Below are 72,089 nucleotides of genomic sequence, written 5' to 3' on the forward strand. Positions count from 1 at the left end.
GTGTGATTTTACGTAAATATATTTGTTTATACCAATATTTCGATACTATTTCATGTAGTATCACGATATGTGATTTGGCCTTCAAATCTCAGAATTTCGCATAATATTGCATTTTATGCAAGTTTTCTTGCATTTTGTTTCGTACGAAAAATCATCGAATTTAGCAATATTTTGACGTTTATTATCTCCTTTTCCTTCGTGCTATTAAAACAAAATATCATTGAATTAGGCAATATTTTGCCGTTTTTCCACGTTTTTGTGAATTTTCAGTTTATGGGTATTAATTCATTATATATACGATAAAAATGATGCAAACACATAATTGATTAGATAATAACCTTAAATACTTCATTTTCAATCAACTCTTTGTTTCTCGTTAAAATACTGAGTAAGATATTGAAAGGGGGAGAAGTTCTGTTTTTATTGCATATATCGACATTTCAGCCGGAATAGAGCGGTTTTCGTGTACATCTTCCATCGGTAATATAAACGGAAAATCAGGAACATTTTAATTAATTCTAATGAAAACACATTGGTTTTTATCATTTGTATTGGAAACAACATTGTCATATGTCTTTTCTTCGATCTAAATAATACGAAACCTCGCTCTATGATTTGAAGTTAAAATCCTTATATTTGGTTAAATAGTGACTTTTTTCACGTTTTTCAAGTAGTTTGACATTACGTAAATATATTCATTTTTACCAATATTTCGATACTATTTCATGTAGTATCACGATATGTGATTTGGCCTTCAAATCTCAGAATGTCGCATAATATTGCATTTTAAGCAAGTTTTCTTGCATTTTGTTTCGTACGAAAAATCATCGAATTTAGCAATATTTTGACGTTTATCATCTCCTTTTCCTTCATGTGATTTAAACAAAATATCATCGAATTAGGCAATATTTTGCCGTTTTTCCACGTTTTTGTGAATTTTCAGTCTTTCGGTATTAATTCATTAAAAATACAATAAAAATGATGCAAACACATAATTGATTGGAAATTAACCTTAAATACTTCATTTTCGATCAACTATTTGTTTCTCGTTAAAATACTGAGTAGGATATTGAAAAGGGGAGAAGTTCGGTTTTTATTGCATATATCGACGTTTCAGCCGGACTTGAGCGGTTTTACGTTTACATCTTCCATCGGTAATATAAACGGAAAATCAGGAACATTCTAATTAATTCTAATGTTAATTCTAATGAAAACAGATTGGTTTTATCATTTGTATTGGTTACAACCTTGTCATATGTCTTTTCTTGGATCTAAATAATACGAAACCTCGCTCTATGATTTGATGTTAAAATCCTCAAATATGGTTAAATAGTGACATTTTTCACGTTTTTCATGTAGTTTGACATTACGTAAATATATTCATTTTTTACCAATATTTCGATACTGTGTCATGTAGTATCACGATATGTGATTTGGCCTTGAAATCTCAGAATATCGCAAAATATTGCATTTAAAGCAAGTTTTCTTGTATTTTGTTTCGTACGAAAAATCATCGAATTTAGCAATATTTTGATGTATATTATCTCCTTTTCCTTCATGTTATTAAAACAAAATATCATCGAATTAGACAATATTTTGCCGTTTTTCCACGTTTTTGTGAATTTTCAGTTTATGGGTATTAATTCATTATATATACGATAAAAATGATGCAAACATATAATTGATTAGAAAATAACCTTAAATACTTCATTTTCAATCAACTATTTGTTTCTCGTTAAAATACTGAGTAAGATATTGAAAAGGGGAGAAGTTCTGTTTTTATTGCATATATCGAAATTTCAGCCGGAATAGAGCGGTTTTCGTGTACATCTTCCATCGGTAATATAAACGGAAAATCAGGAACATTTTAATTAATTCTAATGAAAACACATTGGTTATTATCATTTGTATTGGAAACAACATTGTCATATGTCTTTTCTTGGATCTAAATAATACGAAACCTCGCTCTATGATTTGAAGTTAAAATCCTTATATATGGTTAAATAGTGACTTTTTTCACGTTTTTCAAGTAGTTTGACATTACGTAAATATATTCATTTTTACCAATATTTCGATACTATTTCATGTAGTATCACGATGTGATTTGGCCTTCAAATCTCAGAATTTCGCATAATATTGCATTTTAAGCAAGTTTTCTTGCATTTTGTTTCGTACGAAAAATCATCGAATTTAGCAATATTTTGACGTTTATCATCTAATTTTCCTTCTTGTGATTTAAACAAAATATCATCGAATTAGGCAATATTTTGCCGTTTTTCACCGTTTTTGTGAATTCTCAGTCTTTCGGTATTAATTCATTAAATATACAATAAAAATGATGCAAACACATAATTGATTGGAAATTAACCTTAAATACTTCATTTTCGATCAACTATTTGTTTCTCGTTAAAATACTGAGTAGGATATTGAAAAGGGGAGAAGTTCGGTTTTTATTGCATATATCGACGTTTCAGCCGGATTTGAGCGGTTTTACGTTTGCATCTTCCATCGGTAATATAAACGGAAAATCAGGAACATTCTAATTAATTCTAATGTTAATTCTAATGAAAACAAATTGGTTTTATCATTTGTATTGGAAACAACATTGTCATATGTCTTTTCTTCGATCTAAATAATACGAAACCTCGCTCTATGATTTGAAGTTAAAATCCTTATATTTGGTTAAATAGTGACTTTTTTCACGTTTTTCAAGTAGTTTGACATTACGTAAATATATTCATTTTTACCAATATTTCGATATTATTTCATGTAGTATCACGATATGTGATTTGGCCTTCAAATCTCAGAATGTCGCATAATATTGCATTTTAAGCAAGTTTTCTTGCATTTTGTTTCGTACGAAAAATCATCGAATTTAGCAATATTTTGACGTTTATCATCCCCCCTTTTCCTCTATGTGATTTAAACAAAATATCATCGAATTAGGCAATATTTTGCCGTTTTTCCACGTTTCTGTGAATTTTAAGTTTATGGGTATTAATTCATTATATATACGATAAAAATGATGCAAACACATAATTGATTAGATAATAACCTTAAATACTTCATTTTCAATCAACTATTTGTTTCTCGTTAAAATACTGAGTAGACTATTGAAAAGGGGAGAAGTTGTGTTTTTATTGCATATATCGACGTTTCAGCCGGAATAGAGCGGTTTTCGTGTACATCTTCCATCGGTAATATTAACGGAAAATCAGGAACATTTTAGTTAATTCTAATGAAAACACATTGGTTTTTATCATTTGTATTGGAAACAACATTGTCATATGTCTTTTCTTGGATCTAAATAATACGAAACCTCGCTCTATGATTTGAAGTTAAAATCCTCATATATGGTAAAATAGTGACTTTTTTCACGTTTTTCATGTAGTGTGATTTTACGTAAATATATTCGTTTATACCAATATTTCGATACTATTTCATGTAGTATCACGATATGTGATTTGGCCTTCAAATCTCAGAATTTCGCATAATATTGCATTTTAAGCAAGTTTTCTTGCATTTTGTTTCGTACGAAAAATCATCGAATTTAGCAATATTTTGACGTTTATCATCTCCTTTTCCTTCATGTGATTTAAACAAAATATCATCGAATTAGGCAATATTTTGCCGTTTTTCCACGTTTTTGTGAATTTTCAGTCTTTCGGTATTAATTCATTAAAAATACAATAAAAATGATGCAAACACATAATTGATTGGAAATTAACCTTAAATACTTCATTTTCGATCAACTATTTGTTTCTCGTTAAAATACTGAGTAGGATATTGAAAAGGGGAGAAGTTCGGTTTTTATTGCATATATCGACGTTTCAGCCGGACTTGAGCGGTTTTACGTTTACATCTTCCATCGGTAATATAAACGGAAAATCAGGAACATTCTAATTAATTCTAATGTTAATTCTAATGAAAACAGATTGGTTTTATCATTTGTATTGGTTACAACCTTGTCATATGTCTTTTCTTGGATCTAAATAATACGAAACCTCGCTCTATGATTTGAAGTTAAAATCCTCAAATATGGTTAAATAGTGACATTTTTCACGTTTTTCATGTAGTTTGACATTACGTAAATATATTCATTTTTTACCAATATTTCGATACTGTTTCATGTAGTATCACGATATGTGATTTGGCCTTGAAATCTCAGAATATCGCAAAATATTGCATTTAAAGCAAGTTTTCTTGTATTTTGTTTCGTACGAAAAATCATCGAATTTAGCAATATTTTGATGTTTATTATCTCCTTTTCCTTCATGTTATTAAAACAAAATATCATCGAATTAGACAATATTTTGCCGTTTTTCCACGTTTTTGTGAATTTTCAGTTTATGGGTATTAATTCATTATATATACGATAAAAATGATGCAAACATATAATTGATTAGAAAATAACCTTAAATACTTCATTTTCAATCAACTATTTGTTTCTCGTTAAAATACTGAGTAAGATATTGAAAAGGGGAGAAGTTCTGTTTTTATTGCATATATCGACATTTCAGCCGGAATAGAGCGGTTTTCGTGTACATCTTCCATCGGTAATATTAACGGAAAATCAGGAACATTTTAATTAATTCTAATGAAAACACATTGGTTTTTATCATTTGTATTGGAAACAACATTGTCATGTCTTTTCTTGGATCTAAATAATACGAAACCTCGCTCTATGATTTGAAGTTAAAATCCTAATATATGATTAAATAGCGACTTTTTTAACGTTTTTCATGTAGTTTGACATTACGTAAATATATTCATTTTTACCAATATTTCGATACTATTTCATGTAGTATCACGATATGTGATTTGGCCTTCATATCTCAGAATTTCGACTAATATTGCATTTTAAGCAAGTTTTCTTGCATTTTCTTTCGTACGAAAAATCATCGAATTTAGCAATATTTTGACGTTTATCATCTCCTTTTCCTTCATGTGATTTAAACAAAATATCATCGAATTAGGCAATATTTTGCCGTTTTTCCACGTTTTTGTGAATTTTCAGTTTATGGGTATTAATTCATTATATATACGATAAAAATGATGCAAACACATAATTGATTAGATAATAACCTTAAATACTTCATTTTCAATCAACTATTTGTTTCTCGTTAAAATACTGAGTAAGATATTGAAAAGGGGAGAAGTTCTGTTTTTATTGCATATATCGACATTTCAGCAAGAATAGAGCGGTTTTCGTGTACATCTTCCATCGGTAATATTAACGGAAAATCAGGAACATTTTAATTAATTCTAATGAAAACACATTGGTTTTTATCATTTGTATTGGAAACAACATTGTCATATGTCTTTTCTTGGATCTAAATAATTCGAAACCTCGCTCTATGATTTGAAGTTAAAATCCTCATATATGGTTAAATAGCGACTTTTTTCACGTTTTTCATGTAGTTTGACATTACGTAAATATATTAATTTTTACCAATATTTCGATACTATTTCATGTAGTATCACGATATGTGATTTGGCCTTGAAATCTCAGAATGTCGCATAATATTGCATTTTAAGCAAGTTTTCTTGCATTTTGTTTCGTACGAAAAATCATCGAATTTAGCAATATTTTGACGTTTATCATCCCCCCTTTTCCTCTATGTGATTTAAACAAAATATCATCGAATTAGGCAATATTTTGCCGTTTTTCCACGTTTCTGTGAATTTTAAGTTTATGGGTATTAATTCATTATATATACGATAAAAATGATGCAAACACATAATTGATTAGATAATAACCTTAAATACTTCATTTTCAATCAACTATTTGTTTCTCGTTAAAATACTGAGTAGACTATTGAAAAGGGGAGAAGTTGTGTTTTTATTGCATATATCGACGTTTCAGCCGGAATAGAGCGGTTTTCGTGTACATCTTCCATCGGTAATATAAACGGAAAATCAGGAACATTTTAGTTAATTCTAATGAAAACACATTGGTTTTTATCATTTGTATTGGAAACAACATTGTCATATGTCTTTTCTTGGATCTAAATAATACGAAACCTCGCTCTATGATTTGAAGTTAAAATCCTCATATATGGTAAAATAGTGACTTTTTTCACGTTTTTCATGTAGTGTGATTTTACGTAAATATATTCGTTTATACCAATATTTCGATACTATTTCATGTAGTATCACGATATGTGATTTGGCCTTCAAATCTCAGAATTTCGCATAATATTGCATTTTAAGCAAGTTTTCTTGCATTTTGTTTCGTACGAAAAATCATCGAATTATCAATATTTTGACGTTTATCATCTCCTTTTCCTTCATGTGATTTAAACAAAATATCATCGAATTAGGCAATATTTTGCCGTTTTTCCACGTTTTTGTGAATTTTCAGTCTTTCGGTATTAATTCATTAAAAATACAATAAAAATGATGCAAACACATAATTGATTGGAAATTAACCTTAAATACTTCATTTTCGATCAACTATTTGTTTCTCGTTAAAATACTGAGTAGGATATTGAAAAGGGGAGAAGTTCGGTTTTTATTGCATATATCGACGTTTCAGCCGGACTTGAGCGGTTTTACGTTTACATCTTCCATCGGTAATATAAACGGAAAATCAGGAACATTCTAATTAATTCTAATGTTAATTCTAATGAAAACAGATTGGTTTTATCATTTGTATTGGTTACAACCTTGTCATATGTCTTTTCTTGGATCTAAATAATACGAAACCTCGCTCTATGATTTGAAGTTAAAATCCTCAAATATGGTTAAATAGTGACATTTTTCACGTTTTTCATGTAGTTTGACATTACGTAAATATATTCATTTTTTACCAATATTTCGATACTGTTTCATGTAGTATCACGATATGTGATTTGGCCTTGAAATCTCAGAATATCGCAAAATATTGCATTTAAAGCAAGTTTTCTTGTATTTTGTTTCGTACGAAAAATCATCGAATTTAGCAATATTTTGATGTTTATTATCTCCTTTTCCTTCATGTTATTAAAACAAAATATCATCGAATTAGACAATATTTTGCCGTTTTTCCACGTTTTTGTGAATTTTCAGTTTATGGGTATTAATTCATTATATATACGATAAAAATGATGCAAACATATAATTGATTAGAAAATAACCTTAAATACTTCATTTTCAATCAACTATTTGTTTCTCGTTAAAATACTGAGTAAGATATTGAAAAGGGGAGAAGTTCTGTTTTTATTGCATATATCGAAATTTCAGCCGGAATAGAGCGGTTTTCGTGTACATCTTCCATCGGTAATATAAAAGGAAAATCAGGAACATTTTAATTAATTCTAATGAAAACACATTGGTTATTATCATTTGTATTGGAAACAACATTGTCATATGTCTTTTCTTGGATCTAAATAATACGAAACCTCGCTCTATGATTTGAAGTTAAAATCCTTATATATGGTTAAATAGTGACTTTTTTCACGTTTTTCAAGTAGTTTGACATTACGTAAATATATTCATTTTTACCAATATTTCGATACTATTTCATGTAGTATCACGATGTGATTTGGCCTTCAAATCTCAGAATTTCGCATAATATTGCATTTTAAGCAAGTTTTCTTGCATTTTGTTTCGTACGAAAAATCATCGAATTTAGCAATATTTTGACGTTTATCATCTAATTTTCCTTCTTGTGATTTAAACAAAATATCATCGAATTAGGCAATATTTTGCCGTTTTTCACCGTTTTTGTGAATTCTCAGTCTTTCGGTATTAATTCATTAAATATACAATAAAAATGATGCAAACACATAATTGATTGGAAATTAACCTTAAATACTTCATTTTCGATCAACTATTTGTTTCTCGTTAAAATACTGAGTAGGATATTGAAAAGGGGATAAGTTCGGTTTTTATTGCATATATCGACGTTTCAGCCGGATTTGAGCGGTTTTACGTTTACATCTTCCATCGGTAATATAAACGGAAAATCAGGAACATTCTAATTAATTCTAATGTTAATTCTAATGAAAACAAATTGGTTTTATCATTTGTATTGGTTACAACCTTGTCATATGTCTTTTCTTGGATCTAAATAATACGAAACCTCGCTCTATGATTTGAAGTTAAAATCCTCAAATATGGTTAAATAGTGACTTTTTTCACGTTTTTCATGTAGTTTGACATTACGTAAATATATTCATTTTCACCAATATTTCGATACTATTTCATGTAGTATCACGATATGTGATTTGGCCTTGAAATCTCAGAATGTCGCATAATATTGCATTTGAAGCAAGTTTTCTTGTATTTTGTTTCGTACGAAAAATCATCGAATTTAGCAATATTTTGACGTTTATTATCTCCTTTTCCTTCATGTTATTAAAACAAAATATCATCGAATTAGGCAATATTTTGCCGTTTTTCCACGTTTTTGTGAATTTTAAGTTTATGGGTATTAATTCATTATATATACGATAAAAATGATGCAAACACATAATTGATTAGATAATAACCTTAAATACTTCATTTTCAATCAACAATTTGTTTCTCGTTAAAATACTGAGTAAGATATTGAAAAGGGGAGAAGTTCTGTTTTTATTGCATATATCGACATTTCAGCCGGAATAGAGCGGTTTTCGTGTACATCTTCCATCGGTAATATTAACGGAAAATCAGGAACATTTTAATTAATTCTAATGAAAACACATTGGTTTTTATCATTTGTATTGGAAACAACATTGTCATGTCTTTTCTTGGATCTAAATAATACGAAACCTCGCTCTATGATTTGAAGTTAAAATCCTAATATATGATTAAATAGCGACTTTTTTAACGTTTTTCATGTAGTTTGACATTACGTAAATATATTCATTTTTACCAATATTTCGATACTATTTCATGTAGTATCACGATATGTGATTTGGCCTTCATATCTCAGAATTTCGACTAATATTGCATTTTAAGCAAGTTTTCTTGCATTTTCTTTCGTACGAAAAATCATCGAATTTAGCAATATTTTGACGTTTATCATCTCCTTTTCCTTCATGTGATTTAAACAAAATATCATCGAATTAGGCAATATTTTGCCGTTTTTCCACGTTTTTGTGAATTTTCAGTTTATGGGTATTAATTCATTATATATACGATAAAAATGATGCAAACACATAATTGATTAGATAATAACCTTAAATACTTCATTTTCAATCAACTATTTGTTTCTCGTTAAAATACTGAGTAAGATATTGAAAAGGGGAGAAGTTCTGTTTTTATTGCATATATCGACATTTCAGCAAGAATAGAGCGGTTTTCGTGTACATCTTCCATCGGTAATATTAACGGAAAATCAGGAACATTTTAATTAATTCTAATGAAAACACATTGGTTTTTATCATTTGTATTGGAAACAACATTGTCATATGTCTTTTCTTGGATCTAAATAATTCGAAACCTCGCTCTATGATTTGAAGTTAAAATCCTCATATATGGTTAAATAGCGACTTTTTTCACGTTTTTCATGTAGTTTGACATTACGTAAATATATTAATTTTTACCAATATTTCGATACTATTTCATGTAGTATCACGATATGTGATTTGGCCTTGAAATCTCAGAATGTCGCATAATATTGCATTTTAAGCAAGTTTTCTTGCATTTTGTTTCGTACGAAAAATCTTCGAATTTAGCAATATTTTGACGTTTATCATCCCCCTTTTCCTCCATGTAATTTAAACAAAATATCATCGAATTAAGCAATATTTTGCCGTTTTTCCACGTTTCTGTGAATTTTCAGTTTATGGGTATTAATTCATTATATATACGATAAAATGATGCAAACACATAATTGATTGGAAATTAACCTTAAATACTTCATTTTCAATCAACTATTTGTTTCTCGTTAAAATACTGAGTAGGATATTGAAAAGGGGAGAAGTTCGGTTTTTATTGCATATATCGACGTTTCAGCCGGATTAGAGCGGTTTTACGTGTACATCTTCCATCGGTAATATAAACGGAAAATCAGGAACATTCTAATTAATTCTAATGTTAATTGTAATGAAAACAGATTGGTTTTATCATTTGTATTGGATACAACCTTGTCATATGTCTTTTCTTGGATGTAAATAATACGAAACCTCGCTCTATGATTTGAAGTTAAAATCCTCAAATATGGTTAAATAATGATTTTTTTCACGTTTTTCATGTAGTTTGACATTACGTAAATATATTCATTTTCACCAATATTTCGATACTATTTCATGTAGTATCACGATATGTGATTTGGCCTTGAAATCTCAGAATGTCGCATAATATTGCATTTGAAGCAAGTTTTCTTGTATTTTGTTTCGTACGAAAAATCATCGAATTTAGCAATATTTTGACGTTTATTATCTCCTTTTCCTTCATGTTATTAAAACAAAATATCATCGAATTAGGCAATTTTTTGCCGTTTTTCCACGTTTTTGTGAATTTTCAGTTTATGGGTATTAATTCATTATATATACGATAAAAATGATGCAAACACATAATTGATTGGAAATTAACCTTAAATACTTCATTTTCAATCAACTATTTGTTTCTCGTTAAAATACTGAGTAGGATATTGAAAACGGGAGAAGTTTGGTTTTTATTGCATATATCGACGTTTCAGCCGGATTTGAGCGGTTTTACGTTTACATCTTCCATCGGTAATATAAACGGAAAATCAGGAACATTCTAATTAATTCTAATGTTAATTCTAATGAAAACAGATTGGTTTTATCATTTGTATTGGATACAACCTTGTCAAATGTCTTTTCTTGGATCTAAATAATACGAAACCTCACTCTATGATTTGAAGTTAAAATCCTCAAATATGGTTAAATAGTGACTTTTTTCACGTTTTTCATGTAGTTTGACATTACGTAAATATATTCATTTTTACCAATATTTCGATACTATTTCATGTAGTATCACGATATGTGATTTGGCCTTCAAATCTCAGAATGTCGCATAATATTGCATTTGAAGCAAGTTTTCTTGTATTTTGTTTCGTACGAAAAATCATCGAATTTAGCAATATTTTGACGTTTATTATCTCCTTTTCCTTCATGTTATTAAAACAAAATATCATCGAATTAGGCAATATTTTGCCGTTTTTCCACGTTTTTGTGAATGTTCAGTTTATGGGTATTAATTCATTATATATACGATAAAAATGATGCAACCACATAATTGATTAGATAATAACCTTAAATACTTCATTTTCAATCAACTATTTGTTTCTCGTTAAAATACTGAGCAGGATATTGGAAAGAAAAGAAGTTCTGTTTTTATTGCATATATCGACGTTTCAGCCAGAATAGAGCGGTTTTCGTTTACATCTTACATCGGTAATATAAACGGAAAATCAGGAACATTTTAGTTAATTCTAATGAAAACACATTGGTTTTTATCATTTGTATTAGAAACAACATTGTCATATGTCTTTTCTTGGATCTAAATAATACAAAACCTCGCTCTATGATTTAAAGTTAAAATCCTCATATATGGTAAATTAGTGACTTTTTCACATTTTTCATGTAGTGTGATTTTACGTAAATATATTTGTTTATACCAATATTTCGATACTATTTCATATAGTATCACGATATGTGATTTGGCCTTCAAATCTCAGAATGTCGCATAATATTGCATTTTAAGCAAGTTTTCTTGCATTTTGTTTCTTACGAAAAATCATCGAATTTAGCAATATTTTGACGTTTATCATCCCCCTTTCCTCTATGTGATTAAAACAAAATATCATCGAACTAGGCAATATTTTGCCGTTTTTCCACGTTTTTGTGAATTTTCAGTTTATGGGTATTAATTCATTATATATACTATAAAAATGATGCTAACACATAATTGATTAGACAATAACCTTAAATACTTCATTTTCAATCAACTATTTGTTTCTCGTTAAAATACTGAGTAAGATATTGAAAAGGGGAGAAGTTCTGCTTTTATTGCATATATCGAAGTTTTAGCCAGAATAGAGCGGTTTTCGTGTACATCTTCCATCGGTAATATAAACGGAAAATCGGGAACATTTTAATTAATTCTAATGAAAACACATTGGTTTTTATCATTTGTATTGGAAACAACATTGTCATATGTCTTTTCTTGGATCTAAATAATACGAAACCTCGCTCTATGATTTGAAGGTAAAATCCTCATATATGGTAAAATAGTGACTTTTTTCACGTTTTTCAAGTAGTGTGATTTTACGTAAATATATTCGTTTATACCAATATTTCGATACTATTTCATGTAGTATCACGATATGTGATTTGGACTTGAAATCTCAGAATGTCGAATAATATTGCATTTTAAGCAAGTTTTCTTGCATTTTGTTTCGTACGAAAAATCATCGAATTTAGCAATATTTTGACGTTTATTATCTCCTTTTCCTTCATGTGATTAAAACAAAATATCATCGAATTATGCAATATTTTGCCGTTTTTCCACGTTTTTGTGAATTTTCAGTTTATGGGTATTAATTCATTACATATACGATAAAAATGATGCAAACACATAATTGATTAGATAATAACCTTAAATCCTTCATTTTCAATCAACTATTTGTTTCTCGTTAAAATACTGAGTAGGATATTGAAAAGGAGAGAAGTTCGGTTTTTATTGCATATATCGACGTTTCAGCCGGATTAGAGCAGTTTTACGTGTACATCTTCCATCGGTAATTTAAACGGAAAATCAGGAACATTTTAGTTAATTCTAATGAAAACACATTGGTTTTTTTCATTTGTATTGGAAACAACATTGTCATATGTCTTTTCTTGGATCTAAATAATTCGAAACCTCGCTCTATGATTTGAAGTTAAAATCCTCATATATTGTATAATAGTGACTTTTTAACGGTAATTATGTAGTTTGATACTACGTAAAAATATTCATATATACCAATATTTCGATACTATTTCATGTAGTATCACGATATGTGATTTGGCCTTGAAATCTCAGAATGTCGAATAATATTGCATTTTAAGCAAGTTTTCTTGCATTTTGTTTCGTACGAAAAATCTTCGAATTTAGCAATATTTTGACGTTTATCATCCCCCTTTTCCTCCATGTGATTTAAACAAAATATAATTAGGCAATATTTTGCAGTTTTTCCACGTTTCTGTGAATTTTCAGTTTATGTGTATTAATTCATTATATATACGATAAAAATGATGCAAACACATAATTGATTGGAAATTAACCTTAAATACTTCATTTTCAATCAACTATTTGTTTCTCGTTAAAATACTGAGTAGGATATTGAAAAGGGGAGAAGTTCGGTTTTTATTGCATATATCGACGTTTCAGCCGGATTAGAGCGGTTTTACGTGTACATCTTCCATCGGTAATATAAACGGAAAATCAGGAACATTCTAATTAATTCTAATGTTAATTCTAATGAAAACAGATTGGTTTTATCATTTGTATTGGAAACAACCTTGTCATATGTCTTTTCTTGGATCTAAATAATACGAAACCTCGCTATATGATTTGAAGTTAAAATCCTCAAATATGGTTAAATAGTGACATTTTTCACGTTTTTCATGTAGTTTGACATTACGTAAATATATTCATTTTTTACCAATATTTCGATACTGTTTCATGTAGTATCACGATATGTGATTTGGCCTTGAAATCTCAGAATGTCGCAAAATATTGCATTTTAAGCAAGTTTTCTTGTATTTTGTTTCGTACGAAAAATCATCGAATTTAGCAATATTTTGACGTTTATTATCTCCTTTTCCTTCATGTTATTAAAACAAAATATCATCGAATTAGACAATATTTTGCCGTTTTTCCACGTTTTTGTGAATTTTCAGTTTATGGGTATTAATTCATTATATATACGATAAAAATGATGCAAACATATAATTGATTAGAAAATAACCTTAAATACTTCATTTTCAATCAACTATTTGTTTCTCGTTAAAATACTGAGTAAGATATTGAAAAGGGGAGAAGTTCTGTTTTTATTGCATATATCGAAATTTCAGCCGGAATAGAGCGGTTTTCGTGTACATCTTCCATCGGTAATATAAACGGAAAATCAGGAACATTTTAGTTAATTCTAATGAAAACACATTGGTTTTTTTCATTTGTATTGGAAACAACATTGTCATATGTCTTTTCTTGGATCTAAATAATTCGAAACCTCGCTCTATGATTTGAAGTTAAAAAACTCATATATTGTATAATAGTGACTTTTTAACGGTATTTATGTAGTTTGATACTACGTAAAAATATTCATATATACCAATATTTCGATACTATTTCATGTAGTATCACAATATGTGATTTGGCCTTGAAATCTCAGAATGTCGAATAATATTGCATTTTAAGCAAGTTTTCTTGCATTTTGTTTCGTACGAAAAATCTTCGAATTTAGCAATATTTTGACGTTTATCATCCCCCTTTTCCTCCATGTGATTTAAACAAAATATAATTAGGCAATATTTTGCAGTTTTTCCACGTTTCTGTGAATTTTCAGTTTATGTGTATTAATTCATTATATATACGATAAAAATGATGCAAACACATAATTGATTGGAAATTAACCTTAAATACTTCATTTTCAATCAACTATTTGTTTCTCGTTAAAATACTGAGTAGGATATTGAAAAGGGGAGAAGTTCGGTTTTTATTGCATATATCGACGTTTCAGCCGGATTAGAGCGGTATTACGTGTACATCTTCTATCGGTAATATAAACGGAAAATCAGGAACATTCTAATTAATTCTAATGTTAATTCTAATGAAAACAGATTGGTTTTATCATTTGTATTGGAAACAACCTTGTCATATGTCTTTTCTTGGATCTAAATAATACGAAACCTCGCTATATGATTTGAAGTTAAAATCCTCAAATATGGTTAAATAGTGACATTTTTCACGTTTTTCATGTAGTTTGACATTACGTAAATATATTCATTTTTTACCAATATTTCGATACTGTTTCATGTAGTATCACGATATGTGATTTGGCCTTGAAATCTCAGAATGTCGCAAAATATTGCATTTTAAGCAAGTTTTCTTGTATTTTGTTTCGTACGAAAAATCATCGAATTTAGCAATATTTTGACGTTTATTATCTCCTTTTCCTTCATGTTATTAAAACAAAATATCATCGAATTAGACAATATTTTGCCGTTTTTCCACGTTTTTGTGAATTTTCAGTTTATGGGTATTAATTCATTATATATACGATAAAAATGATGCAAACATATAATTGATTAGAAAATAACATTAAATACTTCATTTTCAATCAACTATTTGTTTCTCGTTAAAATACTGAGTAAGATATTGAAAAGGGGAGAAGTTCTGTTTTTATTGCATATATCGAAATTTCAGCCGGAATAGAGCGGTTTTCGTGTACATCTTCCATCGGTAATATTAACGGAAAATCAGGAACATTTTAATTATTTCTAATGAAAACACATTGGTTTTTATCATTTGTATTGGAAACAACATTGTCATATGTCTTTTCTTGGATCTAAATAATACGAAACCTCGCTCTATGATTTGAAGTTAAAATCCTAATATATGATTAAATAGCGACTTTTTTAACGTTTTTCATGTAGTTTGACATTACGTAAATATATTCATTTTTACCAATATTTCGATACTATTTTATGTAGTATCACGATATGTGATTTGGCCTTCAAATCTCAGAATTTCGACTAATATTGCATTTTAAGCAAGTTTTCTTGCATTTTCTTTCGTACGAAAAATCATCGAATTTAGCAATATTTTGACGTTTATCATCTCCTTTTCCTTCATGTGATTTAAACAAAATATCATCGAATTAGGCAATATTTTGCCGTTTTTCCACGTTTTTGTGAATTTTCAGTTTATGGGTATTAATTCATTATATATACGATAAAAATGATGCAAACACATAATTGATTAGATAATAACCTTAAATACTTCATTTTCAATCAACTATTTGTTTCTCGTTAAAATACTGAGTAAGATATTGAAAAGGGGAGAAGTTCTGTTTTTATTGCATATATCGACATTTCAGCAAGAATAGAGCGGTTTTCGTGTACATCTTCCATCGGTAATATTAACGGAAAATCAGGAACATTTTAATTAATTCTAATGAAAACACATTGGTTTTTATCATTTGTATTGGAAACAACATTGTCATATGTCTTTTCTTGGATCTAAATAATTCGAAACCTCGCTCTATGATTTGAAGTTAAAATCCTCATATATGGTTAAATAGCGACTTTTTTCACGTTTTTCATGTAGTTTGACATTACGTAAATATATTCATTTTTACCAATATTTCGATACTATTTCATGTAGTATCACGATATGTGATTTGGCCTTGAAATCTCAGAATGTCGCATAATATTGCATTTGAAGCAAATTTTCTTGTATTTTGTTTCGTACGAAAAATCATCGAATTTAGCAATATTTTGACGTTTATTATCTCCTTTTCCTTCATGTTATTAAAACAAAATATCATCGAATTAGGCAATTTTTTGCCGTTTTTCCACGTTTTTGTGAATTTTCAGTTTATGGGTATTAATTCATTATATATACGATAAAAATGATGCAAACACATAATTGATTGGAAATTAACCTTAAATACTTCATTTTCAATCAACTATTTGTTTCTCGTTAAAATACTGAGTAGGATATTGAAAACGGGAGAAGTTTGGTTTTTATTGCATATATCGACGTTTCAGCCGGATTTGAGCGGTTTTACGTTTACATCTTCCATCGGTAATATAAACGGAAAATCAGGAACATTCTAATTAATTCTAATGTTAATTCTAATGAAAACAGATTGGTTTTATCATTTGTATTGGATACAACCTTGTCATATGTCTTTTCTTGGATCTAAATATTACGAAACCTCGCTCTATGATTTGAAGTTAAAATCCTCAAATATGGTTAAATAGTGACTTTTTTCACGTTTTTCATGTAGTTTGACAATACGTAAATATATTCATTTTTACCAATATTTCGATACTATTTCATGTAGTATCACGATATGTGATTTGGCCTTCAAATCTCAGAATGTCGCATAATATTGCATTTGAAGCAAGTTTTCTTGTATTTTGTTTCGTACGAAAAATCATCGAATTTAGCAATATTTTGACGTTTATTATCTCCTTTTCCTTCATGTTATTAAAACAAAATATCATCGAATTAGGCAATATTTTGCCGTTTTTCCACGTTTTTGTGAATTTTCAGTTTATGGGTATTAATTCATTATATATACGATAAAAATGATGCAAACACATAATTGATTAGATAATAACCTTAAATACTTCATTTTCAATCAACTATTTGTTTCTCGTTAAAATACTGAGTAAGATATTGAAAAGGGGAGAAGTTCTGTTTTTATTGCATATATCGACATTTCAGCAAGAATAGAGCGGTTTTCGTGTACATCTTCCATCGGTAATATTAACGGAAAATCAGGAACATTTTAATTAATTCTAATGAAAACACATTGGTTTTTATCATTTGTATTGGAAACAACATTGTCATATGTCTTTTCTTGGATCTAAATAATACGAAACCTCGCTCTATGATTTGAAGTTAAAATCCTCATATATGGTTAAATAGCGACTTTTTTCACGTTTTTCATGTAGTTTGACATTACGTAAATATATTCATTTTTACCAATATTTCGATACTATTTCATGTAGTATCACGATATGTGATTTGGCCTTGAAATCTCAGAATGTCGCATAATATTGCATTTTAAGCAAGTTTTCTTGCATTTTGTTTCGTACGAAAAATCTTCGAATTTAGCAATATTTTGACGTTTATCATCCCCCTTTTCCTCCATGTGATTTAAACAAAATATCATCGAATTAGGCAATATTTTGCCGTTTTTCCACGTTTCTGTGAATTTTCAGTTTATGGGTATTAATTCATTATATATACGATAAAAATGATGCAAACACATAATTGATTGGAAATTAACCTTAAATACTTCATTTTCAATCAACTATTTGTTTCTCGTTAAAATACTGAGTAGGATATTGAAAAGGGGAGAAGTTCGGTTTTTATTGCATATATCGACGTTTCAGCCGGATTAGAGCGGTTTTACGTGTACATCTTCCATCGGTAATATAAACGGAAAATCAGGGACATTCTAATTAATTCTAATGTTAATTCTAATGAAAACAGATTGGTTTTATCATTTGTATTGGATACAACCTTGTCATATGTCTTTTCTTGGATGTAAATAATACGAAACCTCGCTCTATGATTTGAAGGTAAAATCCTCAGATATGGTTAAATAGTGACTTTTTTCACGTTTTTCATGTTGTTTGATATTACGTAAATATATTCATTTTCACCAATATTTCGATACTATTTCATGTCGTATCACGATATGTGATTTGGCCTTGAAATCTCAGAATGTCGCATAATATTGCATTTGAAGCAAGTTTTCTTGTATTTTGTTTCGTACGAAAAATCATCGAATTTAACAATATTTTGACGTTTATTATCTCCTTTTCCTTCATGTTATTAAAACAAAATATCATCGAATTAGGCAATTTTTTGCCGTTTTACCACGTTTTTGTGAATTTTCAGTTTATGGGTATTAATTCATTATATATACGATAAAAATGATGCAAACACATAATTGATTAGATAATAACCTTAAATACTTCATTTTCAATCAACTATTTGTTTCTCGTTAAAATAGTGAGTAAGATATTGAAAAGGGGAGAAGTTCTGTTTTTATTGCATATATCGACATTTCAGCAAGAATAGAGCGGTTTTCGTGTACATCTTCCATCGGTAATATTAACGGAAAATCAGGAACATTTTAATTAATTCTAATGAAAACACATTGGTTTTTATCATTTGTATTGGAAACAACATTGTCATATGTCTTTTCTTGGATCTAAATAATACGAAACCTCGCTCTATGATTTGAAGTTAAAATCCTCATATATGGTTAAATAGCGACTTTTTTCACGTTTTTCATGTAGTTTGACATTACGTAAATATATTCATTTTTACCAATATTTCGATACTATTTCATGTAGTATCACGATATGTGATTTGGCCTTGAAATCTCAGAATGTCGCATAATATTGCATTTTAAGCAAGTTTTCTTGCATTTTGTTTCGTACGAAAAATCTTCGAATTTAGCAATATTTTGACGCTTATTATCTCCTTTTCCTTCATGTTATTAAAACAAAATATCATCGAATTAGACAATATTTTGCCGTTTTTCCACGTTTTTGTGAATTTTCAGTTTATGGGTATTAATTCATTATATATACGATAAAAATGATGCAAACACATAATTGATTGGAAATTAACCTTAAATACTTCATTTTCAATCAACTATTTGTTTCTCGTTAAAATACTGAGTAGGATATTGAAAAGGGGAGAAGTTTGGTTTTTATTGCATATATCGACGTTTCAGCCGGATTTGAGCGGTTTTACGTTTACATCTTCCATCGGTAATATAAACGGAAAATCAGGAACATTCTAATTAATTCTAATGTTAATTCTAATGAAAACAGATTGGTTTTATCATTTGTATTGGATACAACCTTGTCATATGTCTTTTCTTGGATCTAAATATTACGAAACCTCGCTCTATGATTTGAAGTTAAAATCCTCAAATATGGTTAAATAGTGACTTTTTTCACGTTTTTCATGTAGTTTGACAATACGTAAATATATTCATTTTTACCAATATTTCGATACTATTTCATGTAGTATCACGATATGTGATTTGGCCTTCAAATCTCAGAATGTCGCATAATATTGCATTTGAAGCAAGTTTTCTTGTATTTTGTTTCGTACGAAAAATCATCGAATTTAGCAATATTTTGACGTTTATTATCTCCTTTTCCTTCATGTTATTAAAACAAAATATCATCGAATTAGGCAATATTTTGCCGTTTTTCCACGTTTTTGTGAATTTTCAGTTTATGGGTATTAATTCATTATATATACGATAAAAATGATGCAAACACATAATTGATTAGATAATAACCTTAAATACTTCATTTTCAATCAACTATTTGTTTCTCGTTAAAATACTGAGTAAGATATTGAAAAGGGGAGAAGTTCTGTTTTTATTGCATATATCGACATTTCAGCAAGAATAGAGCGGTTTTCGTGTACATCTTCCATCGGTAATATTAACGGAAAATCAGGAACATTTTAATTAATTCTAATGAAAACACATTGGTTTTTATCATTTGTATTGGAAACAACATTGTCATATGTCTTTTCTTAGATCTAAATAATACGAAACCTCGCTCTATGATTTGAAGTTAAAATCCTCATATATGGTTAAATAGCGACTTTTTTCACGTTTTTCATGTAGTTTGACATTACGTAAATATATTCATTTTTACCAATATTTCGATACTATTTCATGTAGTATCACGATATGTGATTTGGCCTTGAAATCTCAGAATGTCGCATAATATTGCATTTTAAGCAAGTTTTCTTGCATTTTGTTTCGTACGAAAAATCTTCGAATTTAGCAATATTTTGACGTTTATCATCCCCCTTTTCCTCCATGTGATTTAAACAAAATATCATCGAATTAGGCAATATTTTGCCGTTTTTCCACGTTTCTGTGAATTTTCAGTTTATGGGTATTAATTCATTATATATACGATAAAAATGATGCAAACACATAATTGATTGGAAATTAACCTTAAATACTTCATTTTCAATCAACTATTTGTTTCTCGTTAAAATACTGAGTAGGATATTGAAAAGGGGAGAAGTTCGGTTTTTATTGCATATATCGACGTTTCAGCCGGATTAGAGCGGTTTTACGTGTACATCTTCCATCGGTAATATAAACGGAAAATCAGGGACATTCTAATTAATTCTAATGTTAATTCTAATGAAAACAGATTGGTTTTATCATTTGTATTGGATACAACCTTGTCATATGTCTTTTGTTGGATGTAAATAATACGAAACCTCGCTCTATGATTTGAAGGTAAAATCCTCAGATATGGTTAAATAGTGACTTTTTTCACGTTTTTCATGTTGTTTGATATTACGTAAATATATTCATTTTCACCAATATTTCGATACTATTTCATGTCGTATCACGATATGTGATTTGGCCTTGAAATCTCAGAATGTCGCATAATATTGCATTTGAAGCAAGTTTTCTTGTATTTTGTTTCGTACGAAAAATCATCGAATTTAACAATATTTTGACGTTTATTATCTCCTTTTCCTTCATGTTATTAAAACAAAATATCATCGAATTAGGCAATTTTTTGCCGTTTTACCACGTTTTTGTGAATTTTCAGTTTATGGGTATTAATTCATTATATATACGATAAAAATGATGCAAACACATAATTGATTAGATAATAACCTTAAATACTTCATTTTCAATCAACTATTTGTTTCTCGTTAAAATAGTGAGTAAGATATTGAAAAGGGGAGAAGTTCTGTTTTTATTGCATATATCGACATTTCAGCAAGAATAGAGCGGTTTTCGTGTACATCTTCCATCGGTAATATTAACGGAAAATCAGGAACATTTTAATTAATTCTAATGAAAACACATTGGTTTTTATCATTTGTATTGGAAACAACATTGTCATATGTCTTTTCTTGGATCTAAATAATACGAAACCTCGCTCTATGATTTGAAGTTAAAATCCTCATATATGGTTAAATAGCGACTTTTTTCACGTTTTTCATGTAGTTTGACATTACGTAAATATATTCATTTTTACCAATATTTCGATACTATTTCATGTAGTATCACGATATGTGATTTGGCCTTGAAATCTCAGAATGTCGCATAATATTGCATTTTAAGCAAGTTTTCTTGCATTTTGTTTCGTACGAAAAATCTTCGAATTTAGCAATATTTTGACGTTTATTATCTCCTTTTCCTTCATGTTATTAAAACAAAATATCATCGAATTAGACAATATTTTGCCGTTTTTCCACGTTTTTGTGAATTTTCAGTTTATGGGTATTAATTCATTATATATACGATAAAAATGATGCAAACACATAATTGATTGGAAATTAACCTTAAATACTTCATTTTCAATCAACTATTTGTTTCTCGTTAAAATACTGAGTAGGATATTGAAAAGGGGAGAAGTTTGGTTTTTATTGCATATATCGACGTTTCAGCCGGATTTGAGCGGTTTTACGTTTACATCTTCCATCGGTAATATAAACGGAAAATCAGGAACATTCTAATTAATTCTAATGTTAATTCTAATGAAAACAGATTGGTTTTATCATTTGTATTGGATACAACCTTGTCATATGTCTTTTCTTGGATCTAAATAATACGAAACCTCGCTCTATGATTTGAAGTTAAAATCATCAAATATGGTTAAATAGTGACTTTTTTCACGTTTTTCATGTAGTTTGACATTACGTAAATATATTCATTTTTACCAATATTTCGATACTATTTCATGTAGTATCACGATATGTGATTTGGCCTTCAAATCTCAGAATGTCGCATAATATTGCATTTGAAGCAAGTTTTCTTGTATTTTGTTTCGTACGAAAAATCATCGAATTTAGCAATATTTTGACGTTTATTATCTCCTTTTCCTTCATGTTATTAAAACAAATTATCATCGAATTAGGCAATATTTTGCCGTTTTTCCACGTTTTTGTGAATTTTCAGTTTATGGGTATTAATTCATTATATATACGATAAAAATGATGCAAACACATAATTGATTAGATAATAACCTTAAATACTTCATTTTCAATCAACTATTTGTTTCTCGTTAAAATAGTGAGTAAGATATTGAAAAGGGGAGAAGTTCTGTTTTTATTGCATATATCGACATTTCAGCAAGAATAGAGCGGTTTTCGTGTACATCTTCCATCGGTAATATTAACGGAAAATCAGGAACATTTTAATTAATTCTAATGAAAACACATTGGTTTTTATCATTTGTATTGGAAACAACATTGTCATATGTCTTTTCTTGGATCTAAATAATACGAAACCTCGCTCTATGATTTGAAGTTAAAATCCTCATATATGGTTAAATAGCGACTTTTTTCACGTTTTTCATGTAGTTTGACATTACGTAAATATATTCATTTTTACCAATATTTCGATACTATTTCATGTAGTATCACGATATGTGATTTGGCCTTGAAATCTCAGAATGTCGCATAATATTGCATTTTAAGCAAGTTTTCTTGCATTTTGTTTCGTACGAAAAATCTTCGAATTTAGCAATATTTTGACGTTTATTATCTCCTTTTCCTTCATGTTATTAAAACAAAATATCATCGAATTAGACAATATTTTGCCGTTTTTCCACGTTTTTGTGAATTTTCAGTTTATGGGTATTAATTCATTATATATACGATAAAAATGATGCAAACACATAATTGATTGGAAATTAACCTTAAATACTTCATTTTCAATCAACTATTTGTTTCTCGTTAAAATACTGAGTAGGATATTGAAAAGGGGAGAAGTTTGGTTTTTATTGCATATATCGACGTTTCAGCCGGATTTGAGCGGTTTTACGTTTACATCTTCCATCGGTAATATAAACGGAAAATCAGGAACATTCTAATTAATTCTAATGTTAATTCTAATGAAAACAGATTGGTTTTATCATTTGTATTGGATACAACCTTGTCATATGTCTTTTCTTGGAACTAAATAATACGAAACCTCGCTCTATGATTTGAAGTTAAAATCATCAAATATGGTTAAATAGTGACTTTTTTCACGTTTTTCATGTAGTTTGACATTACGTAAATATATTCATTTTTACCAATATTTCGATACTATTTCATGTAGTATCACGATATGTGATTTGGCCTTCAAATCTCAGAATGTCGCATAATATTGCATTTGAAGCAAGTTTTCTTGTATTTTGTTTCGTACGAAAAATCATCGAATTTAGCAATATTTTGACGTTTATTATCTCCTTTTCCTTCATGTTATTAAAACAAATTATCATCGAATTAGGCAATATTTTGCCGTTTTTCCACGTTTTTGTGAATTTTCAGTTTATGGGTATTAATTCATTATATATACGATAAAAATGATGCAAACACATAATTGATTAGATAATAACCTTAAATACTTCATTTTCAATCAACTATTTGTTTCTCGTTAAAATAGTGAGTAAGATATTGAAAAGGGGAGAAGTTCTGTTTTTATTGCATATATCGACATTTCAGCAAGAATAGAGCGGTTTTCGTGTACATCTTCCATCGGTAATATTAACGGAAAATCAGGAACATTTTAATTAATTCTAATGAAAACACATTGGTTTTTATCATTTGTATTGGAAACAACATTGTCATATGTCTTTTCTTGGATCTAAATAATACGAAACCTCGCTCTATGATTTGAAGTTAAAATCCTCATATATGGTTAAATAGCGACATTTTTCACGTTTTTCATGTAGTTTGACATTACGTAAATATATTCATTTTTACCAATATTTCGATACTATTTCATGTAGTATCACGATATGTGATTTGGCCTTGAAATCTCAGAATGTCGCATAATATTGCATTTTAAGCAAGTTTTCTTGCATTTTGTTTCGTACGAAAAATCTTCGAATTTAGCAATATTTTGACGTTTATCATCCCCCTTTTCCTCCATGTGATTTAAACAAAATATCATCGAATTAGGCAATATTTTGCCGTTTTTCCACGTTTCTGTGAATTTTCAGTTTATGGGTATTAATTCATTATATATACGATAAAAATGATGCAAACACATAATTGATTGGAAATTAACCTTAAATACTTCATTTTCAATCAACTATTTGTTTCTCGTTAAAATACTGAGTAGGATATTGAAAAGGGGAGAAGTTCGGTTTTTATTGCATATATTGACGTTTCAGCCGGATTAGAGCGGTTTTACGTGTACATCTTCCATCGGTAATATAAACGGAAAATCAGGGACATTCTAATTAATTCTAATGTTAATTCTAATGAAAACAGATTGGTTTTATCATTTGTATTGGATACAACCTTGTCATATGTCTTTTCTTGGATGTAGATAATACGAAACCTTGCTCTATGATTTGAAGGTAAAATCCTCAAATATGGTTAAATAGTGACTTTTTTCACGTTTTTCATGTTGTTTGACATTACGTAAATATATTCATTTTCACCAATATTTCGATACTATTTCATGTAGTATCACGATATGTGATTTGGCCTTGAAATCTCAGAATGTCGCATAATATTGCATTTGAAGCAAGTTTTCTTGCATTTTGTTTCGTACGAAAAATCTTCGAATTTAGCAATATTTTGACGTTTATTATCTCCTTTTCCTTCATGTTATTAAAACAAAATATCATCGAATTAGGCAATTTTTTGCCGTTTTTCCACGTTTTTGTGAATTTTCAGTTTATGGGTATTAATTCATTATATATACGATAAAAATGATGCAAACACATAATTGATTGGAAATTAACCTTAAATACTTCATTTTCAATCAACTATTTGTTTCTCGTTAAAATACTGAGTAGGATATTGAAAACGGGAGAAGTTTGGTTTTTATTGCATATATCGACGTTTCAGCCGGATTTGAGCGGTTTTACGTTTACATCTTCCATCGGTAATATAAACGGAAAATCAGGAACATTCTAATTAATTCTAATGTTAATTCTAATGAAAACAGATTGGTTTTATCATTTGTATTGGATACAACCTTGTCATATGTCTTTTCTTGGATCTAAATATTACGAAACCTCGCTCTATGATTTGAAGTTAAAATCCTCAAATATGGTTAAATAGTGACTTTTTTCACGTTTTTCATGTAGTTTGACAATACGTAAATATATTCATTTTTACCAATATTTCGATACTATTTCATGTAGTATCACGATATGTGATTTGGCCTTCAAATCTCAGAATGTCGCATAATATTGCATTTGAAGCAAGTTTTCTTGTATTTTGTTTCGTACGAAAAATCATCGAATTTAGCAATATTTTGACGTTTATTATCTCCTTTTCCTTCATGTTATTAAAACAAAATATCATCGAATTAGGCAATATTTTGCCGTTTTTCCACGTTTTTGTGAATTTTCAGTTTATGGGTATTAATTCATTATATATACGATAAAAATGATGCAAACACATAATTGATTAGATAATAACCTTAAATACTTCATTTTCAATCAACTATTTGTTTCTCGTTAAAATACTGAGTAAGATATTGAAAAGGGGAGAAGTTCTGTTTTTATTGCATATATCGACATTTCAGCAAGAATAGAGCGGTTTTCGTGTACATCTTCCATCGGTAATATTAACGGAAATCCAGGAACATTTTAATTAATTCTAATGAAAACACATTGGTTTTTATCATTTGTATTGGAAACAACATTGTCATATGTCTTTTCTTGGATCTAAATAATACGAAACCTCGCTCTATGATTTGAAGTTAAAATCCTCATATATGGTTAAATAGCGACTTTTTTCACGTTTTTCATGTAGTTTGACATTACGTAAATATATTCATTTTTACCAATATTTCGATACTATTTCATGTAGTATCACGATATGTGATTTGGCCTTGAAATCTCAGAATGTCGCATAATATTGCATTTTAAGCAAGTTTTCTTGCATTTTGTTTCGTACGAAAAATCTTTGAATTTAGCAATATTTTGACGTTTATCATCCCCCTTTTCCTCCATGTGATTTAAACAAAATATCATCGAATTAGGCAATATTTTGCCGTTTTTCCACGTTTCTGTGAATTTTCAGTTTATGGGTATTAATTCATTATATATACGATAAAAATGATGCAAACACATAATTGATTGGAAATTAACCTTAAATACTTCATTTTCAATCAACTATTTGTTTCTCGTTAAAATACTGAGTAGGATATTGAAAAGGGGAGAAGTTCGGTTTTTATTGCATATATCGACGTTTCAGCCGGATTAGAGCGGTTTTACGTGTACATCTTCCATCGGTAATATAAACGGAAAATCAGGGACATTCTAATTAATTCTAATGTTAATTCTAATGAAAACAGATTGGTTTTATCATTTGTATTGGATACAACCTTGTCATATGTCTTTTCTTGGATGTAAATAATACGGAACCTCGCTCTATGATTTGAAGGTAAAATCCTCAGATATGGTTAAATAGTGACTTTTTTCACGTTTTTCATGTTGTTTGATATTACGTAAATATATTCATTTTCACCAATATTTCGATACTATTTCATGTCGTATCACGATATGTGATTTGGCCTTGAAATCTCAGAATGTCGCATAATATTGCATTTGAAGCAAGTTTTCTTGTATTTTGTTTCGTACGAAAAATCATCGAATTTAACAATATTTTGACGTTTATTATCTCCTTTTCCTTCATGTTATTAAAACAAAATATCATCGAATTAGGCAATTTTTTGCCGTTTTACCACGTTTTTGTGAATTTTCAGTTTATGGGTATTAATTCATTATATATACGATAAAAATGATGCAAACACATAATTGATTAGATAATAACCTTAAATACTTCATTTTCAATCAACTATTTGTTTCTCGTTAAAATAGTGAGTAAGATATTGAAAAGGGGAGAAGTTCTGTTTTTATTGCATATATCGACATTTCAGCAAGAATAGAGCGGTTTTCGTGTACATCTTCCATCGGTAATATTAACGGAAAATCAGGAACATTTTAATTAATTCTAATGAAAACACATTGGTTTTTATCATTTGTATTGGAAACAACATTGTCATATGTCTTTTCTTGGATCTAAATAATACGAAACCTCGCTCTATGATTTGAAGTTAAAATCCTCATATATGGTTAAATAGCGACTTTTTTCACGTTTTTCATGTAGTTTGACATTACGTAAATATATTCATTTTTACCAATATTTCGATACTATTTCATGTAGTATCACGATATGTGATTTGGCCTTGAAATCTCAGAATGTCGCATAATATTGCATTTTAAGCAAGTTTTCTTGCATTTTGTTTCGTACGAAAAATCTTCGAATTTAGCAATATTTTGACGTTTATTATCTCCTTTTCCTTCATGTTATTAAAACAAAATATCATCGAATTAGACAATATTTTGCCGTTTTTCCACGTTTTTGTGAATTTTCAGTTTATGGGTATTAATTCATTATATATACGATAAAAATGATGCAAACACATAATTGATTGGAAATTAACCTTAAATACTTCATTTTCAATCAACTATTTGTTTCTCGTTAAAATACTGAGTAGGATATTGAAAAGGGGAGAAGTTTGGTTTTTATTGCATATATCGACGTTTCAGCCGGATTTGAGCGGTTTTACGTTTACATCTTCCATCGGTAATATAAACGGAAAATCAGGAACATTCTAATTAATTCTAATGTTAATTCTAATGAAAACAGATTGGTTTTATCATTTGTATTGGATACAACCTTGTCATATGTCTTTTCTTGGATCTAAATAATACGAAACCTCGCTCTATGATTTGAAGATAAAATCATCAAATATGGTTAAATAGTGACTTTTTTCACGTTTTTCATGTAGTTTGACATTACGTAAATATATTCATTTTTACCAATATTTCGATACTATTTCATGTAGTATCACGATATGTGATTTGGCCTTCAAATCTCAGAATGTCGCATAATATTGCATTTGAAGCAAGTTTTCTTGTATTTTGTTTCGTACGAAAAATCATCGAATTTAGCAATATTTTGACGTTTATTATCTCCTTTTCCTTCATGTTATTAAAACAAAATATCATCGAATTAGGCAATATTTTGCCGTTTTTCCACGTTTTTGTGAATTTTCAGTTTATGGGTATTAATTCATTATATATACGATAAAAATGATGCAAACACATAATTGATTAGATAATAACCTTAAATACTTCATTTTCAATCAACTATTTGTTTCTCGTTAAAATAGTGAGTAAGATATTGAAAAGGGGAGAAGTTCTGTTTTTATTGCATATATCGACATTTCAGCAAGAATAGAGCGGTTTTCGTGTACATCTTCCATCGGTAATATTAACGGAAAATCAGGAACATTTTAATTAATTCTAATGAAAACACATTGGTTTTTATCATTTGTATTGGAAACAACATTGTCATATGTCTTTTCTTGGATCTAAATAATACGAAACCTCGCTCTATGATTTGAAGTTAAAATCCTCATATATGGTTAAATAGCGACTTTTTTCACGTTTTTCATGTAGTTTGACATTACGTAAATATATTCATTTTTACCAATATTTCGATACTATTTCATGTAGTATCACGATATGTGATTTGGCCTTGAAATCTCAGAATGTCGCATAATATTGCATTTTAAGCAAGTTTTCTTGCATTTTGTTTCGTACGAAAAATCTTCGAATTTAGCAATATTTTGACGTTTATCATCCCCCTTTTCCTCCATGTGATTTAAACAAAATATCATCGAATTAGGCAATATTTTGCCGTTTTTCCACGTTTCTGTGAATTTTCAGTTTATGGGTATTAATTCATTATATATACGATAAAAATGATGCAAACACATAATTGATTGGAAATTAACCTTAAATACTTCATTTTCAATCAACTATTTGTTTCTCGTTAAAATACTGAGTAGGATATTGAAAAGGGGAGAAGTTCGGTTTTTATTGCATATATTGACGTTTCAGCCGGATTAGAGCGGTTTTACGTGTACATCTTCCATCGGTAATATAAACGGAAAATCAGGGACATTCTAATTAATTCTAATGTTAATTCTAATGAAAACAGATTGGTTTTATCATTTGTATTGGATACAACCTTGTCATATGTCTTTTCTTGGATGTAAATAATACGAAACCTTGCTCTATGATTTGAAGGTAAAATCCTCAAATATGGTTAAATAGTGACTTTTTTCACGTTTTTCATGTTGTTTGACATTACGTAAATATATTCATTTTCACCAATATTTCGATACTATTTCATGTAGTATCACGATATGTGATTTGGCCTTGAAATCTCAGAATGTCGCATAATATTGCATTTGAAGCAAGTTTTCTTGTATTTTGTTTCGTACAAAAAATCATCGAATTTAGCAATATTTTGACGTTTATTATCTCCTTTTCCTTCATGTTAATGAAACAAAATATCATCCAATAAGGCAATATTTTGCCGTTTTTCCACGTTTTTGTGAATTTTCAGTTTATGGGTATTAATTCATTATATATACGATAAAAATGATGCAAACACATAATTGATTGGAAATTAACCTTAAATACTTCATTTTCAATCAACTATTTGTTTCTCGTTAAAATACTGAGTAGGATATTGAAAAGGGGAGAAGTTCGGTTTTTATTGCATATATCGACGTTTCAGCCGGATTTGAGCGGTTTTACGTTTACATCTTCCATCGGTAATATAAACGGAAAATCAGGAACATTCTAATTAATTCTAATGTTAATTCTAATGAAAACAGATTGGTTTTATCATTTGTATTGGATACAACCTTGTCATATGTCTTTTCTTGGATCTAAATAATACGAAACCTCGCTCTATGATTTGAAGTTAAAATCCTCAAATATGGTTAAATAGTGACTTTTTTCACGTTTTTCATGTAGTTTGACATTACCTAAATATATTCATTTTCACCAATAATTCGATACTATTTCATGTAGTATCACGATATGTGATTTGGCCTTGAAATCTCAGAATGTCGCATAATATTGCATTTGAAGCAAGTTTTCTTGTATTTTGTTTCGTACGAAAAATCATCGAATTTAGCAATATTTTGACGTTTATTATCTCCTTTTCCTTCATGTTATTAAAACAAAATATCATCGAATTAGGCAATATTTTGCCGTTTTTCCACGTTTTTGTGAATTTTCAGTTTATGGGTATTAATTCATTATATATACGATAAAAATGATGCAAACACATAATTGATTAGATAATAACCTTAAATACTTCATTTTCAATCAACTATTTGTTTCTCGTTAAAATACTGAGTAAGATATTGAAAAGGGGAGAAGTTCTGTTTTTATTGCATATATCGACATTTCAGCAAGAATAGAGCGGTTTTCGTGTACATCTTCCAACGGTAATATTAACGGAAAATCAGGAACATTTTAATTAATTCTAATGAAAACACATTGGTTTTTATCATTTGTATTGGAAACAACATTGTCATATGTCTTTTCTTGGATCTAAATAATACGAAACCTCGCTCTATGATTTGAAGTTAAAATCCTCATATATGGTTAAATAGCGACTTTTTTCACGTTTTTCATGTAGTTTGACATTACGTAAATATATTCATTTTTACCAATATTTCGATACTATTTCATGTAGTATCACGATATGTGATTTGGCCTTGAAATCTCAGAATGTCGCATAATATTGCATTTTAAGCAAGTTTTCTTGCATTTTGTTTCGTACGAAAAATCATCGAATTTAGCAATATTTTGACGTTTATCATCCCCCTTTTCCTCCATGTGATTTAAACAAAATATCATCGAATTAGGCAATATTTTGCCGTTTTTCCACGTTTCTGTGAATTTTCAGTTTATGGGTATTAATTCATTATATATACGATAAAAATGATGCAAACACATAATTGATTGGAAATTAACCTTAAATACTTCATTTTCAATCAACTATTTGTTTCTCGTTAAAATACTGAGTAGGATATTGAAAAGGGGAGAAGTTCGGTTTTTATTGCATATATCGACGTGTCAGCCGGATTAGAGCGGTTTTACGTGTACATCTTCCATCGGTAATATAAACGGAAAATCAGGGACATTCTAATTAATTCTAATGTTAATTCTAATGAAAACAGATTGGTTTTATCATTTGTATTGGATACAACCTTGTCATATGTCTTTTCTTGGATGTAAATAATACGAAACCTTGCTCTATGATTTGAAGGTAAAATCCTCAAATATGGTTAAATAGTGACTTTTTTCACGTTTTTCATGTTGTTTGACATTACGTAAATATATTCATTTTCACCAATATTTCGATACTATTTCATGTAGTATCACGATATGTGATTTGGCCTTGAAATCTCAGAATGTCGCATAAAATTGCATTTGAAGCAAGTTTTCTTGTATTTTGTTTCATACGAAAAATCATCGAATTTAGCAATATTTTGACGTTTATTATCTCCTTTTCCTTCATGTTAATGAAACAAAATATCATCGAATAAGGCAATATTTTGCCGTTTTTCCACGTTTTTGTGAATTTTCAGTTTATGGGTATTAATTCATTATATATACGATAAAAATGATGCAAACACATAATTGATTGGAAATTAACCTTAAATACTTCATTTTCAATCAACTATTTGTTTCTCGTTAAAATACTGAGTAGGATATTGAAAAGGGGAGAAGTTCGGTTTTTATTGCATATATCGAAATTTCAGCCGGAATAGAGCGGTTTTCGTGTACATCTTCCGTCGGTAATATAAACGGAAAATCAGGAACATTTTAATTAATTCTAATGAAAACACATTGGTTATTATCATTTGTATTGGAAACAACATTGTCATATGTCTTTTCTTGGATCTAAATAATACGAAACCTCGCTCTATGATTTGAAGTTAAAATCCTTATATATGGTTAAATAGTGACTTTTTTCACGTTTTTCAAGTAGTTTGACATTACGTAAATATATTCATTTTTACCAATATTTCGATACTATTTCATGTAGTATCACGATGTGATTTGGCCTTCAAATCTCAGAATTTCGCATAATATTGCATTTTAAGCAAGTTTTCTTGCATTTTGTTTCTTACGAAAAATCATCGAATTTAGCAATATTTTGACGTTTATCATCTCCTTTTCCTTCATGTGATTTAAACAAAATATCATCGAATTAGGCAATATTTTGCCGTTTTTCCACGTTTTTGTGAATTTTCAGTTTATGGGTATTAATTCATTATATATACGATAAAAATGATGCAAACACATAATTGATTAGATAATAACCTTAAATACTTCATTTTCAATCAACTATTTGTTTCTCGTTAAAATACTGAGTAAGATATTGAAAAGGGGAGAAGTTCTGTTTTTATTGCATATATCGACATTTCAGCAAGAATAGAGCGGTTTTCGTGTACATCTTCCAACGGTAATATTAACGGAAAATCAGGAACATTTTAATTAATTCTAATGAAAACACATTGGTTTTTATCATTTGTATTGGAAACAACATTGTCATATGTCTTTTCTTGGATCTAAATAATACGAAACCTCGCTCTATGATTTGAAGTTAAAATCCTCATATATGGTTAAATAGCGACTTTTTTCACGTTTTTCATGTAGTTTGACATTACGTAAATATATTCATTTTTACCAATATTTCGATACTATTTCATGTAGTATCACGATATGTGATTTGGCCTTGAAATCTCAGAATGTCGCATAATATTGCATTTTAAGCAAGTTTTCTTGCATTTTGTTTCGTACGAAAAATCATCGAATTTAGCAATATTTTGACGTTTATCATCCCCCTTTTCCTCCATGTGATTTAAACAAAATATCATCAAATTAGGCAATATTTTGCCGTTTTTCCACGTTTCTGTGAATTTTCAGTTTATGGGTATTAATTCATTATATATACGATAAAAATGATGCAAACACATAATTGATTGGAAATTAACCTTAAATACTTCATTTTCAATCAACTATTTGTTTCTCGTTAAAATACTGAGTAGGATATTGAAAAGGGGAGAAGTTCGGTTTTTATTGCATATATCGACGTGTCAGCCGGATTAGAGCGGTTTTACGTGTACATCTTCCATCGGTAATATAAACGGAAAATCAGGGACATTCTAATTAATTCTAATGTTAATTCTAATGAAAACAGATTGGTTTTATCATTTGTATTGGATACAACCTTGTCATATGTCTTTTCTTGGATGTAAATAATACGAAACCTTGCTCTATGATTTGAAGGTTTAATCCTCAATAATGGTTAAATAGTGACTTTTTTCACGTTTTTCATGTTGTTTGACATTACGTAAATATATTCATTTTCACCAATATTTCGATACTATTTCATGTAGTATCACGATATGTGATTTGGCCTTGAAATCTCAGAATGTCGCATAAAATTGCATTTGAAGCAAGTTTTCTTGTATTTTGTTTCATACGAAAAATCATCGAATTTAGCAATATTTTGACGTTTATTATCTCCTTTTCCTTCATGTTAATGAAACAAAATATCATCGAATAAGGCAATATTTTGCCGTTTTTCCACGTTTTTGTGAATTTTCAGTTTATAGGTATTAATTCATTATATATACGATAAAAATGATGCAAACACATAATTGATTGGAAATTAACCTTAAATACTTCATTTTCAATCAACTATTTGTTTCTCGTTAAAATACTGAGTAGGATATTGAAAAGGGGAGAAGTTCGGTTTTTATTGCATATATCGAAATTTCAGCCGGAATAGAGCGGTTTTCGTGTACATCTTCCGTCGGTAATATAAACGGAAAATCAGGAACATTTTAATTAATTCTAATGAAAACACATTGGTTATTATCATTTGTATTGGAAACAACATTGTCATATGTCTTTTCTTGGATCTAAATAATACGAAACCTCGCTCTATGATTTGAAGTTAAAATCCTTATATATGGTTAAATAGTGACTTTTTTCACGTTTTTCAAGTAGTTTGACATTACGTAAATATATTCATTTTTACCAATATTTCGATACTATTTCATGTAGTATCACGATGTGATTTGGCCTTCAAATCTCAGAATTTCGCATAATATTGCATTTTAAGCAAGTTTTCTTGCATTTTGTTTCTTACGAAAAATCATCGAATTTAGCAATATTTTGACGTTTATCATCTCCTTTTCCTTCATGTGATTTAAACAAAATATCATCGAATTAGGCAATATTTTGCCGTTTTTCCACGTTTTTGTGAATTTTCAGTTTATGGGTATTAATTCATTATATATACGATAAAAATGATGCAAACACATAATTGATTAGATAATAACCTTAAATACTTCATTTTCAATCAACTATTTGTTTCTCGTTAAAATACTGAGTAAGATATTGAAAAGGGGAGAAGTTCTGTTTTTATTGCATATATCGACATTTCAGCAAGAATAGAGCGGTTTTCGTGTACATCTTCCAACGGTAATATTAACGGAAAATCAGGAACATTTTAATTAATTCTAATGAAAACACATTGGTTTTTATCATTTGTATTGGAAACAACATTGTCATATGTCTTTTCTTGGATCTAAATAATACGAAACCTCGCTCTATGATTTGAAGTTAAAATCCTCATATATGGTTAAATAGCGACTTTTTTCACGTTTTTCATGTAGTTTGACATTACGTAAATATATTCATTTTTACCAATATTTCGATACTATTTCATTTAGTATCACGATATGTGATTTGGCCTTGAAATCTCAGAATGTCGCATAATATTGCATTTTAAGCAAGTTTTCTTGCATTTTGTTTCGTACGAAAAATCATCGAATTTAGCAATATTTTGACGTTTATCATCCCCCTTTTCCTCCATGTGATTTAAACAAAATATCATCAAATTAGGCAATATTTTGCCGTTTTTCCACGTTTCTGTGAATTTTCAGTTTATGGGTATTAATTCATTATATATACGATAAAAATGATGCAAACACATAATTGATTGGAAATTAACCTTAAATACTTCATTTTCAATCAACTATTTGTTTCTCGTTAAAATACTGAGTAGGATATTGAAAAGGGGAGAAGTTCGGTTTTTATTGCATATATCGACGTGTCAGCCGGATTAGAGCGGTTTTACGTGTACATCTTCCATCGGTAATATAAACGGAAAATCAGGGACATTCTAATTAATTCTAATGTTAATTCTAATGAAAACAGATTGGTTTTATCATTTGTATTGGATACAACCTTGTCATATGTCTTTTCTTGGATGTAAATAATACGAAACCTTGCTCTATGATTTGAAGGTTTAATCCTCAATAATGGTTAAATAGTGACTTTTTTCACGTTTTTCATGTTGTTTGACATTACGTAAATATATTCATTTTCACCAATATTTCGATACTATTTCATGTAGTATCACGATATGTGATTTGGCCTTGAAATCTCAGAATGTCGCATAAAATTGCATTTGAAGCAAGTTTTCTTGTATTTTGTTTCATACGAAAAATCATCGAATTTAGCAATATTTTGACGTTTATTATCTCCTTTTCCTTCATGTTAATGAAACAAAATATCATCGAATAAGGCAATATTTTGCCGTTTTTCCACGTTTTTGTGAATTTTCAGTTTATAGGTATTAATTCATTATATATACGATAAAAATGATGCAAACACATAATTGATTGGAAATTAACCTTAAATACTTCATTTTCAATCAACTATTTGTTTCTCGTTAAAATACTGAGTAGGATATTGAAAAGGGGAGAAGTTCGGTTTTTATTGCATATATCGAAATTTCAGCCGGAATAGAGCGGTTTTCGTGTACATCTTCCGTCGGTAATATAAACGGAAAATCAGGAACATTTTAATTAATTCTAATGAAAACACATTGGTTATTATCATTTGTATTGGAAACAACATTGTCATATGTCTTTTCTTGGATCTAAATAATACGAAACCTCGCTCTATGATTTGAAGTTAAAATCCTTATATATGGTTAAATAGTGACTTTTTTCACGTTTTTCAAGTAGTTTGACATTACGTAAATATATTCATTTTTACCAATATTTCGATACTATTTCATGTAGTATCACGATGTGATTTGGCCTTCAAATCTCAGAATTTCGCATAATATTGCATTTTAAGCAAGTTTTCTTGCATTTTGTTTCTTACGAAAAATCATCGAATTTAGCAATATTTTGACGTTTATCATCTCCTTTTCCTTCATGTGATTTAAACAAAATATCATCGAATTAGGCAATATTTTGCCGTTTTTCACCGTTTTTGTGAATTCTCAGTCTTTCGGTATTAATTCATTAAATATACAATAAAAATGATGCAAACACATAATTGATTGGAAATTAACCTTAAATACTTCATTTTCGATCAACTATTTGTTTCTCGTTAAAATACTGAGTAGGATATTGAAAAGGGGAGAAGTTCGGTTTTTATTGCATATATCGACGTTTCAGCCGGATTTGAGCGGTTTTACGTTTACATCTTCCATCGGTAATATAAACGGAAAATCAGGAACATTCTAATTAATTCTAATGTTAATTCTAATGAAAACAAATTGGTTTTATCATTTGTATTGGTTACAACCTTGTCATATGTCTTTTCTTGGATCTAAATAATACGAAACCTCGCTCTATGATTTGAAGTTAAAATCCTCAAATATGGTTAAATAGTGACTTTTTTCACGTTTTTCATGTAGTTTGACATTACGTAAATATATTCATTTTCACCAATATTTCGATACTATTTCATGTAGTATCACGATATGTGATTTGGCCTTCAAATCTCAGAATGTCGCATAATATTGCATTTGAAGCAAGTTTTCTTGTATTTTGTTTCGTACGAAAAATCATCGAATTTAGCAATATTTTGACGTTTATTATCTCCTTTTCCTTCATGTTATTAAAACAAAATATCATCGAATTAGGCAATATTTTGCCGTTTTTCCACGTTTTTGTGAATTTTCAGTTTATGGGTATTAATTCATTATATATACGATAAAAATGATGCAAACACATAATTGATTAGATAATAACCTTAAATACTTCATTTTCAATCAACTATTTGTTTCTCGTTAAAATACTGAGTAAGATATTGAAAAGGGGAGAAGTTCTGTTTTTATTGCATATATCGACATTTCAGCAAGAATAGAGCGGTTTTCGTGTACATCTTCCATCGGTAATATTAACGGAAAATCAGGAACATTTTAATTAATTCTAATGAAAACACATTGGTTTTTATCATTTGTATTGGAAACAACATTGTCATATGTCTTTTCTTGGATCTAAATAATTCGAAACCTCGCTCTATGATTTGAAGTTAAAATCCTCATATATGGTTAAATAGCGACTTTTTTTCACGTTTTTCATGTAGTTTGACATTACGTAAATATATTCATTTTTACCAATATTTCGATACTATTTCATGTAGTATCACGATATGTGATTTGGCCTTGAAATCTCAGAATGTCGCATAATATTGCATTTTAAGCAAGTTTTCTTGCATTTTGTTTCGTACGAAAAATCTTCGAATTTAGCAATATTTTGACGTTTATCATCCCCCTTTTCCTCCATGTGATTTAAACAAAATATCATCGAATTAGGCAATATTTTGCCGTTTTTCCACGTTTCTGTGAATTTTCAGTTTATGGGTATTAATTCATTATATATACGATAAAAATGATGCAAACACATAATTGATTGGAAATTAACCTTAAATACTTCATTTTCAATCAACTATTTGTTTCTCGTTAAAATACTGAGTAGGATATTGAAAAGGGGAGAAGTTCGGTTTTTATTGCATATATCGACGTTTCAGCCGGATTAGAGCGGTTTTACGTGTACATCTTCCATCGGTAATATAAACGGAAAATCAGGGACATTCTAATTAATTCTAATGTTAATTCTAATGAAAACAGATTGGTTTTATCATTTGTATTGGATACAACCTTGTCATATGTCTTTTCTTGGATGTAAATAATACGAAACCTCGCTCTATGATTTGAAGGTAAAATCCTCAGATATGGTTAAATAGTGACTTTTTTCACGTTTTTCATGTTGTTTGATATTACGTAAATATATTCATTTTCACCAATATTTCGATACTATTTCATGTCGTATCACGATATGTGATTTGGCCTTGAAATCTCAGAATGTCGCATAATATTGCATTTGAAGCAAGTTTTCTTGTATTTTGTTTCGTACGAAAAATCATCGAATTTAACAATATTTTGACGTTTATTATCTCCTTTTCCTTCATGTTATTAAAACAAAATATCATCGAATTAGGCAATTTTTTGCCGTTTTTCCACGTTTTTGTGAATTTTCAGTTTATGGGTATTAATTCATTATATATACGATAAAAATGATGCAAACACATAATTGATTGGAAATTAACCTTAAATACTTCATTTTCAATCAACTATTTGTTTCTCGTTAAAATACTGAGTAGGATATTGAAAACGGGAGAAGTTTGGTTTTTATTGCATATATCGACGTTTCAGCCGGATTTGAGCGGTTTTACGTTTACATCTTCCATCGGTAATATAAACGGAAAATCAGGAACATTCTAATTAATTCTAATGTTAATTCTAATGAAAACAGATTGGTTTTATCATTTGTATTGGATACAACCTTGTCATATGTCTTTTCTTGGATCTAAATATTACGAAACCTCGCTCTATGATTTGAAGTTAAAATCCTCAAATATGGTTAAATAGTGACTTTTTTCACGTTTTTCATGTAGTTTGACATTACGTAAATATATTCATTTTTACCAATATTTCGATACTATTTCATGTAGTATCACGATATGTGATTTGGCCTTCAAATCTCAGAATGTCGCATAATATTGCATTTGAAGCAAGTTTTCTTGTATTTTGTTTCGTACGAAAAATCATCGAATTTAGCAATATTTTGACGTTTATTATCTCCTTTTCCTTCATGTTATTAAAACAAAATATCATCGAATTAGGCAATATTTTGCCGTTTTTCTACGTTTTTGTGAATTTTCAGTTTATGGGTATTAATTCATTATATATACGATAAAAATGATGCAAACACATAATTGATTAGATAATAACCTTAAATACTTCATTTTCAATCAACTATTTGTTTCTCGTTAAAATACTGAGTAAGATATTGAAAAGGGGAGAAGTTCTGTTTTTATTGCATATATCGACATTTCAGCAAGAATAGAGCGGTTTTCGTGTACATCTTCCATCGGTAATATTAACGGAAAATCAGGAACATTTTAATTAATTCTAATGAAAACACATTGGTTTTTATCATTTGTATTGGAAACAACATTGTCATATGTCTTTTCTTGGATCTAAATAATACGAAACCTCGCTCTATGATTTGAAGTTAAAATCGTCATATATGGTTAAATAGCGACTTTTTTCACGTTTTTCATGTAGTTTGACATTACGTAAATATATTCATTTTTACCAATATTTCGATACTATTTCATGTAGTATCACGATATGTGATTTGGCCGTGAAATCTCAGAATGTCGCATAATATTGCATTTTAAGCAAGTTTTCTTGCATTTTGTTTCGTACGAAAAATCTTCGAATTTAGCAATATTTTGACGTTTATCATCCCCCTTTTCCTCCATGTGATTTAAACAAAATATCATCGAATTAGGCAATATTTTGCCGTTTTTCCACGTTTCTGTGAATTTTCAGTTTATGGGTATTAATTCATTATATATACGATAAAAATGATGCAAACACATAATTGATTGGAAATTAACCTTAAATACTTCATTTTCAATCAACTATTTGTTTCTCGTTAAAATACTGAGTAGGATATTGAAAAGGGGAGAAGTTCGGTTTTTATTGCATATATCGACGTTTCAGCCGGATTAGAGCGGTTTTACGTGTACATCTTCCATCGGTAATATAAACGGAAAATCAGGGACATTCTAATTAATTCTAATGTTAATTCTAATGAAAACAGATTGGTTTTATCATTTGTATTGGATACAACCTTGTCATATGTCTTTTCTTGGATGTAAATAATACGAAACCTCGCTCTATGATTTGAAGGTAAAATCCTCAGATATGGTTAAATAGTGACTTTTTTCACGTTTTTCATGTTGTTTGATATTACGTAAATATATTCATTTTCACCAATATTTCGATACTATTTCATGTCGTATCACGATATGTGATTTGGCCTTGAAATCTCAGAATGTCGCATAATATTGCATTTGAAGCAAGTTTTCTTGTATTTTGTTTCGTACGAAAAATCATCGAATTTAACAATATTTTGACGTTTATTATCTCCTTTTCCTTCATGTTATTAAAACAAAATATCATCGAATTAGGCAATTTTTTGCCGTTTTACCACGTTTTTGTGAATTTTCAGTTTATGGGTATTAATTCATTATATATACGATAAAAATGATGCAAACACATAATTGATTAGATAATAACCTTAAATACTTCATTTTCAATCAACTATTTGTTTCTCGTTAAAATAGTGAGTAAGATATTGAAAAGGGGAGATGTTCTGTTTTTATTGCATATATCGACATTTCAGCAAGAATAGAGCGGTTTTCGTGTACATCTTCCATCGGTAATATTAACGGAAAATCAGGAACATTTTAATTAATTCTAATGAAAACACATTGGTTTTTATCATTTGTATTGGAAACAACATTGTCATATGTCTTTTCTTGGATCTAAATAATACGAAACCTCGCTCTATGATTTGAAGTTAAAATCCTCATATATGGTTAAATAGCGACTTTTTTCACGTTTTTCATGTAGTTTGACATTACGTAAATATATTCATTTTTACCAATATTTCGATACTATTTCATGTAGTATCACGATATGTGATTTGGCCTTGAAATCTCAGAATGTCGCATAATATTGCATTTTAAGCAAGTTTTCTTGCATTTTGTTTCGTACGAAAAATCTTCGAATTTAGCAATATTTTGACGTTTATCATCCCCCTTTTCCTCCATGTGATTTAAACAAAATATCATCGAATTAGGCAATATTTTGCCGTTTTTCCACGTTTTTGTGAATTTTCAGTTTATGGGTATTAATTCATTATATATACGATAAAAATGATGCAAACACATAATTGATTAGATAATAACCTTAAATACTTCATTTTCAATCAACTATTTGTTTCTCGGTAAAATAGTGAGTAAGATATTGAAAAGGGGAGAAGTTCTGTTTTTATTGCATATATCGACATTTCAGCAAGAATAGAGCGGTTTTCGTGTACATCTTCCATCGGTAATATTAACGGAAAATCAGGAACATTTTAATTAATTCTAATGAAAACACATTGGTTTTTATCATTTGTATTGGAAACAACATTGTCATATGTCTTTTCTTGGATCTAAATAATACGAAACCTCGCTCTATGATTTGAAGTTAAAATCCTCATATATGGTTAAATAGCGACTTTTTTCACGTTTTTCATGTAGTTTGACATTACGTAAATATATTCATTTTTACCAATATTTCGATACTATTTCATGTAGTATCACGATATGTGATTTGGCCTTGAAATCTCAGAATGTCGCATAATATTGCATTTTAAGCAAGTTTTCTTGCATTTTGTTTCGTACGAAAAATCTTCGAATTTAGCAATATTTTGACGTTTATTATCTCCTTTTCCTTCATGTTATTAAAACAAAATATCATCGAATTAGGCAATATTTTGCCGTTTTTCCACGTTTTTGTGAATTTTCAGTTTATGGGTATTAATTCATTATATATACGATAAAAATGATGCAAACACATAATTGATTAGATAATAACCTTAAATACTTCATTTTCAATCAACTATTTGTTTCTCGGTAAAATAGTGAGTAAGATATTGAAAAGGGGAGAAGTTCTGTTTTTATTGCATATATCGACATTTCAGCAAGAATAGAGCGGTTTTCGTGTACATCTTCCATCGGTAATATTAACGGAAAATCAGGAACATTTTAATTAATTCTAATGAAAACACATTGGTTTTTATCATTTGTATTGGAAACAACATTGTCATATGTCTTTTCTTGGATCTAAATAATACGAAACCTCGCTCTATGATTTGAAGTTAAAATCCTCATATATGGTTAAATAGCGACTTTTTTCACGTTTTTCATGTAGTTTGACATTACGTAAATATATTCATTTTTACCAATATTTCGATACTATTTCATGTAGTATCACGATATGTGATTTGGCCTTGAAATCTCAGAATGTCGCATAATATTGCATTTTAAGCAAGTTTTCTTGCATTTTGTTTCGTACGAAAAATCTTCGAATTTAGCAATATTTTGACGTTTATCATCCCCCTTTTCCTCCATGTGATTTAAACAAAATATCATCGAATTAGGCAATATTTTGCCGTTTTTCCACGTTTCTGTGAATTTTCAGTTTATGGGTATTAATTCATTATATATACGATAAAAATGATGCAAACACATAATTGATTGGAAATTAACCTTAAATACTTCATTTTCAATCAACTATTTGTTTCTCGTTAAAATACTGAGTAGGATATTGAAAAGGGGAGAAGTTCGGTTTTTATTGCATATATCGACGTTTCAGCCGGATTAGAGCGGTTTTACGTGTACATCTTCCATCGGTAATATAAACGGAAAATCAGGGACATTCTAATTAATTCTAATGTTAATTCTAATGAAAACAGATTGGTTTTATCATTTGTATTGGATACAACCTTGTCATATGTCTTTTCTTGGATGTAAATAATACGAAACCTTGCTCTATGATTTGAAGGTAAAATCCTCAAATATGGTTAAATAGTGACTTTTTTCACGTTTTTCATGTTGTTTGACATTACGTAAATATATTCATTTTCACCAATATTTCGATACTATTTCATGTAGTATCACGATAAGTGATTTGGCCTTGAAATCTCAGAATGTCGCATAATATTGCATTTGAAGCAAGTTTTCTTGTATTTTGTTTCGTACGAAAAATCATCGAATTTAGCAATATTTTGACGTTTATTATCTCCTTTTCCTTCATGTTAATGAAACAAAATATCATCGAATAAGGCAATATTTTGCCGTTTTTCCACGTTTTTGTGAATTTTCAGTTTATGGGTATTAATTCATTATATATACGATAAAAATGATGCAAACACATAATTGATTGGAAATTAACCTTAAATACTTCATTTTCAATCAACTATTTGTTTCTCGTTAAAATACTGAGTAGGATATTGAAAAGGGGAGAAGTTCGGTTTTTATTGCATATATCGAAATTTCAGCCGGAATAGAGCGGTTTTCGTGTACATCTTCCATCGGTAATATAAACGGAAAATCAGGAACATTTTAATTAATTCTAATGAAAACACATTGGTTATTATCATTTGTATTGGAAACAACATTGTCATGTCTTTTCTTGGATCTAAATAATACGAAACCTCGCTCTATGATTTGAAGTTAAAATCCTTATATATGGTTAAATAGTGACTTTTTTCACGTTTTTCAAGTAGTTTGACATTACGTAAATATATTCATTTTTACCAATATTTCGATACTATTTCATGTAGTATCACGATGTGATTTGGCCTTCAAATCTCAGAATTTCGCATAATATTGCATTTTAAGCAAGTTTTCTTGCATTTTGTTTCGTACGAAAAATCATCGAATTTAGCAATATTTTGACGTTTATCATCTCCTTTTCCTTCATGTGATTTAAACAAAATATCATCGAATTAGGCAATATTTTGCCGTTTTTCACCGTTTTTGTGAATTCTCAGTCTTTCGGTATTAATTCATTAAATATACAATAAAAATGATGCAAACACATAATTGATTGGAAATTAACCTTAAATACTTCATTTTCGATCAACTATTTGTTTCTCGTTAAAATACTGAGTAGGATATTGAAAAGGGGAGAAGTTCGGTTTTTATTGCATATATCGACGTTTCAGCCGGATTTGAGCGGTTTTACGTTTACATCTTCCATCGGTAATATAAACGGAAAATCAGGAACATTCTAAATAATTCTAATGTTAATTCTAATGAAAACAAATTGGTTTTATCATTTGTATTGGTTACAACCTTGTCATATGTCTTTTCTTGGATCTAAATAATACGAAACCTCGCTCTATGATTTGAAGTTAAAATCCTCAAATATGGTTAAATAGTGACTTTTTTCACTTTTTTCATGTAGTTTGACATTACGCAAATATATTCATTTTCACCAATATTTCGATACTATTTCATGTAGTATCACGATATGTGATTTGGCCTTCAAATCTCAGAATGTCGCATAATATTGCATTTGAAGCAAGTTTTCTTGTATTTTGTTTCGTACGAAAAATCATCGAATTTAGCAATATTTTGACGTTTATTATCTCCTTTTCCTTCATGTTAATGAAACAAAATATCATCGAATAAGGCAATATTTTGCCGTTTTTCCACGTTTTTGTGAATTTTCAGTTTATGGGTATTAATTCATTATATATACGATAAAAATGATGCAAACACATAATTGATTGGAAATTAACCTTAAATACTTCATTTTCAATCAACTATTTGTTTCTCGTTAAAATACTGAGTAGGATATTGAAAAGGGGAGAAGTTCGGTTTTTATTGCATATATCGACGTTTCAGCCGGATTTGAGCGGTTTTACGTTTACATCTTCCATCGGTAATATAAACGGAAAATCAGGAACATTCTAATTAATTCTAATGTTAATTCTAATGAAAACAGATTGGTTTTATCATTTGTATTGGATACAACCTTGTCATATGTCTTTTCTTGGATCTAAATAATACGAAACCTCGCTCTATGATTTGAAGTTAAAATCCTCAAATATGGTTAAATAGTGACTTTTTTCACGTTTTTCATGTAGTTTGACATTACTTAAATATATTCATTTTCACCAATAATTCGATACTATTTCATGTAGTATCACGATATGTGATTTGGCCTTGAAATCTCAGAATGTCGCATAATATTGCATTTTAAGCAAGTTTTCTTGCATTTTGTTTCGTACGAAAAATCTTCGAATTTAGCAATATTTTGACGTTTATCATCCCCCTTTTCCTCCATGTGATTTAAACAAAATATCATCGAATTAGGCAATATTTTGCCGTTTTTCCACGTTTCTGTGAATTTTCAGTTTATGGGTATTAATTCATTATATATACGATAAAAATGATGCAAACACATAATTGATTGGAAATTAACCTTAAATACTTCATTTTCAATCAACTATTTGTTTCTCGTTAAAATACTGAGTAGGATATTGAAAAGGGGAGAAGTTCGGTTTTTATTGCCTATATCGACGTTTCAGCCGGATTAGAGCGGTTTTACGTGTACATCTTCCATCGGTAATATAAACGGAAAATCAGGGACATTCTAATTAATTCTAATGTTAATTCTAATGAAAACAGATTGGTTTTATCATTTGTATTGGATACAACCTTGTCATATGTCTTTTCTTGGATGTAAATAATACGAAACCTTGCTCTATGATTTGAAGGTAAAATCCTCAAATATGGTTAAATAGTGACTTTTTTCACGTTTTTCATGTTGTTTGACATTACGTAAATATATTCATTTTCACCAATATTTCGATACTATTTCATGTAGTATCACGATAAGTGATTTGGCCTTGAAATCTCAGAATGTCGCATAATATTGCATTTGAAGCAAGTTTTCTTGTATTTTGTTTCGTACGAAAAATCATCGAATTTAGCAATATTTTGACGTTTATTATCTCCTTTTCCTTCATGTTAATGAAACAAAATATCATCGAATAAGGCAATATTTTGCCGTTTTTCCACGTTTTTGTGAATTTTCAGTTTATGGGTATTAATTCATTATATATACGATAAAAATGATGCAAACACATAATTGATTGGAAATTAACCTTAAATACTTCATTTTCAATCAACTATTTGTTTCTCGTTAAAATACTGAGTAGGATATTGAAAAGGGGAGAAGTTCGGTTTTTATTGCATATATCGAAATTTCAGCCGGAATAGAGCGGTTTTCGTGTACATCTTCCATCGGTAATATAAACGGAAAATCAGGAACATTTTAATTAATTCTAATGAAAACACATTGGTTATTATCATTTGTATTGGAAACAACATTGTCATGTCTTTTCTTGGATCTAAATAATACGAAACCTCGCTCTATGATTTGAAGTTAAAATCCTTATATATGGTTAAATAGTGACTTTTTTCACGTTTTTCAAGTAGTTTGACATTACGTAAATATATTCATTTTTACCAATATTTCGATACTATTTCATGTAGTATCACGATGTGATTTGGCCTTCAAATCTCAGAATTTCGCATAATATTGCATTTTAAGCAAGTTTTCTTGCATTTTGTTTCGTACGAAAAATCATCGAATTTAGCAATATTTTGACGTTTATCATCTCCTTTTCCTTCATGTGATTTAAACAAAATATCATCGAATTAGGCAATATTTTGCCGTTTTTCACCGTTTTTGTGAATTCTCAGTCTTTCGGTATTAATTCATTAAATATACAATAAAAATGATGCAAACACATAATTGATTGGAAATTAACCTTAAATACTTCATTTTCGATCAACTATTTGTTTCTCGTTAAAATACTGAGTAGGATATTGAAAAGGGGAGAAGTTCGGTTTTTATTGCATATATCGACGTTTCAGCCGGATTTGAGCGGTTTTACGTTTACATCTTCCATCGGTAATATAAACGGAAAATCAGGAACATTCTAAATAATTCTAATGTTAATTCTAATGAAAACAAATTGGTTTTATCATTTGTATTGGTTACAACCTTGTCATATGTCTTTTCTTGGATCTAAATAATACGAAACCTCGCTCTATGATTTGAAGTTAAAATCCTCAAATATGGTTAAATAGTGACTTTTTTCACTTTTTTCATGTAGTTTGACATTACGCAAATATATTCATTTTCACCAATATTTCGATACTATTTCATGTAGTATCACGATATGTGATTTGGCCTTCAAATCTCAGAATGTCGCATAATATTGCATTTGAAGCAAGTTTTCTTGTATTTTGTTTCGTACGAAAAATCATCGAATTTAGCAATATTTTGACGTTTATTATCTCCTTTTCCTTCATGTTAATGAAACAAAATATCATCGAATAAGGCAATATTTTGCCGTTTTTCCACGTTTTTGTGAATTTTCAGTTTATGGGTATTAATTCATTATATATACGATAAAAATGATGCAAACACATAATTGATTGGAAATTAACCTTAAATACTTCATTTTCAATCAACTATTTGTTTCTCGTTAAAATACTGAGTAGGATATTGAAAAGGGGAGAAGTTCGGTTTTTATTGCATATATCGACGTTTCAGCCGGATTTGAGCGGTTTTACGTTTACATCTTCCATCGGTAATATAAACGGAAAATCAGGAACATTCTAATTAATTCTAATGTTAATTCTAATGAAAACAGATTGGTTTTATCATTTGTATTGGATACAACCTTGTCATATGTCTTTTCTTGGATCTAAATAATACGAAACCTCGCTCTATGATTTGAAGTTAAAATCCTCAAATATGGTTAAATAGTGACTTTTTTCACGTTTTTCATGTAGTTTGACATTACTTAAATATATTCATTTTCACCAATAATTCGATACTATTTCATGTAGTATCACGATATGTGATTTGGCCTTGAAATCTCAGAATGTCGCATAATATTGCATTTGAAGCAAGTTTTCTTGTATTTTGTTCCGTACGAAAAATCATCGAATTTAGCAATATTTTGACGTTTATTATCTCCTTTTCCTTCATGTTATTAAAACAAAATATCATCGAATTAGGCAATATTTTGCCGTTTTTCCACGTTTTTGTGAATTTTCAGTTTATGGGTATTAATTCATTATATATACGATAAAAATGATGCAAACACATAATTGATTAGATAATAACCTTAAATACTTCATTTTCCATCAACTATTTGTTTCTCGTTAAAATACTGAGTAAGATATTGAAAAGGGGAGAAGTTCTGTTTTTATTGCATATATCGACATTTCAGCAAGAATAGAGCGGTTTTCGTGTACATCTTCCAACGGTAATATTAACGGAAAATCAGGAACATTTTAATTAATTCTAATGAAAACACATTGGTTTTTATCATTTGTATTGGAAACAACATTGTCATATGTCTTTTCTTGGATCTAAATAATACAAAACCTCGCTCTATGATTTGAAGTTAAAATCCTCATATATGGTTAAATAGTGACTTTTTTCACGTTTTTCATGTAGTTTGACATTACGTAAATATATTCATTTTTACCAATATTTCGATACTATTTCATGTAGTATCACGATATTTGATTTGGCCTTGAAATCTCAGAATGTCGCATAATATTGCATTTTAAGCAAGTTTTCTTGCATTTTGTTTCGTACGAAAAATCTTCGAATTTAGCAATATTTTGACGTTTATCATCCCCCTTTTCCTCCATGTGATTTAAACAAAATATCATCGAATTAGGCAATATTTTGCCGTTTTTCCACGTTTCTGTGAATTTTCAGTTTATGGGTATTAATTCATTATATATACGATAAAAATGATGCAAACACATAATTGATTGGAAATTAACCTTAAATACTTCATTTTCAATCAACTATTTGTTTCTCGTTAAAATACTGAGTAGGATATTGAAAAGGGGAGAAGTTCGGTTTTTATTGCATATATCGACGTTTCAGCCGGATTAGAGCGGTTTTACGTGTACATCTTCCATCGGTAATATAAACGGAAAATCAGGAACATTCTAATTAATTCTAATGTTAATTCTAATGAAAACAGATTGGTTTTATCATTTGTATTGGAAACAACCTTGTCATATGTCTTTTCTTGGATCTAAATAATGCGAAACCTCGCTATATGATTTCAAGTTAAAATCCTCAAATATGGTTAAATAGTGAATTTTTTCACGTTTTTCATGTAGTTTGACATTACGTAAATATATTCATTTTTTACCAATATTTCGATACTGTTTCATGTAGTATCACGATATGTGATTTGGCCTTGAAATCTCAGAATGTCGCAAAATATTGCATTTTAAGCAAGTTTTCTTGTATTTTGTTTCGTACGAAAAATCATCGAATTTAGCAATATTTTGACGTTTATTATCTCCTTTTCCTTCATGTTATTAAAACAAAATATCATCGAATTAGACAATATTTTGCCGTTTTTCCACGTTTTTGTGAATTTTCAGTTTATGGGTATTAATTCATTATATATACGATAAAAATGATGCAAACACATAATTGATTGGAAATTAACCTTAAATACTTCATTTTCAATCAACTATTTGTTTCTCGTTAAAATACTGAGTAGGATATTGAAAAGGGGAGAAGTTCGGTTTTTATTGCATATATCGACGTTTCAGCCGGATTAGAGCGGTTTTACGTGTACATCTTCCATCGGTAATATAAACGGAAAATCAGGGACATTCTAATTAATTCTAATGTTAATTCTAATGAAAACAGATTGGTTTTATCATTTGTATTGGATACAACCTTGTCATATGTCTTTTCTTGGATGTAAATAATACGAAACCTCGCTCTATGATTTGAAGGTAAAATCCTCAAATATGGTTAAATAGTGACTTTTTTCACGTTTTTCATGTTGTTTGACATTACGTAAATATATTCATTTTCACCAATATTTCGATACTATTTCATGTAGTATCACGATATGTGATTTGGCCTTGAAATCTCAGAATGTCGCATAATATTGCATTTGAAGCAAGTTTTCTTGTATTTTGTTTCGTACGAAAAATCATCGAATTTAGCAATATTTTGACGTTTATTATCTCCTTTTCCTTCATGTTAATGAAACAAAATATCATCGAATAAGGCAATATTTTGCCGTTTTTCCACGTTTTTGTGAATTTTCAGTTTATGGGTATTAATTCATTATATATACGATAAAAATGATGCAAACACATAATTGATTGGAAATTAACCTTAAATACTTCATTTTCGATCAACTATTTGTTTCTCGTTAAAATACTGAGTAGGATATTGAAAAGGGGAGAAGTTCGGTTTTTATTGCATATATCGACGTTTCAGCCGGATTTGAGCGGTTTTACGTTTACATCTTCCATCGGTAATATAAACGGAAAATCAGGAACATTCTAATTAATTCTAATGTTAATTCTAATGAAAACAAATTGGTTTTATCATTTGTATTGGTTACAACCTTGTCATATGTCTTTTCATGGATCAAAATAATACGAAACCTCGCTCTATGATTTGAAGTTAAAATCCTCAAATATGGTTAAATAGTGACTTTTTTCACGTTTTTCATGTAGTTTGACATTACGTAAATATATTCATTTTCACCAATATTTCGATACTATTTCATGTAGTATCACGATATGTGATTTGGCCTTCAAATCTCAGAATGTCGCATAATATTGCATTTGAAGCAAGTTTTCTTGTATTTTGTTTCGTACGAAAAATCATCGAATTTAGCAATATTTTGACGTTTATTATCTCCTTTTCCTTTATGTTAATGAAACAAAATATCATCGAATAAGGCAATATTTTGCCGTTTTTCCACGTTTTTGTGAATTTTCAGTTTATGGGTATTAATTCATTATATATACGATAAAAATGATGCAAACACATAATTGATTGGAAATTAACCTTAAATACTTCATTTTCAATCAACTATTTGTTTCTCGTTAAAATACTGAGTAGGATATTGAAAAGGGGAGAAGTTCGGTTTTTATTGCATATATCGACGTTTCAGCCGGATTTGAGCGGTTTTACGTTTACATCTTCCATCGGTAATATAAACGGAAAATCAGGAACATTCTAATTAATTCTAATGTTAATTCTAATGAAAACAGATTGGTTTTATCATTTGTATTGGATACAACCTTGTCATATGTCTTTTCTTGGATCTAAATAATACGAAACCTCGCTCTATGATTTGAAGTTAAAATCCTCAAATATGGTTAAATAGTGACTTTTTTCACGTTTTTCATGTAGTTTGACATTACTTAAATATATTCATTTTCACCAATAATTCGATACTATTTCATGTAGTATCACGATATGTGATTTGGCCTTGAAATCTCAGAATGTCGCATAATATTGCATTTGAAGCAAGTTTTCTTGTATTTTGTTCCGTACGAAAAATCATCGAATTTAGCAATATTTTGACGTTTATTATCTCCTTTTCCTTCATGTTATTAAAACAAAATATCATCGAATTAGGCAATATTTTGCCGTTTTTCCACGTTTTTGTGAATTTTCAGTTTATGGGTATTAATTCATTATATATACGATAAAAATGACGCAAACACATAATTGATTAGATAATAACCTTAAATACTTCATTTTCAATCAACTATTTGTTTCTCGGTAAAATACTGAGTAAGATATTGAAAAGGGGAGAAGTTCTGTTTTTATTGCATATATCGACATTTCAGCAAGAATAGAGCGGTTTTCGTGTACATCTTCCAACGGTAATATTAACGGAAAATCAGGAACATTTTAATTAATTCTAATGAAAACACATTGGTTTTTATCATTTGTATTGGAAACAACATTGTCATATGTCTTTTCTTGGATCTAAATAATACAAAACCTCGCTCTATGATTTGAAGTTAAAATCCTCATATATGGTTAAATAGTGACTTTTTTCACGTTTTTCATGTAGTTTGACATTACGTAAATATATTCATTTTTACCAATATTTCGATACTATTTCATGTAGTATCACGATATTTGATTTGGCCTTGAAATCTCAGAATGTCGCATAATATTGCATTTTAAGCAAGTTTTCTTGCATTTTGTTTCGTACGAAAAATCTTCGAATTTAGCAATATTTTGACGTTTATCATCCCCCTTTTCCTCCATGTGATTTAAACAAAATATCATCGAATTAGGCAATATTTTGCCGTTTTTCCACGTTTCTGTGAATTTTCAGTTTATGGGTATTAATTCATTATATATACGATAAAAATGATGCAAACACATAATTGATTGGAAATTAACCTTAAATACTTCATTTTCAATCAACTATTTGTTTATCGTTAAAATACTGAGTAGGATATTGAAAAGGGGAGAAGTTCGGTTTTTATTGCATATATCGACGTTTCAGCCGGATTAGAGCGGTTTTACGTGTACATCTTCCATCGGTAATATAAACGGAAAATCAGGAACATTCTAATTAATTCTAATGTTAATTCTAATGAAAACAGATTGGTTTTATCATTTGTATTGGAAACAACCTTGTCATATGTCTTTTCTTGGATCTAAATAATACGAAACCTCGCTATATGATTTGAAGTTAAAATCCTCAAATATGGTTAAATAGTGAATTTTTTCACGTTTTTCATGTAGTTTGACATTACGTAAATATATTCATTTTTTACCAATATTTCGATACTGTTTCATGTAGTATCACGATATGTGATTTGGCCTTGAAATCTCAGAATGTCGCAAAATATTGCATTTTAAGCAAGTTTTCTTGTATTTTGTTTCGTACGAAAAATCATCGAATTTAGCAATATTTTGACGTTTATTATCTCCTTTTCCTTCATGTTATTAAAACAAAATATCATCGAATTAGACAATATTTTGCCGTTTTTCCACGTTTTTGTGAATTTTCAGTTTATGGGTATTAATTCATTATATATACGATAAAAATGATGCAAACACATAATTGATTGGAAATTAACCTTAAATACTTCATTTTCAATCAACTATTTGTTTCTCGTTAAAATACTGAGTAGGATATTGAAAAGGGGAGAAGTTCGGTTTTTATTGCATATATCGACGTTTCAGCCGGATTAGAGCGGTTTTACGTGTACATCTTCCATCGGTAATATAAACGGAAAATCAGGGACATTCTAATTAATTCTAATGTTAATTCTAATGAAAACAGATTGGTTTTATCATTTGTATTGGATACAACCTTGTCATATGTCTTTTCTTGGATGTAAATAATACGAAACCTCGCTCTATGATTTGAAGGTAAAATCCTCAAATATGGTTAAATAGTGACTTTTTTCACGTTTTTCATGTTGTTTGACATTACGTAAATATATTCATTTTCACCAATATTTCGATACTATTTCATGTAGTATCACGATATGTGATTTGGCCTTGAAATCTCAGAATGTCGCATAATATTGCATTTGAAGCAAGTTTTCTTGTATTTTGTTTCGTACGAAAAATCATCGAATTTAGCAATATTTTGACGTTTATTATCTCCTTTTCCTTCATGTTAATGAAACAAAATATCATCGAATAAGGCAATATTTTGCCGTTTTTCCACGTTTTTGTGAATTTTCAGTTTATGGGTATTAATTCATTATATATACGATAAAAATGATGCAAACACATAATTGATTGGAAATTAACCTTAAATACTTCATTTTCAATCAACTATTTGTTTGAAAATGGTGCGTCCCGGTCCCGCACCCGTAGGTGCGGGACCGGGACGTCCACCTCCCGAGGGTCGTGCGGCCCAGGCTCTCTGCTTCCGGAGGCTGGGGTCGTTCATACCCTTGATGGGGGTGGTTCTTCTCCGGCCCCGACCACGGCGGTCTCCGGGGTTGGAGATCCCTGTGCCCTTCTTCACCACCTTCGAGGTCAACCCCGGAACTCACAGTTCCTGCGACGGCGCTGGAACCAATCGTATTGGCATATACCTTTCCATTGGAGACTTTCAGCGCCGTGGAGAGGGGGGACCTGCTGCCTGGGTAACAGCTTCTCCCCCAGAATCAACCTACCCTGGCTTAGCGCCCTGGTGAGGCCACTCCAGACCGACAACCAGAACGCAACTCCATAGTCTCCTGAGACTGATGGATGCCTACTATTTGTTTCTCGTTAAAATACTTTCTAAAGTATTTAAAATAAATAAGTAAAGTATTTAAAATAAAGTCTTTTCTTGGATCTAAATAATACGAAACCTCGCTCTGTGATTTGAAGTTAAAATCCTCATATATGGTTAAATAGCGACTTTTTTCACGTTTTTCATGTAGTTTGACATTACGTAAATATATTCATTTTTACCAATATTTCGATACTATTTCATGTAGTATCACGATATTTGATTTGGCCTTGAAATCTCAGAATGTCGCATAATATTGCATTTTAAGCAAGTTTTCTTGCATTTTGTTTCGTACGAAAAATCTTCGAATTTAGCAATATTTTGACGTTTATCATCCCCCTTTTCCTCCATGTGATTTAAACAAAATATCATCGAATTAGGCAATATTTTGCCGTTTTTCCACGTTTCTGTGAATTTTCAGTTTATGGGTATTAATTCATTATATATACGATAAAATTGATGCAAACACATAATTGATTGGAAATTAACCTTAAACACTTCATTTTCAATCAACTATTTGTTTCTCGTTAAAATACTGAGTAGGATATTGAAAAGGGGAGAAGTTCGGTTTTTATTGCATATATCGACGTTTCAGCCGGATTAGAGCGGTTTTACGTGTACATCTTCCATCGGTAATATAAACGGAAAATCAGGAACATTCTAATTAATTCTAATGTTAATTCTAATGAAAACAGATTGGTTTTATCATTTGTATTGGAAACAACCTTGTCATATGTCTTTTCTTGGATCTAAATAATACGAAACCTCGCTATATGATTTGAAGTTAAAATCCTCAAATATGGTTAAATAGTGAATTTTTTTAACGTTTTTCATGTAGTTTGACATTACGTAAATATATTCATTTTTTACCAATATTTCGATACTGTTTCATGTAGTATCACGATATGTGATTTGGCCTTGAAATCTCAGAATGTCGCAAAATATTGCATTTTAAGCAAGTTTTCTTGTATTTTGTTTCGTACGAAAAATCATCGAATTTAGCAATATTTTGACGTTTATTATCTCCTTTTCCTTCATGTTATTAAAACAAAATATCATCGAATTAGACAATATTTTGCCGTTTTTCCACGTTTTTGTGAATTTTCAGTTTATGGGTATTAATTCATTATATATACGATAAAAATGATGCAAACATATAATTGATTAGAAAATAACCTTAAATACTTCATTTTCAATCAACTATTTGTTTCTCGTTAAAATACTGAGTAAGATATTGAAAAGGGAAGAAGTTCTGTTTTTATTGCATATATTGAAATTTCAGCCGGAATAGAGCGGTTTTCGTTTACATCTTCCATCGGTAATATAAACGAAAAATCAGGAACATTTCAATTAATTCTAATGAAAACACATTGGTTTTTATCATTTGTATTGGAAACAACATTGTCATATGTATTTTATTGGATCTAAATAATACGAAACCTCGCTCTATGATTTGAAGTTAAAATCCTTATATATGGTTAAATAGTGACTTTTTTCATGTTTTTCAAGTAGTTTGACATTACGTAAATATATTAATTTTTACCAATATTTCGATACTATTTCATGTAGTATCACGATATGTGATTTGGCCTTCAAATCTCAGAATGTCGGATAATATTGCATTTTAAGCAAGTTTTCTTGCATTTTGTTTCGTACGAAAAATCATCGAATTTAGCAATATTTTGACGTTTATCATCCCCCCTTTTCCTCTATGATTTAAACAAAATATCATCGAATTAGGCAATATTTTGCCGTTTGTCCACGTTTCTGTGAATTTTCAGTTTATGGGTATTAATTCATTATATATACGATAAAAATGATGCAAACACATAATTGATTAGATAATAACCTTAAATACTTCATTTTCAATCAACTATTTGTTTCTCGTTAAAATACTGAGTAGACTATTGAAAACGGGATAAGTTCTGTTTATGGGTATTAATTCATTATATATACGATAAAAATGATGCAAACACATAATTGATTAGATAATAACCTTAAATACTTCATTTTCAATCAACTATTTGTTTCTCGTTAAAATACTGAGTAAGATATTGAAAAGGGGAGAAGTTCGGTTTTTATTGCATATATCGACATTTCAGCAAGAATAGAGCGGTTTTCGTGTACATCTTCCATCGGTAATAGTAACGGAAAATCAGGAACATTTTAATTAATTCTAATGAAAACACATTGGTTTTTATCATTTGTATTGGAAACAACATTGTCATATGTCTTTTCTTGGATCTAAATAATACGAAACCTCGCTCTATGATTTGAAGTTAAAATCCTCATATATGGTTAAATAGCGACTTTTTTCACGTTTTTCATGTAGTTTGACATTACGTAAATATATTCATTTTTACCAATATTTCGATACTATTTCATGTAGTATCACGATATGTGATTTGGCCTTGAAATCTCAGAATGTCGCATAATATTGCATTTTAAGCAAGTTTTCTTGCATTTTGTTTCGTACGAAAAATCATCGAATTTAGCAATATTTTGACGTTTATCATCCCCCCTTTTCCTCTATGATTTAAACAAAATATCATCGAATTAGGCAATATTTTGCCGTTTTTCCACGTTTCTGTGAATTTTCAGTTTATTGGTATTAATTCATTATATATACGATAAAAATGATGCAAACACATAATTGATTAGATAATAACCTTAAATACTTCATTTTCAATCAACTATTTGTTTCTCGTTAAAATACTGAGTAGACTATTGAAAAGGGGAGAAGTTCTATTTTTATTGCATATATCGACGTTTCAGCCGGAATAGAGCGGTTTTCGTGTACATCTTCCATCGGTAATATAAACGGAAAATCAGGAACATTTTAGTTAATTCTAATGAAAACACATTGGTTTTTATCATTTGTATTGGAAACAACATTGTCATATGTCTTTTCTTGGATCTAAATAATACGAAACCTCGCTCTATGATTTGAAGTTAAAATCCTCATATATGGTAAAATAGTGACTTTTTTCACGTTTTTCAAGTAGTATGATTTTACGTAAATATATTCGTTAATACCAATATTTCGATACTATTTTATGTAGTATCACGATATGTGATTTGGCCTTCAAATCTCAAAATGTCGCATAATATTGCATTTTAAGCAAGTTTTCTTGCATTTTGTTTCGTACGAAAAATCTTCGAATTTAGCAATATTTTGACGTTTATCATCCCCCTTTTCCTCCATGTGATTTAAACAAAATATTATCGAATTAGGCAATATTTTGCCGTTTTTCCACGTTTCTGTGAATTTTCAGTTTATGGGTATTAGTTCATTATATATACGATAAAAATAATGCAAACACATAATTAATTGGAAATTAACCTTAAATACTTCATTTTCAATCAACTATTTGTTTCTCGTTAAAATACTGAGTAGGATATTGAAAAGGGGAGAAGTTCGGTTTTTATTGCATATATCGACGTTTCAGCCGGATTAGAGCGGTTTTACGTGTACATTACACGTAAATGTACATCGGTAATATAAACGGAAAATCACGAACATTCTAATTAATTCTAATGTTAATTCTAATGAAAACAGATTGGTTTTATCATTTGTATTGGATACAACCTTGTCATATGTCTTTTCTTGGATGTAAATAATACGAAACCTCGCTCTATGATTTGTAGTAAAAATCCTCAAATATGGTTAAATAGTGACTTTTTTCACGTTTTTCATGTAGTTTGACATTACGTAAATATATTCATTTTCACCAATATTTCGATACTATTTCATGTAGTATCACGATATGTGATTTGGCCTTGAAATCTCAGAATGTCGCATAATATTGCATTTGAAGCAAGTTTTCTTGCATTTTGTTTAGTACGAAAAATCATCGAATTTAGCAATATTTTGACGTTTATCATCTCCTTTTCCTTCATGTGATTTAAACAAAATATCATCGAATTAGGCAATATTTTGCCGTTTTTCCACGTTTTTGTGAATTTTCAGTCTTTCGGTATTAATTCATTAAATATACAATAAAAATGATGCAAACACATAATTGATTGGAAATTAACCTTAAATGCTTCATTTTCAATCAACTATTTGTTTCTCGTTAAAATACTGAGTAGGATATTGAAAAGGGGAGAAGTTCGGTTTTTATTGCATATATCGACGTTTCAGCCGGATTTGAGCGGTTTTAAGTTTACATCTTCCATCGGTAATATAAACGGAAAATCAGGAACATTCTAATTAATTCTAATGTTAATTCTAATGAAAACAGATTGGTTTTATCATTTGTATTGGATACAACCTTGTCATATGTCTTTTCTTGGATCTAAATAATACGAAACCTCGCTCTATGATTTGAAGTTAAAATCCTCAAATATGGTTAAATAGTGACTTTTTTCACGTTTTTCATGTAGTTTGACATTACGTAAATATATTCATTTCCACCAATATTTCGATACTATTTCATGTAGTTTCACGATATGTGATTTGGCCTTGAAATCTCAGAATGTCGCATAATATTGCATTTGAAGCAAGTTTTCTTGTATTTTGTTTCGTACGAAAAATCATCGAATTTAGCAATATTTTGACGTTTATCCTTTTCCTTCATGTTATTAAAACAAAATATCATCGAATTAGGCAATATTTTGCCGTTTTTCCACGTTTTTGTGAATTTTCAGTTTATGGGTATTAATTCATTATATATACGATAAAAATGATGCAAACACATAATTGATTAGATAATAACCTTAAATACTTCATTTTCAATCAACTATTTGTTTCTCGTTAAAATACTGAGTAAGATATTGAAAAGGGGAGAAGTTCTGTTTTTATTGCATATATCGACATTTCAACAAGAATAGAGCGGTTTTCGTGTACATCTTCCATCGGTAATATTAACGGAAAATCAGGAACATTCATTAATTCTAATGAAAACACATTGGTTATTATCATTTGTATTGGAAACAACATTGTCATATGTCTTTTCTTGGATCTAAATAATACGAAACCTCGCTCTATGATTTGAAGTTTAAATCCTTATATATGGTTAAATAGTGACTTTTTTCACGTTTTTCAAGTAGTTTGACATTACGTAAATATATTCATTTTTACCAATATTTCGATACTATTTCATGTAGTATCACGATATGTGATTTGGCCTTGAAATCTCAGAATGTCGCATAATATTGCATTTTAAGCAAGTTTTCTTGCATTTTGTTTCGTACGAAAAATCTTCGAATTTAGCAATATTTTGACGTTTATCATCCCCCTTTTCCTCCATGTGATTTAAACAAAATATCATCGAATTAGGCAATATTTTGCCGTTTTTCCACGTTTCTGTGAATTTTCAGTTTATGGGTATTAATTCATTATATATACGATAAAAATGATGCAAACACATAATTGATTGGAAATTAACCTTAAATACTTCATTTTCAATCAACTATTTGTTTCTCGTTAAAATACTGAGTAGGATATTGAAAAGGGGAGAAGTTCGGTTTTTATTGCATATATCGACGTTTCAGCCGGATTAGAGCGGTTTTACGTGTACATCTTCCATCGGTAATATAAACGGAAAATCAGGAACATTCTAATTAATTCTAATGTTAATTCTAATGAAAACAGATTGGTTTTATCATTTGTATTGGAAACAACCTTGTCATATGTCTTTTCTTGGATCTAAATAATACGAAACCTCGCTATATGATTTGAAGTTAAAATCCTCAAATATGGTTAAATAGTGAATTTTTTCACGTTTTTCATGTAGTTTGACATTACGTAAATATATTCATTTTTTACCAATATTTCGATACTGTTTCATGTAGTATCACGATATGTGATTTGGCCTTGAAATCTCAGAATGTCGCAAAATATTGCATTTTAAGCAAGTTTTCTTGTATTTTGTTTCGTACGAAAAATCATCGAATTTAGCAATATTTTGACGTTTATTATCTCCTTTTCCTTCATGTTATTAAAACAAAATATCTTCGAATTAGACAATATTTTGCCGTTTTTCCACGTTTTTGTGAATTTTCAGTTTATGGGTATTAATTCATTATATATACGATAAAAATGATGCAAACACATAATTGATTGGAAATTAACCTTAAATACTTCATTTTCAATCAACTATTTGTTTCTCGTTAAAATACTGAGTAGGATATTGAAAAGGGGAGAAGTTCGGTTTTTATTGCATATATCGACGTTTCAGCCGGATTAGAGCGGTTTTACATGTACATCTTCCATCGGTAATATAAACGGAAAATCAGGAACATTCTAATTTATTCTAATGTTAATTCTAATGAAAACAGATTGGTTTTATCATTTGTATTGGATACAACCTTGTCATATGTCTTTTCTTGGATGTAAACAATACGAAACCTCGCTCTATGATTTGAAGTTAAAATCCTCAAATATGGTTAAATAGTGACTTTTTTCACGTTTTTCATGTAGTTTGACATTACGTAAATATATTCATTTTCACCAATATTTCGATACTATTTCATGTAGTATCACGATATGTGATTTGGCCTTGAAATCTCAGAATGTCGCATAATATTGCATTTGAAGCAAGTTTTCTTGTATTTTGTTTCGTATGAAAAATCATCGAATTTAGCAATATTTTGACGTTTATTATCTCCTTTTCCTTCATGTTATTAAAACAAAATATCATCGAATTAGGCAATATTTTGCCGTTTTTCCACGTTTTGGTGAATTTTCAGTTTATGGGTATTAATTCATTATATATACGATAAAAATGATGCAAACACATAATTGATTAGATAACCTTAAATACTTCATTTTCAATCAACTATTTGTTTCTCGTTAAAATACTGAGTAAGATATTGAAAAGGGGAGAAGTTCTGTTTTAATTGCATATATCGACATTTCAGCAAGAATAGAGCGGTTTTCGTGTACATCTTCCTTCGGTAATATTAACGGAAAATCAGGAACATTCATTAATTCTAATGAAAACACATTGGTTTTTATCATTTGTATTGGAAACAACATTGTCATATGTCTTTTCTTGGATCTAAATAATACGAAACCTCGCTCTATGATTTGAAGTTAAAATCCTCATATATGGTTAAATAGCGACTTTTTTCACGTTTTTCATGTAGTTTGACATTACGTAAATATATTCACTTTTACCAATATTTCGATACTATTTCATGTAGTATCACGATATGTGATTTGGCCTTGAAATCTCAGAATGTCGCATAATATTGCATTTTAAGCAAGTTTTCTTGCATTTTGTTTCGTACGAAAAATCTTCGAATTTAGCAATATTTTGACGTTTATCATCCCCCTTTTCCTCCATGTGATTTAAACAAAATATCATCGAATTAGGCAATATTTTGCCGTTTTTCCACGTTTCTGTGAATTTTCAGTTTATGGGTATTAATTCATTATATATACGATAAAAATGATGCAAACACATAATTGATTGGAAATTAACCTTAAATACTTCATTTTCAATCAACTATTTGTTTCTCGTTAAAATACTGAGTAGGATATTGAAAAGGGGAGAAGTTCGGTTTTTATTGAATATATCGACGTTTCAGCCGGATTAGAGCGGTTTTACGTGTACATCTTCCATCGGTAATATAAACGGAAAATCAGGAACATTCTAATTAATTCTAATGTTAATTCTAATGAAAACAGATTGGTTTTATCATTTGTATTGGAAACAACCTTGTCATATGTCTTTTCTTGGATGTAAATAATACGAAACCTCGCTCTATGATTTGAAGTTAAAATCCTCAAATATGGTTAAATAATGACTTTTTTCACGTTTTTCATGTAGTTTGACATTACGTAAATATATTCATTTTTTACCATTATTTCGATACTGTTTCATGTAGTATCACGATATGTGATTTGGCCTTGAAATCTCAGAATGTCGCAAAATATTGCATTTTAAGCAAGTTTTCTTGTATTTTGTTTCGTACGAAAAATCATCGAATTTAGCAATATTTTGACGTTTATTATCTCCTTTTCCTTCATGTTATTAAAACAAAATATCATCGAATTAGGCAATATTTTGCCGTTTTTCCACGTTTTTGTGAATTTTCAGTTTATGGGTATTAATTCATTATATATACGATAAAAATGATGCAAACACATAATTGATTAGATAATAACCTTAAATACTTCAATTTCAATCAACTATTTGTTTCTCGTTAAAATACTGAGTAAGATATTGAAAAGGGGAGAAGTTCTGTTTTTATTGCATATATCGACATTTCAGCAAGAATAGAGCGGTTTTCGTGTACATCTTCCATCGGTAATATTAACGGAAAATCAGGAACATTTTAATTAATTCTAATGAAAACACATTGGTTTTTATCATTTGTATTGGAAACAACGTTGTCATATGTCTTTTCTTGGATCTAAATAATACGAAACCTCGCTCTATGATTTGAAGTTAAAATCCTCATATATGGTTAAATAGCGACTTTTTCACGTTTTTCATGTAGTTTGACATTACGTAAATATATTCATTTTTACCAATATTTCGATACTATTTCATGTAGTATCACGATATGTGATTTGGCCTTGAAATCTCAGAATGTCGCATAATATTGCATTTTAAGCAAGTTTTCTTGCATTTTGTTTCGTACGAAAAATCTTCGAATTTAGCAATATTTTGACGTTTATCATCCCCCTTTTCCTTCATGTGATTTAAACAAAATATCATCGAATTAGGCAATATTTTGCCGTTTTTCCACGTTTCTGTGAATTTTCAGTCTATGGGTATTAATTCATTATATATACGATAAAAATGATGCAAACACATAATTGATTGGAAATTAACCTTATATACTTCATTTTCAATCAACTATTTGTTTCTCGTTAAAATACTGAGTAGGATATTGAAAAGGGGAGAAGTTCTGTTTTTATTGCATATATCGACGTTTCAGCCGGATTAGAGCGGTTTTACGTGTACATCTTCCATCGGTAATATAAACGGAAAATCAGGAACGTTCTAATTAATTCTAATGTTAATTCTAATGAAAACAGATTGGTTTTATCATTTGTATTTGATACAACCTTGTCATATATCTTTTCTTGGATGTAAATAATACGAAACCTCGCTCTATGATTTGAAGTTAAAATCCTCAAATATGGTTAAATAGTGACTTTTTTCACGTTTTTCATGTAGTTTGACATTACGTAAATATATTCATTTTCACCAATATTTCGATACTATTTCATGTAGTATCACGATAAATTTGGCCTTGAAATCTCAGAATGTCGCATAATATTGCATTTGAAGCAAGTTTTCTTGTATTTTGTTTCGTACGAAAAATCATCGAATTTAGCAATATTTTGACGTTTATTATCTCCTTTTCCTTCATGTTATTAAAACAAAATATCATCGAATTAGGCAATATTTTGCCGTTTTTCCACGTTATTGTGAATTTTCAGTTTATGGGTATTAATTCATTATATATACGATAAAAATGATGCAAACACATAATTGATTAGATAATAACCTTAAATACTTCATTTTCAATCATCTATTTGTTTCTCGTTAAAATACTGAGTAGGATATTGAAAAGGGGAGAAGTTCTGTTTTTATTGCATATATCGACATTTCAGCAAGAATAGAGCGGTTTTCGTGTACATCTTCCATCGGTAATATTAACGGAAAATCAGGAACATTTTAATTAATTCTAATGAAAACACATTGGTTTTTATCATTTGTATTGGAAACAACATTGTCATATGTCTTTTCTTGGATCTAAATAATACGAAACCTCGCTCTATGATTTGAAGTTAAAATCCTCATATATGGTTAAATAGCGACTTTTTTCACGTTTTTCTTGTAGTTTGACATTACGTAAATATATTCATTTTTACCAATATTTCGATACTATTTCATGTAGTATCACGATATGTGATTTGGCCTTGAAATCTCAGAATGTCGCATAATATTGCATTTTAAGCAAGTTTTCTTGCATTTTGTTTCGTACGAAAAATCTTCGAATTTAGCAATATTTTGACGTTTATCATCCCCCTTTTCCTCCATGTGATTTAAACAAAATATCATCGAATTAGGCAATATTTTGCCGTTTTTCCACGTTTCTGTGAATTTTCAGTTTATGGGTATTAATTCATTATATATACGATAAAAATGATGCAAACACATAATTGATTGGAAATTAACCTTAAATACTTCATTTTCAATCAACTATTTGTTTCCCGTTAAAATACTGAGTAGACTATTGAAAAGGGGAGAAGTTCTGTTTTTGTTGCATATATCGACGTTTCAGCCGGAATAGAGCGGTTTTCGTGTACATCTTCCGTCGTTAATATTAACGGAAAATCAGGAACACTCATTAATTCTAATGAAAACACATTGGTTTTTATCATTTGTATTGGAAACAACATTGTCATATGTCTTTTCTTGGATCTAAATAATACGAAACCTCGCTCTATGATTTGAAGTTAAAATCCTCATATATGGTAAAATAGTGACTTTTTCACGTTTTTCAAGTAGTGTGATTTTACGTAAATATATTCGTTTATACCAATATTTCGATACCATTTCATGTAGTATCACGATGTGATTTGGCCTTCAAATCTCAGAATTTCGCATAATATTGCATTTTAAGCAAGTTTTCTTGCATTTTGTTTCGTACGAAAAATCATCGAATTTAGCAATATTTTGACGTTTATCATCTCCTTTTCCTTCATGTGATTTAAAGAAAATATCATCGAATTAGGCAATATTTTGCCGTTTTTCACCGTTTTTGTGAATTCTCAGTCTTTCGGTATTAATTCATTAAATATACAATAAAAATGATGCAAACACATAATTGATTGGAAATTAACCTTAAATACTTCATTTTCAATCAACTATTTGTTTCTCGTTAAAATACTGAGTAGGATATTGAAAAGGGGAGAAGTTCTGTTTTTATTGCATATATCGACGTTTCAGCCGGATTTGAGCGGTTTTACGTTTACATCTTCCATCGGTAATATAAACGGAAAATCAGGAACATTCTAATTAATTCTAATGTTAATTCTAATGAAAACAGATTGGTTTTATCATTTGTATTGGATACAACCTTGTCATATGTCTTTTCTTGGATCTAAATAATACGAAACCTCGCTCTATGATTTGAAGTTAAAATCCTCAAATATGGTTAAATAGTGAATTTTTTCACGTTTTTCATGTAGTTTGACATTACGTAAATATATTCATTTTTTTACCAATATTTCGATACTGTTTCATGTAGTATCACGATATGTGATTTGGCCTTGAAATCTCAGAATGTCGCAAAATATTGCATTTTAAGCAAGTTTTCTTGTATTTTGTTTCGTACGAAAAATCATCGAATTTAGCAATATTTTGACGTTTATTATCTCCTTTTCCTTCATGTTATTAAAACAAAATATCATCGAATTAGACAATATTTTGCCGTTTTTCCACGTTTTTGTGAATTTTCAGTTTATGGGTATTAATTCATTATATATACGATAAAAATGATGCAAACACATAATTGATTGGAAATTAACCTTAAATACTTCATTTTCAATCAACTATTTGTTTCTCGTTAAAATACTGAGTAGGATATTGAAAAGGGGAGAAGTTCGGTTTTTATTGCATATATCGAGGTTTCAGCCGGATTAGAGCGGTTTTACGTGTACATTACACGTAAATGTACATCGGTAATATAAACGGAAAATCAGGAACATTCTAATTAATTCTAATGTTAATTCTAATGAAAACAGATTGGTTTTATCATTTGTATTGGATACAACCTTGTCATATGTCTTTTCTTGGATGTAAATAATACGAAACCTCGCTCTATGATTTGAAGTTAAAATCCTCAAATATGGTCTAATAGTGACTTTTTTCACGTTTTTCATGTAGTTTGACATTACGTAAATATATTCATTTTCACCAATATTTCGATACTATTTCATGTAGTATCACGATATGTGATTTGGCCTTGAAATCTCAGAATGTCGCATAATATTGCATTTGAAGCACGTTTTCTTGTATTTTGTTTCGTACGAAAAATCATCGAATTTAGCAATATTTTGACGTTTATTATCTCCTTTTCCTTCATGTTATTAAAACAAAATATCATCGAATTAGGCAATATTTTGCCGTTTTTCCACGTTTTTGTGAATTTTCAGTTTATGGGTATTAATTCATTATATATACGATAAAAATGATGCCAACACATAATTGATTGGAAATTAACCTTAAATACTTCATTTTCAATCTACTATTTGTTTCTCGTTAAAATACTGAGTAGGATATTGAAAAGGGGAGAAGTTCGGTTTTTATTGCATATATCGACGTTTCAGCCGGATTTGAGCGGTTTTACGTTTACATCTTCCATCGGTAACGGAAAATCAGGAACATTCTAATTAATTCTAATGTTAATTCTAATGAAAACAGATTGGTTTTATCATTTGTATTGGATACAACCTTGTCATATGTCTTTTCTTGGATCTAAATAATACGAAACCTCGCTCTATGATTTGAAGTTAAAATCCTCAAATATGGTTAAATAGTGACTTTTTTCACGTTTTTCATGTAGTTTGACATTACGTAAATATATTCATTTTCACCAATATTTCGATACTATTTCATGTAGTATTACGATATGTGATTTGGCCTTGAAATCTCAGAATGTCGCATAATATTGCATTTGAAGCAAGTTTTCTTGTATTTTGTTTCGTACGAAAAATCATCGAATTTAGCAATATTTTGACGTTTATTATCTCCTTTTCCTTCATGTTATTAAAACAAAATATCATCGAATTAGGCAATATTTTGCCGTTTTTCAACGTTTTTGTGAATTTTCAGTTTATGGGTATTAATTCAATATATATACGATAAAAATGATGCAAACACATAATTGATTAGATAATAACCTTAAATACTTCATTTTCAATCAACTATTTGTGTCTCGTTAAAATACTGAGTAAGATATTGAAAAGGGGAGAAGTTCTGTTTTTATTGCATATATCGATATTTCAGCAAGAATAGAGCGGTTTTCGTGTACATCTTCCATCGGTAATAGTAACGGAAAATCAGGAACATTTTAATTAATTCTAATGAAAACACATTGGTTTTTATCATTTGTATTGGAAACAACATTGTCATATGTCTTTTCTTGGATCTAAATAATACGAAACCTCGCTCTATGATTTGAAGTTAAAATCCTCATATATGGTTAAATAGTGAATTTTTTCACGTTTTTCATGTAGTTTGACATTACGTAAATATATTCATTTTTTTACCAATATTTCGATACTGTTTCATGTAGTATCACGATATGTGATTTGGCCTTGAAATCTCAGAATGTCGCAAAATATTGCATTTTAAGCAAGTTTTCTTGTATTTTGTTTCGTACGAAAAATCATCGTATTTAGCAATATTTTGACGTTTATTATCTCCTATTCCTTCATGTTATTAAAACAAAATATCATCGAATTAGACAATATTTTGCCGTTTTTCCACGTTTTTGTGAATTTTCAGTTTATGGGTATTAATTCATTATATATACGATAAAAATGATGCAAACACATAATTGATTGGAAATTAACCTTAAATACTTCATTTTCAATCAACTATTTGTTTCTCGTTAAAATACTGAGTAGGATATTGAAAAGGGGAGAAGTTCGGTTTTTATTGCATATATCGAGGTTTCAGCCGGATTAGAGCGGTTTTACGTGTACATTACACGTAAATGTACATCGGTAATATAAACGGAAAATCAGGAACATTCTAATTAATTCTAATGTTAATTCTAATGAAAACAGATTGGTTTTATCATTTGTATTGGATACAACCTTGTCATATGTCTTTTCTTGGATGTAAATAATACGAAACCTCGCTCTATGATTTGAAGTTAAAATCCTCAAATATGGTCTAATAGTGACTTTTTTCACGTTTTTCATGTAGTTTGACATTACGTAAATATATTCATTTTCACCAATATTTCGATACTATTTCATGTAGTATCACGATATGTGATTTGGCCTTGAAATCTCAGAATGTCGAATAATATTGCATTTGAAGCAAGTTTTCTTGTATTTTGTTTCGTACGAAAAATCATCGAATTTAGCAATATTTTGACGTTTATTATCTCCTTTTCCTTCATGTTATTAAAACAAAATATCATCGAATTAGGCAATATTTTGCCGTTTTTCCACGTTTTTGTGAATTTTCAGTTTATGGGTATTAATTCATTATATATACGATAAAAATGATGCCAACACATAATTGATTGGAAATTAACCTTAAATACTTCATTTTCAATCTACTATTTGTTTCTCGTTAAAATACTGAGTAGGATATTGAAAAGGGGAGAAGTTCGGTTTTTATTGCATATATCGACGTTTCAGCCGGATTTGAGCGGTTTTACGTTTACATCTTCCATCGGTAACGGAAAATCAGGAACATTCTAATTAATTCTAATGTTAATTCTAATGAAAACAGATTGGTTTTATCATTTGTATTGGATACAACCTTGTCATGTCTTTTCTTGGATCTAAATAATACGAAACCTCGCTCTATGATTTGAAGTTAAAATCCTCAAATATGGTTAAATAGTGACTTTTTTCACGTTTTTCATGTAGTTTGACATTACGTAAATATATTCATTTTCACCAATATTTCGATACTATTTCATGTAGTATTACGATATGTGATTTGGCCTTGAAATCTCAGAATGTCGCATAATATTGCATTTGAAGCAAGTTTTCTTGTATTTTGTTTCGTACGAAAAATCATCGAATTTAGCAATATTTTGACGTTTATTATCTCCTTTTCCTTCATGTTATTAAAACAAAATATCATCGAATTAGGCAATATTTTGCCGTTTTTCAACGTTTTTGTGAATTTTCAGTTTATGGGTATTAATTCATTATATATACGATAAAAATGATGCAAACACATAATTGATTAGATAATAACCTTAAATACTTCATTTTCAATCAACTATTTGTTTCTCGTTAAAATACTGAGTAAGATATTGAAAAGGGGAGAAGTTCTGTTTTTATTGCATATATCGACATTTCAGCAAGAATAGAGCGGTTTTCGTGTACATCTTCCATCGGTAATAGTAACGGAAAATCAGGAACATTTTAATTAATTCTAATGAAAACACTTTGGTTTTTATCATTTGTATTGGAAACAACATTGTCATATGTCTTTTCTTGGATCTAAATAATACGAAACCTCGCTCTATGATTTGAAGTTAAAATCCTCATATATGGTTAAATAGCGACTTTTTTCACGTTTTTCATGTAGTTTGACATTACGTAAATATATTCATTTTTACCAATATTTCGATACTATTTCATGTAGTATCACGATATGTGATTTGGCCTTGAAATCTCAGAATGTCGCATAATATTGCATTTTAAGCAAGTTTTCTTGCATTTTGTTTCGTACGAAAAATCATCGAATTTAGCAATATTTTGACGTTTATCATCCCCCCTTTTCCTCTATGATTTAAACAAAATATCATCGAATTAGGCAATATTTTGCCGTTTTTCCACGTTTCTGTGAATTTTCAGTTTATTGGTATTAATTCATTATATATACGATAAAAATGATGCAAACACATAATTGATTAGATAATAACCTTAAATACTTCATTTTCAATCAACTATTTGTTTCTCGTTAAAATACTGAGTAGACTATTGAAAAGGGGAGAAGTTCTATTTTTATTGCATATATCGACGTTTCAGCCGGAATAGAGCGGTTTTCGTGTACATCTTCCATCGGTAATATAAACGGAAAATCAGGAACATTTTAGTTAATTCTAATGAAAACACATTGGTTTTTATCATTTGTATTGGAAACAACATTGTCATATGTCTTTTCTTGGATCTAAATAATACGAAACCTCGCTCTATGATTTGAAGTTAAAATCCTCATATATGGTAAAATAGTGACTTTTTTCACGTTTTTCAAGTAGTGTGATTTTACGTAAATATATTCGTTAATACCAATATTTCGATACTATTTCATGTAGTATCACGATATGTGATTTGGCCTTCAAATCTCAGAATGTCGCATAATATTGCATTTTAAGCAAGTTTTCTTGCATTTTGTTTCGTACGAAAAATCTTCGAATTTAGCAATATTTTGACGTTTATCATCCCCCTTTTCCTCCATGTGATTTAAACAAAATATTATCGAATTAGGCAATATTTTGCCGTTTTTCCACGTTTCTGTGAATTTTCAGTTTATGGGTATTAGTTCATTATATATACGATAAAAATGATGCAAACACATAATTGATTGGAAATTAACCTTAAATACTTCATTTTCAATCAACTATTTGTTTCTCGTTAAAATACTGAGTAGGATATTGAAAAGGGGAGAAGTTCGGTTTTTATTGCATATATCGACGTTTCAGCCGGATTAGAGCGGTTTTACGTGTACATTACACGTAAATGTACATCGGTAATATAAACGGAAAATCAGGAACATTCTAATTAATTCTAATGTTAATTCTAATGAAAACAGATTGGTTTTATCATTTGTATTGGATACAACCTTGTCATATGTCTTTTCTTGGATGTAAATAATACGAAACCTCGCTCTATGATTTGAAGTAAAAATCCTCAAATATGGTTAAATAGTGACTTTTTTCACGTTTTTCATGTAGTTTGACATTACGTAAATATATTCATTTTCACCAATATTTCGATACTATTTCATGTAGTATCACGATATGTGATTTGGCCTTGAAATCTCAGAATGTCGCATAATATTGCATTTGAAGCAAGTTTTCTTGCATTTTGTTTCGTACGAAAAATCATCGAATTTAGCAATATTTTGAAGTTTATCATCTCCTTTTCCTTCATGTGATTTAAACAAAATATCATCGAATTAGGCAATATTTTGCCGTTTTTCCACGTTTTTGTGAATTTTCAGTCTTTCGGTATTAATTCATTAAATATACAATAAAAATGATGCAAACACATAATTGATTGGAAATTAACCTTAAATACTTCATTTTCAATCAACTATTTGTTTCTCGTTAAAATACTGAGTAGGATATTGAAAAGGGGAGAAGTTCGGTTTTTATTGCATATATCGACGTTTCAGCCGGATTAGAGCGGTTTTACGTGTACATCTTCCATCGGTAATATAAACGGAAAATCAGGAACATTCTAATTTATTCTAATGTTAATTCTAATGAAAACAGATTGGTTTTATCATTTGTATTGGATACAACCTTGTCATATGTCTTTTCTTGGATGTAAATAATACGAAACCTCGCTCTATGATTTGAAGTTAAAATCCTCAAATATGGTTAAATAGTGACTTTTTTCACGTTTTTCATGTAGTTTGACATTGCGTAAATATATTCATTTTCACCAATATTTCGATACTATTTCATGTAGTATCACGATATGTGATTTGGCCTTGAAATCTCAGAATGTCGCATAATATTGCATTTGAAGCAAGTTTTCTTGTATTTTGTTTCGTACGAAAAATCATCGAATTTAGCAATATTTTGACGTTTATTATCTCCTTTTCCTTCATGTTATTAAAACAAAATATCATCGAATTAGGCAATATTTTGCCGTTTTTCCACGTTTTTGTGAATTTTCAGTTTATGGGTATTAATTCATTATATATACGATAAAAATGATGCAAACACATAATTGATT

This window comes from Procambarus clarkii, chromosome 77 (assembly GCF_040958095.1).
Source record: "Procambarus clarkii isolate CNS0578487 chromosome 77, FALCON_Pclarkii_2.0, whole genome shotgun sequence".
NCBI lineage: Eukaryota > Metazoa > Arthropoda > Malacostraca > Decapoda > Cambaridae > Procambarus > Procambarus clarkii.